Below are 60,948 nucleotides of genomic sequence, written 5' to 3'. Positions count from 1 at the left end.
AAGGATGCAGCCCCTTAATTGAGACACAGCTATTGTGTTTCTGCATTTAAAACAAGGTCGATGAAAGTTACAGCTTCAGGCTATAAATCCAGCTATAGTTCCAGGGGTAACGGACCCACGACAAAGGCATTAAGAAAAACTATTTTAAAAGTAGCATTATTGGAAGTGATGGTTTGCTGTTACATGTCATTTATGATCATCAGAGGAATAATTAGACCGTTTCAGAATGATGTGTTTGTATCGGGCTGCTGTCCGATAAGCCTTGGACAAAGTTGATTGGATCAGGGTGTTGTTGTGCAAACACCATCACTAGATAAATCCCTAAGAATTATGTCTATAGAATTAGAATTATGCTAGCTCACTGTGGGTCTGACGTAATTACACTATCAATGAGAATCTCCCGTCCCCCCGCCACATGTCGAAGTGTCCCTGATCAAGACACTGAACCCTAAATTGCTCCCGATGGTTAGCCTGCTGCTATCGGTGTATGAATGTGTGTGTGAATGGTAACGTGGGAATGGGAACAGGTCTCCCTTGAAAAAGAGTCTCCCGACTCAATGGGATGTACCTGTATAAATAAAAAGGTTACCCCATTGGCTCTGCTGATTAACCTGTTTATCGACTCATGATCAAAAACCTCAATATTTACTTTGAATTTTGTTCAGTATGAGCTTCTCCAACTATCATAATAAACCCAGTTCTTTTTGTCCTTGGTGTGGCAACAGCTGCTCAGTGTGTCCACAGAGAAGGATTCAATCATTCATATGCAATAAAACCTATTAAAAATGTACTTTAATGATTAAAAATAGCTTTTTTCATCAGCAGCAATACTATATAATCTCTCATATCAATACAAACTGTTTTTCTACAACATATACATGTTTTATAAGGTTTCTAACTGGTGGGACACGTTGTGTCACCACCGTCAGACAATCCATTAAAATGTAATAAAAACAGGTAAATAAGGGAAAGCTGTCACTATGAAGTCACATTCTACCTCTGCAAAGTACATTAGAGTCAGACAGGCTCTGATAAGTGTTGTAGTTTTAGAATATTTTACATTCCAAATCTTGAAAGTCCTGCGTCACAACCATGATATGTCAACACGACTTACAATTTCTGGATAAGTTATTTGAAATGGTTTGATAATTTTATTTTCCTGAAGCAGTTCGTACTGGCACCTAACATCAACAGAAAAACCAAATGTAAAGGCAAGCTAAAAAGCCCATTTTGATAAGGAATGGCAAGCTAAAAAGCCCATTTTGATAAGGAATGGCAAGCTAAAAAGCCCATCTTGCTAAAAAGGACAAAAGCTGGGAGGTTGTGTCAAAGCATAGCTCAGTAGCTTAGTATATGTTGGATACATACATGTAATTTAATCTACCCAAACATAGGGTTTGTATTTTTTCAACATTGCACCCTGTGTTGTCCCACTTCTCAAGAATCACGGATGTATGTATTGTCAGTAGGATGTGTGTGTTTGTGCTTTGTCAGTGTGTGCGTGGCATCAGTTCCTGCTCCTGTTAAACTATATAAGATCTGATCTTTGTCTCCACACACATTCTGAAGCTTTTTGGCTTCATAGGACGGAGAGAAGATCCTTCAGCTGCAGGTTTGCTACTCTTTGATCATCCTCTTTTTAAGACACTGCAGGGGAATAGGGGAATATATTTATAGATATGATATCATCATGCAACCTCGCATTATATTTTGTAATACAATTTGTTCAGACCTTTTTTAATCAATTTTGGCAATATCTAACTAATTATGCGTACAATTGAATCTCTTTATAAACCAAAAATGTAGATGTTGGATGAAGCCAGAGTTAAAATCTTTGTTTAATTCTTTCAACATATTAGTGTCCAAAGGTTTGTATTAAAAAAAATTAAGTTTAGTTCATGTCCAATAACGATGGTTGTATAGGAAGAATATAAACAGATACAAACAAACAAGGTTTATAATTGTGATATTCTTAAAATTGACCAGTACTTGGAAAAAAACAGAGTTTTGCTCTATGGACTGAATTATTGCCTAATAAAATTTTTTATGAAAATAAATAATTAAAAAGAACTTAACACTTCTGTCTCTCCTAGTGAAAGGTTTTCAGCATCTCCAACATGAAGATACTGGCTGTGGCTCTCTTTGTGGTCGCCATGGCGGCTCTGACCAGAGCTGATGGTGGAGGTGAGTATTTATTTGCTATACGTCTAAACTAATGCTCCCCATAACACATTTGAGTGTTAACCACTTCATTTCCTGCATTCTGTTGAGGTTTTATGCACCAATTTGTGTCTTTTCTGTATTAATTTATGGTGGAAATGTCTTTATGTAAAAGTAAGACAACATTATTACCCCTCTTAATTATTCACATTTTTGTGCTGTTTATTCATGTTGTGTCTGATGTGCAAAGGCCTTTAGAGCAGAAGTTAACATCCAGCTGACACCAACTCATTGCTTCTGTGCTTTTCTTTCGTTCAGACTCCATGGAGGACCCAGCTCCAGAGGACATGGTTCCTGAAATCCCCTTGAATGAGACGACTGAACGAGATGGATTCCCTCAGTCTGATGGTGAGAAGGAAGACATGACTCATAGCCTCTTCTGTGCTTGTATTTGTGTTGTGTCTGATGTGCAAAGTCTTTTAGAGCAGAAGTTAACATCCAGCTGACACCAACTCAATTCTTCTGTTCTTTTCTTTTGTTCAGTGTCCATACTGAACCCAGCTCTAGAGGGCAGGGTCCCTGAAATCCCCTTGAATGAGACGACCGAACCACATGGATTCCTTCAGCCTCCTGTGAGACAGAAGAGACAGACCCAAGACGACACCAACCTGAAATGGGTGACATGGGGGGGCAGTCTCCCTGGTGGAGCTGTGGCGATTTACAACAGTGATGTTAAACGCTACGACTACGTATGCAAATATGGCTGTCACGCTGGTTTTTACACCCCCGGTAAGGGTTCCTACTGCCACATCCCCTATGGAGAGAAAGAGTACAGAGTTAGCCAGTTTGAGATCCTAGTTAATGAAGGCAACTTAGAGAACCTAGTGTGGAAAGATGGATCACATGGTTCAGTGCCCCAAAACTCAGTCAGAACCTGTTCCGGGTCTGATATATATGTTGGGAAGAACAAGTATGGTCTTGGAAAGGTACATGTTAGGCATGAGGCCTTCTTCCTTCCCAAGGACGGTAAAGAGAAATGGTACAAGAAATACCAGGTCCTCACCTTCGACACAGTTGTAAAAGAGCAGATCACCAATGTCAGGTACAACACTTAACAGGCAAAAACCTTAGATCATCCTCCAGAGACCTTGAGCAAGTCCTCCACCAGCAACCATGCGTGCAGAACAGTTACCAAAACAGTTATACTCACAACAACACAGCAATCGGCGAAAAGGTGGGACTTCAGCAGTTCCATCACGCTTGGCATCTCAACAACCATCACCGCCGGAATCCCAGCTGTCGCCTCTGCAAGTGTTCAGACCAGTGTTGAGACATCATTCCAATTCTCCAAGGGAGCCACTAAGACTGACTCAAAGTCTTACTCTTCCTCTGAGGAGGTCACTGTCCCACCAAACCACTCGTGTGCTGTCCGTATGGTGGGACATAAGTATAGCGCAGATGTCCCTTTCACTGCACTGCTCACCCGCACGTATGGCAAGGGGGTTAAAACATCTGCGTCCATCACTGGTACGTACAAAGGTGTCAACATTGTACATGTCAAAGCTGTTGTTGACCGCTGTACACCTATACCCAATGCTCGTCCTTGCCCCTAAAGGAAAAAATTGACGAGGCATCTAAAGTTATCTGACCAAATGCAGGTCAAATCTGGATTAAATTATATGGGGTGAAGTGTCTTATTAAGGCGAGACACTGCAGGAAAAAGATTTCTCTCTATTCTGCTTCAATAATATCTGTCTTTCATACTAGTATAAATCAAAGGTCCAAATATACATCTAGGTGTTCATTTGACTAAATCTTGTCAGTTTGCATCTGTATATTTCTCCTATACGACCACCGAAAATTAAAACATTATCTCATCACAACTTAACTTTCCATAATCATACTTACATAATCATACAGAATGATTTGTTCATTTGTTGTTACTTGTCTGATTTATGATACATTTTGTTCTTAAAAACATCCCGCAAATGCATTTTTTAAAAAGAACTGTACAAAGTATTTTTTGATTCATCAAATGAAAAAAATGCTGTATCCTAAGTCTGTTCTGTAAACACTTTGGACAATTATATTTTGTGAAAATTAAATAAAGATTTTAACTCTGGCATCATTCAACCTCTCGATGTTTGGTTTTTGTTTATTTAATGAAATTATATCATACTGTGGACTTACTATTCCAAAGCTCATGAGACAGTTTTCCATTACATTTTATTTAACAAATCAATGTTTTAGCTCAGAAGTGTTTAACACCTTTTAACACCCCAGAATGTACCAGAAGGTTCTGTTATGTGTCTATTATTTTTGGCAATTCACATAACACTAATAATAGACACATTTTAGGTTTTATTTCTCAGCCACTTTTGACAGAAAGACATCACCAACAAAGCGTTTTCTCTTCTCACATTGCTACGGATAAGTTTAAGTACCTTTCTTTAAAGGTGCACTATGCAGTTTCAGAGGAGGGGGATTTGTTTACATTCACAGAGCCTGCAGTTAGTTTACTAAACATAGTTTCTCTACAGGCAATTCTTAGTATTGAATAATTCTATCATAAATAAAAACTAAATTATTCTGAGGAACCTGGAAGCAAACGTAAGACTAGAATATGTTTATAAACCAAACTGTGGGCCCTGCTGCTGTAAATAACAACAGTGAAACAGTAACTTTTCAGGAAGCTTTCTAACTTCAAACAGTGTTCCAGGGATTTTCCTGAGGAAAGTTTATTTATTCAGTTATGAGAATATATCATAGAAAATGTTCACTTCTCTGACACACCCAAAGTTACACACTGCACCTTTAATAAACCTTTTATAACCTGGTGACAGTCTCAGAAGTGGCCACTAGATGGCGACATACGAGCTTGTAAAATGTGTGTGATGTCAGATATCTCCCCTAACACTGAGTCTAAAGTTTACATATACAGGTGAAACTCAAACAATTAGGATATCGTGCAAAAGTTCATTTACTTCAGTAATTCAACTTAAAAGGTGAAAATAATATATTATATAGCCTCATTACATGCAACGTGAGATAATTCAAGCCTTTATTTGTTATAATTACGATTATTATGGTTTACAGCTTATGAAAACCCCAAATTCAAAATCTCAGAAAATTTGATTATTACATGAAATTATAATCAAAGTCGGCCCTCTATAAAGTATAATCATGCGTATGTACTCAGTACTTGGTGTGGGCCCTTTTTGCATGAATTCTTGCCTCAATTCCAATTCATTTTCCATGATATTCTAATAATATGAGTATCACCTGTACTATACAAACACAATAAAGTACAACTAATGAAAACCAAACTGACAGCGCGACTAGAGAAAATATACAGTGAGCCGCCTCCCTCCGTCAGTTTCAGTCTACAGCCGAACAAATTACAATTACCACCATGGACATCGTTTAAATAAAGCCTCTTGTTTTTATGATCATTAGGGCTTTGATACAAATTCTGAAGTCCGAATATTACGTTGGCAGCTGCTGTGCAGTTTTTTTTCAGCAACTCAACCTGCACTGTAAAAAAAAGGCAATAAGTTGATCTTTTTGTAGATTCATACCTCCTCAACGTGCAAATAAATGAGTTGTTCACAATCACATCCCTAGTAAAATATTATTTTTACTCTTAGATTGGAAGGTTTCACTGTTTATTTATTTAGGGTGGCTTTTTAGTTGTAGGCTATGTTTGAGGAGCACATTTCGGAGTTTAATCGTATGCAATGTTGAAAGAATTTACAGAATTTTCCTTTTGGGGCATCCCTACAGTGAATAATCGTCTTTAATAATCGTGATTACAATATCAATCAAAATAATCGTGATTATCATTTTTGCCATAATCGAGCAGCCCTAGAAAATGTTCACTTGTCTGACACACCCAAAGGTAAATTTTATAAAACTTTATAAAACGGTGACAGTCACAGAAGTGGCAACTAGATGGCGACAGAAGAGCCTGAAAATGTATCTTATGAATGTGAACCACAATGCTGCTATTTGAAAATGCTGTATATACTGTACCATACATACACAATAAAGTACAACTAGTGAAAAAGTATAGGCCTACATTAAAGTAGTAGAATTAGGATTTTAAAAAATGGGAAAAAATTCAGTTAAAGGAAAATATCATAACTTTCTTCACTGGTTTTACTCTGCTCCCCATGGTAAACAAACATGTAATTTAAGTTTGAAATTAATTTACAAAAAATACTTTATTTTTTGAAAAAAATTAAAATAATCAATAGTCCATTTAGCTCTCATTTATATAGATTCATGAAGACAGACAGTTAACAAATATTGAAAGTTAAATGTATAATTTCTTTTTTATAAATTTTAATTCTGTAAAATTACGAATATATAAACTAAACTCCTACTAGCCTACTAGTGCTACTAGTAATAGTCTCATGGTGAAACTAATAATAAATTGTTTTCCCTTTCACATTTTTGTTATTAATAAAAATACTGACAAAGCAACACATCTTAATCCGAACCTATAGTTGTCCCAAGTTAACTGGAAGGAGAAGGTTTGATTTTAATAATTTAAACTTTAAAGGTGCAGTGTGTAATATGACATCATCAAGAAAGTTCTACAAAGTTCTAGAATGCAACGCTCCCTGGGTAACCCCACCCCTTTTGAATAATAACAAAAGCTACAGTGGCCTTCAAGGACAAGAACAATTCTAAATTTTAAACAGTGCACCTGATGACATTCCAACTATGACACTTTCAAGATGGCGGCACTAGGCCTTGGTCCAAAATATGCAGAAATATGGACATATATGAGACCCTTTCTGAGGGAAAAAATAATAATTAAAAAAAAAAATGTCAGCTATTATGCACTAAATTAAATGTACTTATGGATATTATAATTACTTTCTACAAAATCTGCTAGGAAATAAAACCCAAAATTCTACACACTGCAAGTTTAATTTAATACAATAAATAAATTAAATTAAATAAAAATATAAATTATTATTATTTTAAAAAAGTATTATTTTCTTAGCCTATTAATTTATTTAAACACATTATTTCTGGCCAGATGTCCCTAACATGGAATAGGCCTAGTATATTAGTTAAAAATAGAAAATTATTCGAATTATTTGAACAATTATATAAAAACATTATTATTAGGCATCCATTCATTGCATTGGGCTATATATGGTGTCAAATGTGATGTGTTCAGGTCGGCTCAGTAATATGATTGATGTGTTCAAATGTAACACAAAAAAATATATATTTAGATTTTTTCCCGAGAAACTTGTTTTCTCAAGCTGAAGCATTGAAAAAGACTGATGGTCTGTGAGTCTGTGTTGAATCACTAGATCATTCTCCTGAATATCAAAGCATTTTAAAACACCACCATCTTGCAGCACTGTACGTGTTGTCAGTATCGATCCCACTATATGTGACCTGAACTTCAGTTAATTATATTCTATATTAACTCAGTTACAATTGTTTAAGTGGAAATATATCATGCACTGTTTCTGTTTCGGTTTTTGGACACTCGGGTGAAGAGAGGGGCAGAGCTGTCAACTGATCACCATCTGGTTGTGAGTTGGGTCAAAAGGTGGGGGAAGACTCTGGACAGACCTGGTAAGCCCAAACGGGTAGTGCGGGTGAACTGGGAACGTCTGGCGGAGGCCCCTGTTCAAGAGATCTTTAATTCGCACCTCCAGCAGAGCTTTTCTAGCATCCCTGTGGAGGTTGGGGGCATTGAACCCGAGTGGTCGATGTTCAAAACTTCCATTGCTGAAGCCGCGGCAGGCAGCTGTGGTCTCAAGGTCTTAGGTGCCTCAAGGGGCGGTAACCCTCGAACGCCGTGGTGGACCTCGGTGGTCAGGGAAGCCGTCCGACTGAAGAAGGAGTGCTTCCGGGATATGTTATCACGGGGGACTCCTGAGGCAGTTGCAAGGTACCGACAGGCCCGAAGGGCTGCAGCCTCTGCCGTGACAGAGGCAAAGCAGTGGGTGTGGGAGAAGTTCGGAGAAACCATGGAGAAGGACTTTCGGTCGGCACCAAAGTGTTTCTGGAAGACCGTCCGGCACCTCAGGAGGGGGAAGCGGGGAACCATCCAAGCTGTGTACAGTAAGGATGGGACGCTGTTGACCTCAACTGAGGAGGTGGTCGGTCGGTGGAAGGAGCACTTTGAGGAACTCCTGAATCCGATTAACCCGCCCTCTATGTTGGAGGCAGAGCTGGAGGCTGATGGGGGATCATCGTCAATTTCCCTGGTGGAAGTCACGGAGGTAGTCAAACAACTCCACAGTGGCAAAGCCCCGGGGGTTGATGAGATCCGTCCAGAAATGCTGAAAGCAATGGGTGTGGAGGGGCTGTCTTGGATGACACGCCTCTTCAACATTGCGTGGAAGTCGGGTACAGTGCCGAAGGAGTGGCAGACCGGGGTGGTGGTTCCTATTTTCAAAAAGGGGGACCAGAGAGTGTGTGCCAATTACCGAGGTATCACACTTCTCAGCCTCCCCGGCAAAGTCTACTCCAAGGTGCTGGAAAGGAGGGTTCGGCCGATAGTCGAACCTCAGATTGAAGAGGAACAATGCGGATTCCGTCCTGGCCGTGGAACAACGGACCAGCTCTTCACTCTCGCAAGGATCCTAGAGGGAGCTTGGGAGTTTGCTCATCCAGTCTACATGTGTTTTGTAGATCTGGAGAAGGCTTATGACCGGGTTCCCCGGGAGATACTGTGGGGGGTGCTGCGGGAGTATGGGGTGAGGGTGTCTCTTCTCAGGGCCATCCAATCTCTGTACGCTCAAAGCGAGAGCTGTGTCCGGGTTCTCGGTTGTAAGTCGGACTCGTTTCCGGTGGGGGTTGGCCTCCGCCAGGGCTGCGCTTTATCACCAATCCTGTTTGTGATATTCATGGACAGGATATCAAGGCGTAGTCGTGGTGGGGAGGGGTTGCAGTTTGGTGGTCTGAAGATCTCATCTCTGCTGTTTGCGGATGATGTGGTTCTGATGGCATCATCGGCCTGTGACCTTCAGCTCTCATTGGATCGGTTTGCAGCCGAGTGTGAAGCGGTTGGGATGAGGATCAGCACCTCTAAATCTGAGGCCATGGTGCTCAGCAGGAAACCGATGGATTGTCTGCTACAGGTAGGGAATGAGTCCTTACCCCAAGTGAAGGAGTTCAAGTACCTCGGGGTCTTGTTTTCGAGTGAGGGAACAATGGAGCGTGAGATTGGCCGGAGAATCGGAGCAGCAGGGGCGGTTTTGCATACGCTTTACCGCACTGTTGTGACGAAAAGAGAGCTGAGTCGTAAGGCAAAGCTTTCGATCTACCGGTCGATCTTTGTTCCTACCCTCACCTATGGTCATGAAGGCTGGGTAATGACCGAAAGAACGAGATCGCGGGTACAAGCGGCCGAAATGGGTTTTCTCAGGAGAGTGGCTGGCGTCTCCCTTAGAGATAGGGTGAGAAGCTCAGTCATTCGTGAGGAACTCGGGGCAGAGCCGCTACTCCTTTGCGTTGAAAGGAGCCAGTTGAGGTGGTTCGGGCATCTGGTAAGGATGCCCCCAGGGCGCCTCCCTAGGGAGGTGTTCCAGGAGCGTCCAGCTGGGAGGAGGCCTCGGGGAAGACCCAGGACTAGGTGGAGAGATTATATCTCCACACTGGCCTGGGAACGCCTCGGGATCCCCCAGTCAGAGCTGGTTGATGTGGCCCGGGAAAGAGAAGTTTGGGGTTCCCTGCTCAAGCTGCTGCCCCCGCGACCCGATTTCGGATAAGCGGTTGAAGATGTATGTATGTATGTATGTTTCACCTGTAGCTAAACTAACAAAAATGCTGTGACACTTAAATAATTCAACATTCATGTTTTTTTTTGGTTCATGGCAGAAAGGATAATGAGTCAAAATGTAATTTAAAAACACAGATAGGCTGATACAAAAAACATACAGAAAAATTATAATAATAATAATTGATAAGATTTATATAGCGCTTTTTTGGAGGTCACTCAAAGATGCTTAAAAGTGAATATTAGGAAAATGTAAAACCTTATTTAAGAGAATAAATCAGATAAAGAAGTTGTATGAAGGACCCCAACCATCCGGACGAGCCCCCATAATTATCTTACTGCCACCACGATAAACACGAAAAATGAAGCCAGTTCAGCCTTCCTTAACAAAATGCCCGAAACCTGAACCAAAACAAAAGATGGATCAGATGAGATGGCAAAAACTAAACTAAAGTGTGCTCTCTCCAATCACACAACAATAAGCCGTCTGTATTTTGTAAATGTATTGTGGCAAAATAAATAAAAGACCCTGCTGAGCCACACACAAGAACTTGTGTTCTCACAGGCTAAACACATTTAATGTTTCCTTCTTCCTTGAAGTTTCAACACAAACACACACACACACACACACACACACACACACACACACACACACACACACACACACACACACACACACACACACACACACACACACACACACTTTCTTTCTCTTTCTCTTTCTCTTTCTCTTTCTCTTTCTCTCTCTCTCTCTCTCTCTCTCTCTCACACACACACACACTATGACGTCCACTTTTAACCTTTTTAGGCACAAACATTCTTTCTCACACACTCTCCCTGTCTCGTGGTTGTCCAATGATTTAAATTATGATGTCCACATTTTGTAAAAATGTTAAATAAACTAAAACATACTTTCCCACTTATGCACGCACACACACACACACACACACACACAAACACTCTCTCTACAGGGCTCCTTACACATCTGCCGCCATGTGGTGCGGTCAGCAGCAGTACCTTCCAAGTCCTCAGGGTTGATGTCACATTACATCTATGTGGTCATGTACATTACCACATGTCTGACAGACAGCATGGTACACAGACACCTTGGTGTGGAGGTTTAAGTCCTTGTTTAGAAAGACCCGGTGTCACAGTCTACCAAAGGCAGCAGACGCTTGTCTAATGCGGTTCAATGCTGCAGTCATCTGAGAGCATACTCCCCAGGTATATAAATGACGGAACTACTCATCAGAAACAGTAAAGACAGGTAAAGTGGAAGAGGGGCTGGTACTCCATTGACAAATGACCTCTGTTTTGGTGGTGTTGTTGTGGACCCATCCTGCTGTACTGCATACTGCAGTTCAAGGACCCTTTCATCAAGCAGTTTGGTGGTAGCTTGGAATCTGCTGATATTAAAGAGGTTTCCATCCAGTCTGAAGTCTACATGCACACCACTGCTATTCTCAATCTCCTTATGGGGGAGCTGAGTAACACAGAGAAGGAATATGTTAAAGAGCACAGGTGCCAGCACAGTGTCGTACGAACAGGGAAAGGAGCGTGTGTGTGTGTGTGTGTGTGTGTGTGTGTGTGTGTGTGTGTGTGTGTGTGTGTGTGTGAGATGCACGTGTTCACTCACTGAGTCTCTGAGGAACTGAAGTATTTAACAAACGCGGATACCTTCAACCGACATGTTCAAGTTTGAGATATGTTAAATAAATAAAAAATAAGAACTATTTAACTAAATGACAATGCAGTCTTTTATATGGTACTTTAAAACATTAAAAATAACATTAAAGTAAACTTTAAGAAATCATAAAATAATGATAAAGCACTAGTAGAAGCTGTAGGGATAAAACATTCTCAGCTAGAGATGAAGGCCAAAGAGAAGAGGTGTGTCATTAACAACTTTTGAGAGAATAATAATATCCTACTCTGAACTACAACATGTAATATTTCACTCAACTTATGTATTTCCATAACGCAATTTACTAAACCTGAACCAAAACAATAAAGACAGTCCAGAATGAGCAAAAATGAAAATAAGGGGGCGCTCTGGCCAACCACACAAAGGGCCTTTTTCAAATGTTCATGTAATCATGTTGCCCTGTTTGTATGGTGCCAAAAAAAAAACCTGCTGAGCAACACACACTCTGGAACGTTTCTTAAAAACTTGTGTTATCAACTAATCACAGAAATGTTTCCTTCTTCCTTGAAATTTTAACACACACACACACACACACACAAACACACACACACACACACACACACACACACACACACACACACATACACACACACACACACACACACACACACAAGATTCACGATTGTGGCTAGTCTGTTTTTTTGACACTCAAACTAAAATTATTAAACCCTTAAATTTATAATTGAACCAAAACGTTTGCATCAACTTGAAATGACTGAGTGTCCAGGCACCACACTAATTAGGGGGCCAAGCCCGAGTAGGGCTGGGACCGCGTTTTGCAGAGCAACGCGGTTCCCAAGCCCTGCGGGGCAGGGAACCCTATTGTTCTTGTAGGGATTATTCCTATTATTTTTCTCCGCGTAAAAGTGGTGCTGCAGCCCAAACCGTAAAGGGTTGGGACATGCCACTTCCAGGGCATATTCAGGTCCGTACCCCGTACGCAGACAAAAAAATTCAGACATCCCGGCCAGTAGGTGGCGCTACAACAAAGGAAAAGGCGTTTTGGGCTATAACTTCCGCACCGAAAGTCCGACAGTCAAAAACTTTATATCCACAGATGCCCACAAGTCAGCTGCATCTTTTGAGATAGGCCACGCCCATTTGCGATAGGATACATTTTTTGCTACGTCGCAAAAACTGTGTCAGTCACCAAAACATACTCCTCCTACAGTTTTTGCCCGATTTGGACGAAACCAAAAGCATTATGCTTTACCAACTCCCACGAGCAAAAGTGGGTCAAATAGTTTTTCTACGACCATTGGAAGACCAAACGGTAGCGCTTTAAAGATTCGCGAAAATTCCTTAAAAAAAAAAAAAAAGGGGATTTTCTTGAAACTGAAGGGAGACTATCATGGGGCATACCTGAGCCTATGGCGAAAATATGGGCAAGAAATTCCTATGTGGGCCGGACTTATTAAAAAAGAGAATTTTTCAATTTTTTTGCCTGTTTTCGCCATTTTCTAAGTCTTTAGGCGGGAAAATGGGAAAATTCAAAAAAGTCTCTTTACAATGGAGAGGTTGACAATTTGATTTTGCTATAACTCCCCAACCGAACATCGCACATTCAAAAACTTGACATCCACTTGTTTGGTACATTGAGCTGCATCTTTCTATCTAACGTAGTTTTGCGAATGCCATCCATAGGGGGCGCCAAAACCAGAAAAAGCAAAGAAAACGCGTTTGGGGCTATAACTCCCACACCGAACATCGCACATTCAAAAACTTTACATCTCCGGATTCCGTGAAGCGAGGGGCCGGCGCCGCGGACGACAACGCCCAATCCCGAGTCGCGTGGGAGGCTTGGCCCCCGTTCACAACTGCTTGCAGTTCTAGTTTAATAATTTAATTGCCAGCGACTTATTGTCTAAGAAACTTGAACAGGAAGTGAACTGTTGGAAAAGTCGGAGAATAAGGGGGCGCTCTGGCCAACCTCACAAAAGGCCTTTTTCAAATGTTCATGTAATCATGTTGCCCTGTTTGTATGGTGCCAAAAGAAAAACCTGCTGAGCAACAGACTCTGGAATGTTTCTTAAGAACTTGTGTTATCAACTTATCAGAGAAAGGCTTAAAGTATCTAATGTTTCCTTCTTCCTTTAAGTTTTAACACTCACACGGACACACGCGCGCACACACACACACACACACACACACACACACACACACACACACACACACACACACACACACACACACACACACACACACACACACACACACACACACACACACACACACACACACACACACACACACACACACACAGGGGGGTTAGGTATCGGCTTGTGTTGTGTTCTTGTGTGCTCTTCCCCTCCTCCAGAGGCCTATTGCACGTTAAATGTCATTTAAATGTTGCTGTATTTGATATTTAAATGATACACACGTCACACACACACACACACACACACACACACACACACACACACACACACACACACACCACACACAAACACACACACACACACACACACACACAGGTTTGCCACTGAGCAGGTGTGCTGGGTCACTCAGAAAGATGTGCTCAATCTGGGAGCAGTGTAATGCTACAGTTTTTTTTCGATTGCTCCAGCACGATTTTGAGAACAGGGCCCGTTTTCTCAAAACACTACACACAATTAGCACAATCAAACACACAATTAGCAGAACACCTCAGACCCTTAAACACATTTCCTGATAGACTACCTCACTTTTTCAAAACCCCTAAACACAAATCTCAAAACTCAAACACAAAATGCAAAATCCTTCACTTGCAAAAGCAGTTACCCTCAAAACAGTGTTAACTCTTCACTAAATGGTGTTTTCTTTTCAAATGACAAACACATACATCATATGACTAGATATTTCTAGCACTCATTGAACACTGGTGTGCAGAATGGAAAACACTATAGTATAAATGCAAACCACTATATGAATGCTTTATCAGTAGAATTATGCCTTTGCATGTTCATACACTTTCACCTACAGTAACAACAAATACTTTACAATGTTTGCCAAATGCTAACACACATGTTGCAGAATAGTTTATTTTGCCATTTCAAACAAACACAATGAATATGTAGGACTGCAGTTCAAGCAATTCAGTGTGTCAGTATAAACTACTGTACTGTACAGTAAAAAACAATTACAGTAAAATTGGGGAACAATGGTAAAAAAAACAGCGCTGTATAGGAATTGGGTGGTTGGATTATGAATCATTGTATAGATACCGCCTCCTGTTTGCGTCTGGCCACATCGCCTCATCAACATCACACTCAATAGCCTCGTTCGACTTGCGCAGGTCTGAGCATGACCTGTGCAGCTATGACGCGCGTCTTGCTGAGCGCACAACAAAAATGCTGGAAAATGCTGTGCGCTCAGCAAGACGATAATAATTGCGCAGGTCTTAGCAAGACGGTGACATGTCGAACGAGGCTATTGTCTTCCTTTGAGAAGCAACAGGGAAATGATCACCTGATATCCAGTCTAAATATCCTAATTATGGAGCGACTCAGGTTGGGCTGCACTCTCTGTCCAGGCTCCCTCATTGATAGGTCATGATCTATAACATGGTCCACTATAGTGTCCCTGTTGTATGTGTCTCCTCCTGTCGCTCTCTCTCCTCCTCTTCCCATGACTCTTTCTGTCTCAGAAAGGAGCTTAGCTCACCTGGGGTCTATCTGAAGTGCTAAGGTTTAGACTGATTGGTATTCAATTAGTTTAATTTTTTTTCAAGAAGTGTGTTGGAGAATTTCAAACACAGTGCAAAGCATAATTGTGTTTGTAGGGTTGGTGCTTTGGTTTAGGGCATAGTTACAAAAGTTAGAGGTTGTGATGTTGTGGTCATAGCAGTCTCTTTTAGTGTTTACAGTATTCGGCAAAAACTGTATTTGTACCAAAATGTGCAGTGTACTGTAAATCACAGCAAACAGGAGCTCATCTCTGACCCTTCTATCTAACTGCACAAAAGCCTTTTGAGTTTAGAAATTTGATTGGCAGTGTGTTCTGTGTGAATACCATGAGAGAGAATTCAGGAAGAGTGTGCAAGATATAGAGAATTGTGTTTAGTGTTGTGAAAAATGTGTGTTTTGGAATGAGAATATGAGTTTAAGGCAGGAAATGTGTTTGGAGTTCAGCAGAATTGGTTAAGCAGTTGGTAAATTAGTTTGTGTCTGATGTTCCAAAAAATGTGTTTAAACAATTGTGAAAAACTGTAATATGTGCATTTCCCTGTGGGGACAACTTTACCTATTGCTCACTCTTTTCCTGCAAATTGAATTTCATACTTTAACTAATTTAATAATTTCATTGCCAGCGACTTCTCGTGTACTTGTTGTTCAAATGATAAACTAAGAAACTTCAAACTTGAAAAGGAAGTGAACTGTTGGAAAAGTGAAATGTGGGAATCCCCCATCAGGGCATTTCTCAACACCTTCACCAAAAGACTTTCACTTTCAGACAAAAATATGTCAGTCAAAGATCATTATAGTTAAGGTGTGTGTGTTTGTGTGTGTGTGTGTGTGTGTGTGTGTGTGTGTGTGTGTGTGTGTGTGTGTGTGTGTGTGTGTGTGTGTGTGTGTCTGTGTGTGTGTCTCTGTGTGTGTGTGTGAGTGTGTGTGTGTGTGTGTCTGCGGGGGGCTCTTGTGAGAATATATAAGAGCTGATCTTTGCCTCCTCAGTCACTCGCATCAGAAGATTCTTCTGCTGCAAGTTTGCTACGAATTCTCTGAGCATCCTCTTTGTAAAGTCCTGGCAGTCCTTATCTTCCTGCAGAGGTATGTCTTTTAAATTTAAATTTATTTTTGTGTATGCATGTATATTTGAATATATATACATATATACTATATATGTCTTTTAATTTGTATTTAAATGTTTACGCGTGTATGCATATGTACAGTATATTTGTCTATATATACTGTATACATAAGTATTTTAGTTTTTGTTTTATTATCATTTATCCATTAATTGCTTCTTTATTATTTTCATGTTACTGTAGTATTATTTTATTTTAAATTTTTTTCTGTTGTTGATTTACCTGAACCCAAGGAAATCTAAATCTCTCCTAAATTGCGGGGTGGGACGGCAAACACCAACACTGTTGATGTTTGGAAAATATTTTGCTGTATGGACCGAATTAGTAACACTTCTTTCTCTCCTAATGAAAGGTTTTCAGCATCTCCACCATAAAGATACTGGCTGTGGCTCTCTTTGTGTGCACCATAACAGCTCTGACCACAGCTCACAGTGAGTGTTTACTTACTTACTTAACATTTTCTAGAGTACACTTAATTTCCTGCTTTACTTCTTGTGAATTTTTATGCACCAATTTGTGCCTTTTCTGTACATTTTAGTTTAATTCATGGTGGAAATGTCTTTATGAAAGAAAAGACAACATTTAGGTACCTGCTGACACGAATATAATGCAGTATGCCTCTCCGGGATTCTCTATTGAAATGTCTCCTAAAATAAACTAAAATATATTTTTTTTTATACTCAGATTACATTAAATACATAGATAATAAGGTTTTGAGAAAAATAAGTAAAATTGTTGCAATGATGGTTGTTTTTTCACTACTTTATGCCTCCGGTCAAAACGACCCCAGTCGGTAGTCCATGTATGTAAAATAGGTTGGTAGGATGAGGGTTAAAGGCCCTGGCAACCCAAATTCACTAAATCCTTGTATTTATGTTATTTGGGGGTTAAACTGAATGCTAATATGTACATGAAAGCAGTTAGGAAAATCTGTCAACCCCTCGCAAAAATACTGGCATGTCAGTTGGATGAGCGTTAGAAAATTTCTAATTAGAACACGGCCTTAGAACTTAGTTTGTATAAATCATAATAACACATTGATCTTGTTCTAAAATACAATTATCTGGCAAGAGAAAGAGTCTCTTTGGGCCTCAGCCACTTTTGTAGCCCTACGTGTTTGTACGCATTTTGCATTTAGTATAGGAGCCTAGATGCATATATGCTATATTCAAGTTAATATGTGTGATAGGCTACTGTTTGGATTTTTACAAGTGAAATAAAATAATAGTCTGGGCTTAACCTGCTCAGTGCCATGACTGAGAGAACGTTCCCTTTCAGAATGTTATTGGCCACGCCCACACCGCCCTGTAAAATGTTTTAGACAGCAAAAAAGCAGTTTTTTTAGACTACATTTAAAAATATTTATGAAAATGTATTTTAATCAGATTATTTTAAACAACTTATTGAGTCATATTTATTTTAGAGGGTTGCCAGGGCCTTTAACAAGCATACTGTCTATCAACTGACATCACTACACTGTCTGCATTGCATTGTGCAAGGCTAAGGAGAAGCTCAGGTCGGCTCCTCCTCTGGCTCTCGGCAAGGTTAAGATGGTGCTGTCCACTATAGAGATGTCTGAAATTGTCTGAAAATATATAATACCCATTTGGAGGGATATATAAAAGTTTTGTTGGCGTATCACAATTCCCCTCCTAATTATTCACAGTTTTGTTTATTCACGTTGTGTCTGATGTGCAAAGGCCTTTAGAGCAGAAGTTAACATCCAGCAGACCCATGACACCAACTCATTGCTTCTGTGCTTTTCTTTTGTACAGTCTCCATAGAGAACCCAGCTCCAGAGGAACCAGCTCCAGAGGACAGGGTTCCTGAAATCACCTTGAATAAGACGACCCAAACACATGGATTCCACCAACCTGAAATGGGTGCAATGGGGGGGCAATCTCCCTGATGATGCCGTGTCGATTTACAACAGTTATGTTGGTCGCACCGACTACGTCGCCAAATATGGCAGTAAGGCCGGTTTTTACACCCCCGATAAGGGTCCCTACTGCTACTACCCCGTAGCAGACAAAGAGCTCAGAGCTAGCGAGTTTGACATCCTAGTGAATGAAAGCAACTTAGAGCACCTAGTGTGGAAAAAGGGATCCCATGGTTCAGTGCCCCAAAACTCAGTCCTAACTGTTTACGGGTCAGATATATATGTTGGGAAGAACCAGTATGGTCTAGGAAAGGTAGATGTTAAGAATAAGGCCTTCTTCCTTCCCTATGACGGTAAAGAGACTTGGTACAAGAAATACGAGGTCCTGACCTACGACACAGATATATTAAGCCAGGAAATCACCAATGTTGTGTACAACACTAAGCAGGCGAAAATCGTAAACTATCCTCCAGAGACCTTGAGCAAGTCCTCCACCACCAACCATTCGTGCAGCCCAGTTACCGAAACAGTTCAGCTCCAAAAAACAGTTCAGGTGGAGAAAAGGTGGGACACCAGCAATTCCACCACACTCGGTGTCACAACAACCATGACCGCCGGAATCCCAGATGTCGCCTCTGCGGGTGTTGAGATCAGTGTTGAGAAAACATTCACATTATCCCAGGGAACCACTACGACTGAATCAAAGTCTTACTCTTTCTCTGTGGCGGTCCCTGTCCCACCAAACCACTCGTGTGTTGTCAGTATGGTGGGAAATAGGGCTAGGGCAGAAATTCCTTTCACAGCACGTGTCACCCGCAGGTATTGCAACGGGGTAACAAGATCTGGGTCCATCTCTGGTACGTACAAAGGTGTCGACACATACGAAGTCCGTACTGTTGTTGATCGCTGTACACTTACCCGATGCTAGTCCTTGCCCTGAATGAAAAATTTACGAGGCATCCCTAAAGTTACCTGACCAAATGCATATCAAATCTGGGTGAAATTCTAATAAATTTGAAGTGTCTTATTAAGGCGAGACACTGCGCACTGCAGGAAAGAGATTTCTCTCTATTCTGCTTCAATAATATCTGTCTTTCATACTAGTATAAATCAAAGGTCCAAATATACATCTAGGTGTTCATTTGACTAAATCTTGTCAGTTTGCATCTGTATATTTCTCCTATACGACCACCGAAAATTAAAACATTATCTCATCACAACTTAACTTTCCATAATCATACTTACATAATCATACAGAATGATTTGTTCATATGTTGTTACTTGTCCGATTTATGATACATTTTGTTCTTAAAAACATGCCGCAAATGTATTTTTTTAAAAGAACTGTACAAAGTATTTTTTGATTCATACAATAAAAAAAATGCTGTATCCTAAGTCTGTTCTGTAAACACTTTGGACACTTATATTTTGTGAAAATTAAATAAAGATTTTAACTCTGGCATCATCCAACCTCTAGATGTTTGGTTTTTGTTTATTTAATGAAATTATATCATACTGTGGACTTACTATTCCAAAGCTCATGATACAGTTTTCCATTCAATTTTATTTAACAAATGAATGTTTTAGCTCAGAAGTGTTTAACACACCTTTTAACACCCCAGAATGTACAAGAAGGTTTAATATTTGTCTATTATTATTTGCAATACACATGAACAATAATAATATTCCAACAAAGCCTATAATATATTCATATGCAGTTGATCTTCTGTACATAGTGCATTTGTTTTAAAGGAATAAGTATTTAAGAAAAGTAGTAACAAAAGCTTTTGGGAAATGACTAACAATTTTACTTATGTGGGCTGGTAGGATGTAGAGGAGAGGGGTCCTAATAATAGACACATGTAATGCTTTATTTCTTTGCCACTTTTGACAGGAAGACATCACCAACAAAGCGCTTTATTTTCTCACATTGCTACAGTTAAGTTTTGGTCAGTGAAACTTTGTGGGTTGGATAGTGCACCTTTAAGTTGCTGCAGTATGACCATCAGCTTTTAACTCTTCAGAAAACAAGTCCCTTTCTTTAAAGGGTCATTATGCAGTTTCAGAGGAGGGGGATTTGTTTACATTCACAGAGCCTGCAGTTAGTTTACTAAACATTGTTTCTCTACATGCAATTCTTAGTATTGAATAATTCTATCATAAATAAAAACAAAATTATTCTGAGGAACCTGGAACCAAATGTAACACTAGAATATGTTTGTAAACCAAACTGTGGGCCCTGCTGCTGTAAACAACAACAGTGAAACAGTAACTTTTCAGGAAGCTTTCTAACTTCAAACAGTGTTCCAGGGATCACATTTTCCTGAAGAAAGTTTATTTATTCAGTTATGAGAATATATCTTAGAACATGTTTCACTTCTCTGACACACCCAAAGTTGCATAGTGCACCTTTAATAAACCTTTTATAACCTGGTGACAGTCTCAGAAGTGGCCACTGGATGGCGACAGATGAGCTTGAAAACTGATCTTATGAATGTAAACCACAACGCTGCCGTTTGAAAAGGCTGTGAGAGTTATGTAACTGTGTGATGTCAGATATCTCCCCTAACACTGAGTCTAAAGTTTACATATACAGGTGAAACTCCAAAAATTAGAATATCATGCAAAAGTTAATTTACTTCAGCAATTCAACTTAAAAGGTGAAAATAATATATTATATAGCCTCATTACATGCAACGTGAGATACTTAAAGCCTTTATTTGTTATAATTACGATGATTATGGCTTACAGCTTATGAAAACCCCAAATTCAAAATCTCAGAAAATATTATTGATATATGAATCAATAAAAAATTGATTTTAAATACAGAAATGTTGGCCCTCTATACAGTATAATCATCCATATGTACTCAGTACTTGGTGTGGGCCCTTTTTGCATGAATTCTTGCCTCAATTCCAATTCATTTTCCATGATATTCTAATAATATGAGTATCACCTGTACTGTACAAACACAATAAAGTACAACTAATGAAAACCAAACTGTGGGCCGTGCTGCTGTAAACAACCACAGTGAAACAGCAACTTTTCAGGAAGCTTTCTAACTTCAAACATTGTCTCAGGGATCATACTTTACTGTGAGGAAAGTTTGTTTATTCAGTTATAAGAATATATCTTAGAAAATGTTCGCTTCTCTGACACACCCAAAGTTACATTTTATAACACTTTATAAAACGGTGACAGTCTCAGAAGTGGCAACTAGATGGCGACAGAAGAGCTTGAAAATGTATCTTATGAATGATGCTGCCATTTGAAAATGCTGTATACTATACATACACAATAAAGTACAACTAGTGAAAAAGTATAGGCCTTTATTAGAGTAGAATTATATTTTATTTTATTTAGATTTTATTTTTAATTTTTTTTAAATCAGTTAAAGGAAAATATAAGATTTTTCACTGGTTTTACTCTGCTCCCCATGGTAAACAAACATGTAATTTAAGTTTTAAATTAATTTACAAAAATTATTATATTTTTTGAAAAAAAAAATCAATAGTCCATTTAGCTCATACTTATATAGATTCATGAAGACAGACAGTTAACAAATATTGAAAGTTAAATGTATAATTTCTTTTTTATAAATTTGAATTCTGTAAAATTACGAATATATAAACTATACTTCTACTAGCCTAGTGCTTCTAGTAATAGTCTCATGGTGAAACTAATAATAAATTGTTTTTCCTTTCACATTTTTGTTATTAATAAAAATACTGACAAAGCAACTCATCTTAATCCGAACCTATAGTTGTCCAAAGTTAACTGGAAGGAGAAAGTTTGATTTTAATAATTTAAACTTTTATTTAATACAATAAATAAATTAAATTAAATAAAAATATAAATTATTTTAAAAAAGTATTATTTTCTTAGCCTATTAATTTATTTAAACAAATTATTTCTGGCCAGATGTCCCTAACATGGAATAGGCCTAGTATATTAGTTAAAAATAGAAAATGATTCTAATTATTTGAAAAATTATATAAAAACATTATTATTAGGCATCCATTCATTGCATTGGGCTATATATGGTGTCAAATGTGATGTGTTCAGGTCGGCTCAGTAATATGATTGATGTGTTCAAATGTAACACAAAAAAATATATATTTAGATTTTTTCTCGAGAAACTTGTTTTCTCAAGCTGAAGCATTGAAAAAGACTGATGGTCTGTGAGTCTGTGTTGAATCACTAGATCCTTTTCCTGAATATCAAAGCATTTTAAAACACCATCTTGCAGCACTGTACTTGTTGTCAGTATCTATCCCACTATATGTGACCTGAACTTCAGTTAATTATATTCTATATTAATTCACTTACAATTGTTCAAGTGGAAATATATCATGCACTGTTTCACCTGTATCTAAAGTAACAAAAATGGTATGACACTTAAATAAATCAACATTCAACGAAAAAACAACATACACAAAAATAAAAACAGCTCTAAAAGTGAATATTCGGAAAATGTCAAACCTTATTTAAGAGAATAAATCAGATAAAGAAGTTGTATGAAGGACCCCAACCTCCCGGACGAGCCCCCATAATTATCTTACTGCCACCAAGTTAAACACTAAGAATGAAGACAATATCATTACAAGGTTCAAATGCAAAAAATATGATTTATTTCCTTAACAGCTCAGCATTCCTTAACAAAATGCCCGAAACCTGAACCAAAACAAAAGATGGATCAGATGAGATGGCAAAAACTAAACTAAAGTGTGCTCTCTCCAATCACACAACAATAAGCCGTCTGTATTTTGTAAATGTATTGTGCCAAAATAAATAAAAGATCCTGCTGAGCCACACACAAGAACTCGTGTTCTCACAGAAAGGCTAAACACATTTAATGTTTCCTTCTTCCTTGAAGTTTCAACACACTCACACACACACACACACACACACACACACACACACACACACACACACACACACACTGACACTATCTCTCTCTGTCTCGTGGTTGTCCAATGATTTAAATTATGATGTCCACATTTTGTAAAAATGTTAAATAAACAAAAACATACTTTCCCACTTATGCACACACACACACACACACACACACTCTCTCTCTACAGGTGTGTGCACTCTACACTCCCCTCCTTACACATCTACCGCCATGTGGTGCGGTCAGCAGCAGTACCTTCCAAGTCGTCAGGGCTGATGTCACATTTCATCTATGTGGTCATGTACATTACCACGTGTCTGACAGACAGCATGGTACACAGACACCTTGGTGTGGAGGTTTAAGTCCTTGTTTAGAAAGACCCGGTGTCACAGTCTACCAAAGGCAGCAGACGCTTGTCTAATGCGGTTCAATGCTGCAGTCATCGGAGAGCATACTCCCCAGGTATATAAATTACGGAACTACTCATCAGAAACAGTAAAGACAGGTAAAGTGGAAGGGGGGCTGGCACTCCATTGACTCCATTACCTCTGTTTTGGTGGTGTTTATGGTTAAACCCATCCTGCTGTACTGCATACTGCAGTTCAAGGACCCTTTCATCAAGCAGTTTGGTGGTAGCTTGGAATCTCCTGATATTAAAGAGGTTTCCATCCAGTCTGAAGTCTACATGCACACCACTGCTATTCTCAATCTCCTTATGGAGGAGCTGAGTAACACAGAGAAGGAATATGTTAAAGAGCACAGGTGCCAGCACAGTGTCGTACGAACAGGGAAAGGAGCGTGTGTGTGTGTGTGTGTGTGTGTGTGTGTGTGTGTGTGTGTGTGTGTGTGTGTGATGTACGTGTTCACATGTCAGTCACTGAGTCTCTGAGGAACTTAAGTATTTAACGAACGCGGATGCCTTCAACAGACATGTTCAAGTTTGAGATATGTTTTGGCGTTTGCACAGAAAAAATAAATAATAAAAACACGCAAGAACTTGTGTTCTCGTGGAAAGGCTTCACCCATTTAATGTTTCCTTCTTCCTTGAAGTTGCAACACAAAACCACACATACAATGGATCATTCATTCTGATTTATTTTTTTCTGTTTCTGATAGGTAGTTTGGAGAGGATAGGGTGTTTTTTTTTGTCATGATTTTTCACATTAAAAGCATTTAACTGGCAAATCATGAGCTGACTTTTATTTTGAAATGCTCAGGAAAAGGAACTGGTGCAGTGGGTACTGCTGTCAGCCTCTTTCATATCGGCCTAAAGTCTATTTTAGCCAACAGCGTGGGTATCTAAGGCCTATGTGTGTAACTGAATCCGTCTAATTTTCGGACTTGACAATACATTTATTATCTAAAAATTGTTTATGCCACTTTAAGATTATTTTTGTTTCGTGTTGTGTGTATTTGTATGATGTGTCATACTTTTTTTTTCAAAGCAACGGCAAAATAAATGAATGAATGAGATGGTATTATAGTGGGGGGTTGTGTATGGGTAATTTGTTGTTTTCATTTCAAATTGATGTGAAGGGTCTGTAGAACAATTTTTGTTCTGGTGTCAAGAAACCAGACACAATCCTTTTTCAACTGTAAAAAATTAATGATTTTGATTCTGGCTGTTTTGGAAGAGGGACTAAAAAATCCAAAGATTTTGGTCTGGTTTCTTAACACTCGAACCAACATTGCTCTGTAGACCCTCACGGACCCTGTCCAGGCACCACACTAATTTAATAACTTCATTGCGAGCGACTTCTCGTGTACTTATTGTACAAATTATAAATGAAGCAACTTCAAACTTGAAAAGGAAGTGAACCGTGTAGAATAAGTGTGAGTGGGAAATCCCCATTGGGGCGTTTATAAACACAGACACAAGAAAAATAGTCCTCTTCCTTTCACCTTAAAAACAAAAATATGTCAGTCAAAGATAATTATAGCTTAGGTGAGTTTGTGTGTGTGTGTGATGTACGTGTTCACATGTCTGCGGGGGGCTCTTGTGAGAATATATTAGAGCTGATCTTTGCCTCCTCAGTCACTCGCATCAGAAGTTCCTTCTACTGCAAGTTTGCTACGAATTCTCTGAGCATCCTTTTTGTAAAGTCCTGGCGGTCGTTATCTTCCTGCAGAGGTATGTCTTTTATTTTTAATTTATTTTTGTGTATGCATATGTATATTTGCTTATATATAGTGGTTTTGTTTTTTATTTTATTATCCTTTTTTTACTTCTTTATTATTTTCATGTTACTTTAGTATTATTATTTCAGGGTTTTTCCTGGCTCAGAATGAGCCTTTGGGGAGTCAGTACGAGGACCAACTTTTTTTTGGGGTCGCAACTGTGCAACATTAAAGGCGAAACATTTGTGGATTTTAAAAGGGGTGTGGGGTTTGGAGAGGGGAGTTTTTGTCCAGATAAAGAGCATTTCAGCCTGTCAATCACTACGTTACCATGGAGCTCACTGACACTGATGAAATTACAATAAATAACCTGTAGATATGAAGTCAAAATGATAATACTGATTACCTGTTTAATGTTATTATTAATGATAATAATAATAATAATAATAATAATAATAATAATAATAATAATAATAATAATAATAATAATAATAATAATAATAATAATAATAATATGTCATTGTTTATAATTGATCCAAACCATGGAAATTGCAAGACGGTTGGGCTGTTCGATTATGACAAAAATCATAATCAAGATTATTTTCATTGATATTGTGTAATCACGATTATTAAAAGACAATTATCCATCGATTTAAGAGCATCATGCATTTGATTAACTTTTAACAAGGTTTTTTCTATTAACACCATGAAGTTGGACTTATTGACTTGGAAATATTTTAATTTGACTGAAAACAAGGAAAATGCAAATAAATAAGTGAAAAATATTTCTAATAATTTAATAAAATAAACATGTCAAAAGAAAAATAAACCGTTGTGAATGGTGTTGATAGGGCACGTCCTTTGCTAGCAGGGAAGTGAGGGTATATTTTATTTATGTTTAATTGAGCTGGCTGGAGAGGCAAGTTGCATTGTAGGCTACAGTGTTCTTAATTGATGACTGTTGTGGTGTCAGGAGTCAAGGGGCTTTAAACTTCTTGTGTTTTTATTCCATTATTGTTTGGTCATAGACCACTATGATTCGACCTAAAGTGAGTAAACTAATTGGTTGTGATGTTTTGAGGTGCAGCTGGGTCGCATATGCCTTTTTTTCTCTCTCTCACGGTCGCGCATGTCACGTCCATGCTTGACTTATCTTGCACGTTATTTTAGTCGGTTGTGAGTCTGAAGTGTTTTCAGACAACACAATCAGTTTTACCTTTCTTCTCGACCAAAGGCTGACTTTCTGCCGTCTTCTAGAAGTTTTTTAAAGCTCCCGGCAATACGCACCTCTCCCTCCTACTCTGGACCAGCCGAAAGCTAAACTATTAGGTGAGGGTGGGGCCGAGCGGAGCGCACGGCTGAAAGGGTTCACTGCATTTACAAGCCTGCATGCCACAGCGTGCCGCACAATGATAGTTTAATTACGATTTTTTTTTTTTCATGATTGAGGGAAGCCATAACCAGAGCCGGCCCGAGGCATAAGCGAACTAAGCGGCCGCTTAGGGCCCCCAACTGCCTGGGGGGCCCCCTCAAAAAAAAAAAAAAAAAAAAATTTTTTTTTTTTTTTTTTTTTTTTTAGTTTGTGTGTTTGATATTAACATCATATTATGCAAATGTGAGTTATCATACAAAAAATTAATAAAATGTTTTGGTCTAGATAATTAATAGCCTAAAAATGTAATCAGTTCATCTGGGAGGAAATCCGAAATTATCTGATCATGTCACGTTCACATCCATGCACAGTGTGTATTGAGTTTATTTAAAAAAAATTGGAAATGGAGCTGCCCTCAGTTGCCCATGTACTGTATAGTCTATAGCCTATTTCAGCCTTGTCTGTGGAAAAAAAGATACAGTAGCTGGACAACAGAGTTCTTCTGCTTAGTTCCTCACACTGCATTTAAATGCATTCATTATATTACAGAGAAATATGTCCAGTAAAAGAAAAAGAGCTCCAAGCCCAACCCAGAGGACCCTCCATAATATTTTATTTTATATTAATATTTTTATGGAAAATCCATGTGTCCTTCTTCAATAGCTTCTAATTCATCTGACCCAGTGTCTACAAATTATTTGTTCAAACAAAATTTCTCAGATTTAGCCTCTTAATTTTCCTCTCAAAGTGCACCAGATTCATGCATTTCACTTTAAAAAGGTTAAAAAAATCTCCCGGGGGGGCATACCCCCGGACCCCCCTAGGAGGGTCTGAATCTCGGCTGTCTAATATTTTCGCACAGCCGCACAGTGGAGGCACTAGCGGAAAACACTGGGTGTGTGAATGATATTTAACAAAGATCTATAGTTACAGCAGCGCTAACTTTGGAGAGGGGCCCCCTAATCATATTTCGCTTAGGGCCCCCTGAAGGCTTGGGCCGGCTCTGGCCATAACAGTAATCAAAATTTGAATTCAAGTTATCGCCCAGCCCCTCAAGAAGGATGACTTGAATTGGCTCGAATTTGGAGAGGTTTTAAATAGCTTAATATAGTCTCAATTTTGATAATTTTGGCGCTGGTGATTTTCCCTTTGGTGCTGGATAAATCCTCTTTGGGGGGCGCCTACAAATTCTCCATGCAGGAAAAACCCTGTATCTATTGATTACCCTTGATTTACTTCAACACAAGGAGATCTAGATGTATGTTTTCATGTCTTGCTTTGCACTGGGTTGGGGTCTCGGGGTGGGACAGCAAACACCATCATTGTCTGTGTCTGGATAAATGTTTTGCTGTATGGACTGAATTATTGCATAATAAAAAATGAATAAAAATAAATAATTGAAAAACTTAACATGTCTGTCTCTCCTAATGAAAGGTTCTCAGCATCTCCACCATGAAGATACTGGCTGTGGCTCTCTTGGTGGTCGCCATGACGGCTCTGACCACAGCTGATGATGATGGTGAGTATTTACTTACTGTATGTCTGAACTAATGTTCCCCCATTACATTTTCGAGTGTTATGTTCAATGTTTATTGAGCATTGCAACAAGTATTAACTAAATGTTATGCTTATTTAATGCTTAACTAAGCTTTGGTTAACCAAGCATAGTTAATGACTAACCCTGTATTAACTAACTATTAATAACTAAGCACTAACATTGAGTCAATGCACAAGTAGTATTAACTAACCGTTAATAGCATTAACTAAGCATTAATTAACAGTTAATTAATCTGCCCTTATTGTCAAGTGTTACCGGTTGTCTGAAATTGTCTGGAAATATATATATAGTACCAATTTGGAGGGATATATAAAAGTTTTGTTGGCGTATCACAATTCCCCTCTGATTATTCACAGTTTTGTTTATTCATGTTGTGTCTGATGTGCAAAGGCCTTTAGAGCAGAAGTTAACATCCAGCTGACACCAACTCATTGCTTCTGTGTCTTTCTCTTGTTCAGACTCCATAGAGAACCCAGCTCCAGAGGACATGGTTCCTGAAATCCCCTTGAATGAGACGACCCAAACAGATGGATTCCCTCAGTCTACTGGTGCGGTGAGAAGGAAGAGATGGGCCCGAGCTCCGACATGGAAGAAATGGCGGGGTATAATCCCTTACAGAGCCGTCAGGATTTACAACCGTAATCGACGCCGTGTCGAGTGGGTCTGCAAAGTTGGCTGTCAATCTGGTTTTTACACCCCCACTAAGGGTTCCTACTGCCACTACCCCTGGGGAGAGAGAGAGTACAGGGCTAGACAGTTTGAGATCCTAGTGAGAAACAACAACCAGCGCCTAAAGTGGAGATGGGGAGCCTGGGGTTCACTGCCCAAAAACTCAGTCAAAACTTGTTCCGGGTATGATATATATGTTGGGAAGAACAAGTATGGTCTTGGAAAGGTACATAAAAGGCATAAGGCCTTCTTCATTGCCAAGGACGGTAAAGAGAAATGGTACAAGTGGTACGATGTCCTGACCTTTTAGTCAGATGTATTGAGTGAGCAAATCACCAATATCAAGTACGACACTAATCAGCATAACCCCTTAAAAGTTCCTCCAGAGATCTTGAGCAAGTCCTCCATCACCAACAATGAGTACGGCCCAGTTCTGAAAACAGTTACTGCAGGAAAGAAAATTTTCACTATTTAGCTTCCATATCGTGTCGTCTTTTTACACTAAATCAAAGGTCGAAATTTTACATCTAGGTGTTTATTTGACTAAACCTTGTCAGTTTGCATCTGTATATTTCTCCTATACAACCATCTTTAATGAAAACATTATCTCATCACAACTTAACTTTCCATAATCATACTTACATAATCATACAGAATGATTTGTTCATATGTTGTTACTCGTCTGATTTATGATACATTTTGTACTTAAAAACATGCCGCAAATGCATTTTTTTAAAAGAACTGTACAAAGTATTTTTTGATTCATCAAATATAAAAATGCTGTATCCTAAGTCTGTTCTGTAAACACTTTGGACACTTATATTTTGTGAAAATTAAATAAAGATTTTAACTCTGGCATCATTCAACCTCTCGATGTTTGGTTTTTGTTTATTTAATGAAATAATATCATACTGTTGATTTATCATCCAAAAGCTCATGATACAGTTTTCCATTACATTTTATTTAACAAATGAATGTTTTAGCTCAAAAGTGTTTAACACACCTTTTAACACCCCATAATGTACAAGAAGGTTTAATATTTGTCTATTATTAGTTGCAATACACATGAACAATAATAATATTCCAACAAAGCCTATAATCTATTCATATGCAGTTGATCTTCTGTACATAGTGCATTTGTTTTAAAGGAATACGTATTTGAGCAAAGTAGTAACAAAAGCTTTTGGAAAATGACTAACAATTTTACTTATGTGGGCTGGTAGGATGTAGAGGAGAGGGGTCCTAATATTAGACACATGTAATGTTTTATTTCTTAGCCACTTTTGACAGGAAGACATCACCAACAAAGCGCTTTCTTTTCTCACATTGCTACCGTTAAGTTTTGGTCAGGGAAACCTTGTGGGTTGGATAGTGCACCTTTAAGTTGCTGCAGTATAAAACTCAACTCTTTAGAAAACAAGTACCTTTCTTTAAAGGTGCACTATGAAGTTTCAGAGGAGAGGGATTTGTTTACATTCACAGAGCCTGCAGTTAGTTTACTAAACTAAATGTTATTCTTAGTATTGAATAATTCTATCATCATAAATAAAAACTAAATTATTCTGAGGAACATGGAACCAAAATGTAACACTAGAATATGTTTGTAAACCAAACTTTGGGCCCTGCTGCTGTAAACAACAACAGTGAAACAGTAACTTTTCAGGAAGCTTTCTAACTTCAAACAGCGTTCCAGGGATCACATTTTCCTGTGAGGAAAGTTTGTTTATTCAGTTATGAGAATATACCTTAGAAAAAAAAATTCACTTCTCTACATAGTGCACCTTTAATTAACCTTTTATTACCCAGTGACAGTCTCAGTAGCGGCCACAAGATGGCGACAGATGAGCTTGAAAAATTATCTTATGAATGTAAACCACAACGCTGCCTTTGAAAAGGCTGTAATTATGTTTCATTTATAGACACAGCGGCTTCTGTGTGTTTCTGATTTTCTGATTTCTTTAAGTTTACTTTTAATGTTACTTTTGACAATTGATAAATAATTGATGAAGTATTTGTGTCTATAGTTAGTGTTACCCTTTGTACTGTACAGCACTTGACTTGACTTGGTACAATCTTTACTTGGATATAAAATGCGTTGGCTATTAAACATTCAGATTCCCTACAAAGGTGCCGTATCACGCCCACACACCACCACAGGAGCCTCAGGGGATTAGGATGGCTGTGACTCATTCATGTTCAGCTTCTGTGTGTTTCTGAGAGTTATTTAACTGTGTTACATGTGGTGTCACAACATTTACATACTCAATATACACAAACGCATTTTATATCCAAGTAAAGATTGTACCAAGTCAAGTCAAGTGCTGTACAGTACAAAGGGTAACACTAACTATAGACACAAATACTTCATCAATTATCATGTCAAAAGTAACATTAAAAGTAAACTTTAAGAAATCATAAAAAAAATAATAAAGCACTAGTGGAAGCTGCTGTGATAAAACATTCTCATCTAGAGATGAAGGCCAAAGAGAAGAGGTGTGTCTTTAACAACGATTTGAGCAAATAATAATATCCTACTGTTGCAATCTGCAACACCAGTGTTTGCAAATATCCAGGTAACATAATACAGTATTCAGTATTTCAGTGAGAGCAAGAACACAGCCACATAAAAAAGATTTGTTAAAGTGTTTGTTTGCATAGATATCTGATAGGTCTTTGTATCGCCTATGTCATACAAAGAAGCTGGATTGTCTCTAATGCATTGGGCCTGAAAAAAATCCCATTTGGGTTCCAGAGAGCAAACTTAATGTGTTATGACATGAGTACTTTTAACCCAATCTTATTCTGCAGTGAGAATGAACTGTTCATTGTTGTAGAGGATTGGAACCAAGCACAGCCACACGAGGCAGCAGAGGGGTGCACTAAGAAATAAGATTACAGGGCATTGAAAGTCAATACATAGTGTTTCTGCATTTAAAACAAGGTGGATGAAAGTTATAGAAAGTTAACAGGCTATAAAACCAGCTATAGTTCCAGGGGTGAGGGACCGTTGACAAAGGCATTAAGAAAAACTATATTAAAAATAGCATTCTTTGCACTGATGGTCTCGTTTGCTGTTACATGTCATTTATGATCATCAGAGGAATAATTAGACCGTTTCAGAATGATGTGTTTGTATTGGCTGCTGTCCGATAAGCCTTGGACAAAGTTTATATACTATTGTTTGTTGTCTTATCAGAAACTCCCTTTGAGCATGCAGACATTTGTGAAATTGGATCAGGGTGTCGTTGTTCAAACACCATCACTAGAAAAATACCTAAGGATGATGTTGCTAGCTCACTGTGGGTCTGACGTAGGTAGTTCATGCATGCTAATTACCTTTCCAACACTCCATTTAAAAGTACACTGAAGTTTCAGGGGAGGGGAATTCTTTTACATTTCCAGATGCTTCGGTTAGCTTACAACACATATTTACTATACATGTCATTCTCAGTATTGAATAATTCTATCCCCATAAACCAAACGTAAGACTAGAATATGTTTGTAAACCAAACTGTGGGCCCTGCTGCTGTAAACAACAACAGTGAAACAGTAACTTTTCAGGAAGCTTTCTTACTTCAAACAATGTTCCAGGGATCACATTTCCCCTGTGAGGAAAGTTTGTTTATTCAGTTATGATGATACAGTCCCGGAAAAAATTAAGAGACCAGTTTAGATTCTTCTTAAATCTTTATCTCTACATCACTTATGAAAATGCTCTAAATTACAATATTCTTATTGTGAATTTTGTAGAAATGTTGTCATTTGTTTATATTATAACATTTAAATTTTCATTTTACTCAAACATTATGCCTATAAAGAGTAAACAAAGAGACGCTGAACATTTGGAGTGGTCTCATATTTTTTTCCGGAGCTGTATACCTTAGAAAATGTTTCACTTCTCTGACACAACCAAAGTTACATAGTGCACTTTTAAGCAGTAAATTATGCATATACTTCTTCCGTCAGCGCATCTGTTCTCTGCCTCGTTTGCTGTTAGATGTAATTTATGATCATCAGAGGAAAAATGAGACCGTTTCAGAAATATTTAAAAGTTCCTCCAAGTATCAGAAACTCCCTTTGTGCAAGGGACATTAGTGAATCAGGACATAAATTAAACAACCGGTCCTTTCTACATAACTTATTGATAATAATACACACTGTTACAAGCTGTTAAACACAGTTACAAAGTGCTGATAGAGTATTTCTGGACCCTAGGGCTGTGCAATTTATTTATTTTTAATTGCAATTAGAATTTCAACTTCTCATGATCATGATCACATTTCTGATTTTAAAATACCAAATGTTTTAATTTAATCCTATCCGGATCATTCTGAACCAGATAGAATTTGAAAAACTGGAGCCCTGAGCCCAGGTTAACAGCATACTGGGATATGTTATCGATATGTCAACTCAACTGCCTGAGTCACTCCAATCTGTTGACTTAACCACACCCTGCTGCCACACTTGGATCCACAATACTTAATTAAGTTTACTTAGTCTGTGTTGACTTTAATTTTTCGATACCTGGTGTAGTCCTACCATTAAGGTCATTTTGATTATTTGGCGACTTCGTTGATCCCACCTGTAGTAAAACTGTCATGACTGCTATGAATGCAAACCTGGAATATATGCAGAATTTAGGATGTAATCAGAAATCCAAATGTATTTGACATAATGTATTGGGACATCCTAAATATTTTCCTGGTGTGCTAAATAGCAAACGTATGGGGATTGGAAAGCAGTCCAAGCAGCTGTTGCGAGTTGGAGAAGCTCACACTGAAAAAAATTCAAAGTTAATATTGAGGTTTTTGGGATGGGACCATGAGTCTATAAACAGTTTAATCAGCAGAGCCAATGGGGTAACCTTTTTATTTATACAGGTAAATCCCTTTGAGTCGGGAGACTCTTTTTCAAGGGAGACATGTTCCCATTCCCACGTTACCATTCACACACACATTCATACACCGATAGCAGGCTAACTATCGGGAGCAATTTAGGGTTCAGTGTCTTTGCTCAGGGACACTTCGACATGTGGCGGGGGTACGGGAGATTGAACCACCAACTCTGTAGTTGAGGGTGTACCAACCTACCCACTTCGCCCAGCCGCCCCGGGGAAGGGCGAGGGTATCTTTTGTTTCTTTGACATCAACAACGTAATACATTTTAGTGTCTTATTGTCTCTTGTTTTCCCTAAACTTCTCGTCATTACATGACATTTGCATTGTTGTTGTTTTGTTTAGTTTTTTACTTAAAAGGCCGCCAATGGTCTTGCCTGGCCCATCAATCTCAGATCTATGGTTGATTAGCCATTAGCATCATGACAGTCAACTCTGCCTTTTTTAATGCAACTTGTTTGTTTGTTTTATCTGAGATTTTTACATTTTGTCCTTTCATTAAGAAGTCATTACAGTTTTTCTCTATTGCTTAAACACATTTCACGTTACTGCCCTCACTTTTCACAAAACTCTAAACACAAAACACTTTTCTAAAGCTACGTACACACAACCTCACAGTCTCTTTTCAAAACCAACCCATCACACCAAAACAGTTGCTCATATGCTCAAAAGAAAACTCTGACACCAAAATACCACTCAAGGCCTGCAAAAATATAAACACTACTGAGCATCATTAACCACATTACCTAAAAAAATGAAAACACAATTTTCAGAGTGTGAGACTGTTCTTTTTACAGTTTCACAACTGCCAGGATCTATTTGAGCAACCCTTATTTATTCTCAAGTATGTATTTAAATAGGCATTTACTATAGATGTGTGCGTTTCATGGGAATAGTTAAATAATGCAGAAAATGCAGTTATATCACAACTCAATGCAAAAATGAGTACTGTAAACTCCATGGAGGATCCATTACACACAATAGATACTACAGTACAGTAACAATTGAAAACACAATGTTCAGGGTGTGATTTCTTTCATTACAGTATGTTGTACATGTAAATTGACACAGTATGTTGTACAGTATGTTGACACTGAAATCATTGGGCGGCATCACGTTGTCGGGCTGGGTCGGGCCACAGGACCTCATCAACATCACAGGCAATATTGTCCATAGCCAAACAACGTGGGAAGAATGCCCTGGCATGCCGCACTTCGGTCATTGTCATGCCGTGGACAATGACGTGGTCAATGACTGTTGCTCTCATTTAATCTGTAATGAAAATGTGTTGTCTTGCTCGCCCTCCTTCTCCTCTCCCTCCTTGGCCTGCTCCTCTTTGGACTGCTTCTCGCCCTCAGGTAAAGGTAGCTAGCATGCAAAAGAGAAAAAGGGCAACAAAATCAAAATGACCCAGTGCATCCCAAACTAGACCAGTTGTCAAGGCTACTGCACCCCACGCCAGCTGGGGAAGAAGAAACAGAAGATGTGTGTATCCTAGTTGAGTAGGCTATTATTGTTAAACCTTTTTGTTTTGTTCTTTATGTTGTTACATACAGTAGGCTGGTCTTAATATGGATTTCCTGTTTGTTTATTCCTTGCTCATTTTGTGTTAAGTTGCATAAAGTTATGTAGGCCTACTTTTCAACTTGACAATGAAATTGTCATGATCCCGCTTGGGCCCCTTGGCCTTGTGTGTGTTTTCTCTTTCACCCTTGTCTTTGTGCTGAGCTAATTGCAGGGGTGGAGCCAGGTGTGCTGGAGTCAATTACCTACATTCACAGCTGCCTTCTATCTTCATCAACTGCTCTACATATACCCGGGCCTACCTTCCAGACACTGCCAGAGCGTAGCTTCTGTTTTCATACAGTCAGTTCACTCTCTTGCTCACCTGTTTACACCCCTGTTTCTCTGCCACAGTTCTCCCGGCCTGACTCCAGCCACCTGCTCCAGCCCTAGCTCTCCAGCACTACTCCTCGGACCCCTCCTGCCTGCCTGCTCTAGCCTGCTTCCACTCAGCCCCCTGGACTTGCCCCGTTGCTCTCTCCCTGGACCCCCATGCCAGCCAGTTCCCCTTCCCGGATCACAGTCCTAACACCCTGCTGGTTTCTCCTAAAATAAATAATCTTTTACTTATACTGTCTCCGCGCCTGTGTCCTCCAGACCCAACCGTTACAGAAATTAAACTTTCAGATTTAGTTCTGCTTTCTTGCCTTCTTTTTAAAAATGTTCCCATTAAGATAACATTGTGACAAACAACCCCATAGTGTGTGACAACCGACCCCTTGATGGGGTTGGTTGTCACAATGTGTTAGAGTGTCTTTGATGGTACATTTCTTCTTTATTACAATAAGTTAGAAAAAGTGAAGGGTACACATTGCAAGCCAACACCTTAAGCTACAATTTACAGTTTTTCACAATTGCTTAAACACATTTCCTGATAGACTACCTCACTTTTTCAAAACCCTAAACACAAATTTCAAAACTCAAACACAAAATGCTAAATCCTCCACTTCTCTTGCAAAAGCACACTTTATCCTCAAAACAGTGTTAACTCTTCACTAAATGGTGTTTTCTTTTCAAATGACAAACACACACATCATATGACTAGACATTTCTAGCACTCAATGAACACTGGTGTGCAGAATGGAAAACACTATAGTATAAATGCAAAACACTGTATGAATGCTTTATCAGTAGAATTATGCCTTTGCATGTTCATACACTTTCACCTACAGTAACAACAAATACTTTACGGTTTTTGCCAAATGCTAACACACATGTTGCAGAATAGTTTATTTTGCCATTTCAAACAAACACAATACATAGGTAAGACTGCAGTTCAAGCAATTCAGTGTGTCAGTATAAACTAAGAAACAATTACAGTAGAATTTAAAATAATAGCGTTGTAAGGAATTGGGTGGTTGGATTATGAATCCTTTCATGGATACCGCCTCCTGTTTGCATCTGGCCACATCGCCTCATCAACATCACACTCAATGTCTTCCTTTGAGAAGCAACAGGGAAATGATCACCTGATATCCAGACTTGGGTTGCGTTCCGAATCGCATACTCTTTCTTTTTTCTATTCTACATACTACATCCGACGATAAAAAGAATCTAGTTAGGATGCAGTAGACATACTATTGGGACATACTTTTCTCTCTTATTTCATCATAACATTGCGCCTTGATCTTGCCTCTTGCTTTTATATCCGTCGCATCCCCGTTTGTTTTCATAACATGGACCTATAGGCTTCGACGATGTTACGTCACTTCACGTGCGCACTGGATTGTGGGTCAGAATCGCCCAAATAGGATGCACTTTTCAACACTAACAATCTTGGCCGCATGAAGTAGACCATCCGGGTATTCTAACCATCCTAAATCTGGCCACAAGAATCGGGACATCCTAAATCTTTTTTCTACATACTATATAGTAGAAAGTATGCGATTCGGAACGCAACCTAAATCTCCTAATTATGGAGCGACTCAGGTTGGGCTGCACTCTCTGTCCAGGCTCCCTCATTGATAGGCCATGATCTATAACATGGTCCACTATAGTGTGTGTCCCTGGTGTATGTGTCTCCGTCTGTTGCCTTCTTTGTCCTTGTCCTCCTGTCGCTCTCTCTCCTCCTCTTCCCCTGACTCTTACTGTCTCAGAAAGGAGCTGAGCTCACCTGGGGTCTATTTGTAGTGCTAAGGTTTAGACTGATTGGTTTTCAATTAGTTACATTTTTTTTCAAGAAGTATGTTGGAGAATTTCAAACACAGTGCAAAGCATATATTGTGTTTGTAGGGTTGGAGCTTTGGTTTAGGGCATAGTTACAAAAGTTAGAGGTTTTGATGCTTTGGTCATAGCAGTCACTATTAGTGTTTACAGTATTCGGCAAAAACTGTATTTGTACCAAACTGTGCAGTGTACTGTAAATCACAGCAAACAGGAGCTCATCTCTGACCCTAGCTAACTGCACAAAAGCCTTTTGAGTTTAGAAATTTGATTGGCAGTGTGTTCTGTATGATCACCAAGAGAGAGAATTCAGGAAGAGTGTGCAATATATAGAAAAGTGTCTGTAATGTTGTGAAAAATGTGTGTTCTGGAATGAGAATATGAGTTTAAGGCAGGAAATGTGTTTGGAGTTCAGCAGAATTGGTTAAGCAGTTGGTAAATTAGTTACAGATTGTGCACATTCTGTCTGATGTTCCAAAAAATTTGTTTAAACAATTGTGAAAAACTGTAATGTAGGAATGACTGTTGAAAGATGTTTAGGTGATGAGCAAATCTCACTAGAGTTAAACGTGTGCCTACTAGCCCCGGTCTCCCCTATGTCAGTGATTCTTGAGAAGCTGGACAAAAGACCGTCTTCCAATATAAGCTGCTGTTATGTTTAAAAGTAAAAATATTTAAAATAGTAGATGTTATTAGGGATTAAGAATATAATGTCTGTAGCACAATTATCCCCTTAGATTTAATTGTATCAATATTATGTCAAATATATGACATCATCTTCTCACAACGTCCAAAACAGTGTGTCCTCAGAGAAGGGTTCAATCATTCATATGCAATAAAACCTATTAAAAATGTACTTAAATGATTAAAAAGAGCTTTTTTCATAAAAAGCAACACTAAATAATCTGTCATATCAATACAAACAGTTTTTCCACAACATATACATGTTTTATAAGGTTTCTAAGTGGTGGGGACACTTTTTGTCACCACCGTCAGACAATCCATTAAAATGTAATAAAAACAGGCAAAATAAGGGGCAGCTGTCACTATGAAGTACCTTGGCTGTGTTCGGACTGCCATACTAGCGTCCTACATCCTACGTACTCACCATCTATATACTACATACTGTCTACTCAAAGATCGATTGTGTATGTGAGGTGCGTCGAAACGTTTTCAGTTGAAGTATACTCAAGCCATGAAGAATTTCTTCTTCTTCTTAAGGCCAGGACACACCAGCCCGATAATCGCCGTCGTCAAAAAAAATGGAGTCGGCCGTTTCAGGAAGCTCCAGCTTCCCGTCGCTGCTAAAGAACACACCGAGACGACTGCTTATTTTCCGTACGCGCGCGGGACGTAATGTCTCCACAACAGCAGGCGGCGCTAATCTGTATTGTGGCCCGAAAAAATACGAAAGCCGGAAATGATTGGACATCTCTCTAGAGCATAAACATAGATAGAAATACGTATTTATATTTATGGACCATAAGAGCACAATTTTTAGTAGAGAGTGTCGAGCATGGTGTCGAGCAGTCAACAAGGGTTGATGCATGTGAGTACTCTCAAAACGAAACGAACAAACACATTAAAACGATGGCTAGCTGTTGTTAGCTGTTTGTGCTACCCGCCTCACTTCCGGGCTTCACTGATTCGCTAGCCCTCCTCCAATCAAATTGCTCCAAATGAAAGACGGTCGGCCGCCGATTGAACATGTTCAATCGGCGGCCGACAGGCTCAAAACAAGCTCGACGACCTCTACGTCGGCCGACGTCACGGCACACACCAAACAGATTCGTCTTTTTTTTTGACGACGGCGATTATCGGGCTAGTGTGTCCTGGCCTTTATAAGATTCAGGCAGTTTAGACGCTGTTTAGCGTATAACCGCCCTCTACAGGTTAGATATTGAACTCGATTTTTACAGTCCTGTGTTCATCATCTGTGTTTTAGACCTCTTGTTTTATAATTATGTTTTTTTGAGGCGGAGGATCCCTCCGACGCTCTCTGTCCGGCTCGTCAGACAGCACTCAGCTGTCTGTGAGTTGAGCTGGACGAGCCGCGGTGTGTGGAACAGCAATCTGTTCTGATCCCTCTCCACTATCAGACTCACATCACTCATTTCACTTAATAACTCTAATGTTGTTAGGTATTTATCTTCATCTCTTATCTATTGTAAGAGTTTATGAATGAATGACTGCACGTACAGCTGTCAGATTGCGGACCCCAAACAATGTTGTTGCCTAGCAACTTGCTCGAAAATATTTCATTTTCCTGGGCGGGTAGAATTGACCCGGTGCATTGTGGGGCGGTTGAGTAGGAAAAGTATACAATCGATTCATACCCAAAATCTTCCCGGAAGTTAGTACTCATCCGGGAATTTCTCGTATACCCAAACTCGCATACCCAACCGTCACATACTCAAATTGAAGTCAAAATGAGTATGAGTAGGACGTTAGTATGGCAGTCCGAACACAGCCCTTATGTCACATTCTACCTCTGCAGAGTACATTAGTCAGACAGGCTCTGATAAGTGTAGTAGTTTTAGAATATTTTACATTCCAAATCTTGAAAGTCCTGCGTCACAACCATGATATGTCAACAACAACTTATAATTTCTGGAGAAGTTATTTGAAATGGTTCGATCATTTTATTTTCCTGAAGCAGTTCGTACTAGCACCTAACATCAACAGAAAAACCAAATGTAAAGGCAAGCTGTGGTAGCAGTTTTTGCATATGATATATCTCTGGACTCAAATGTTGGAATACTTATTAATGCAATAGGAAACATCTGTTATTATCTTGTATAGACTTATGAGGATAATAAAATATATTGCATGTTGGTATGTCCCCCACCATCCCCCTCAATCTCCCGTGAGGAGAGTAGCCAGCCTGACTATACATTTGAAAGAAGACAATGTTCCTACAGACAGCCTCCTGCTGTTCTGGGTCAGCCTGCCCCACTCACGATTATAATATGAATGTATATCTCAAAACCTGTCTGCCTCCCAACCTGTCTTCCCCTCCTTCCCCCCACCCAGCCTTACCTGTCTACCTGCCTCCTACAATGTCCTTAACCTTCCTCTCGTGTTAGGGTCGCCACCGACCCGTTTTGGATTTCAAATGCATAAAAGAACCACTTACATTTTGTTTATTGCATCAAGATTTCTTGACTTTGTCAGGAACCTCCATTTCAACAAAATAAAAAAAATAAAAAATGTTTCACTTAATTATAAAATGCTCTGGTGGAAATTATAACACTGGTGGTGTTAGGGTCGTTTTCGACCCGGTTATAGAATAAGATGTAAAAAACAATAACTAGAGCCAAAACTGAAATCATAAGTGCACTGTCAGCCAACACAATGACAGTCAGCTCCTCTCCCAATCATGTGAACTCTGGGGAGGTTCTCATTTTGACTTTTTTCACCCTTATACCTGCATAAAAGCGAAACAAACAGACGGGCATATCCATACATGTGAGGCCAATTCAGTATAGAGTTGGTGACTTGCAGAGTGCACATCTCCTATTTGCAGTATTCAAAAATGAGGAGATATACAGTGAGCCAAGTTATGGATCATTTTTTTGGTCAAAATGGCCTCCTGATTCTAAAACTAAGTGGTGTAAGGTCTGCCGAAGCACTAAGGACAGAAAGATAAACGTATTGTGCTTTACCTGCAAGAAATATCTCTGCAAAGAACACTAAAAGTGTTGCTCTTTATCACACATCTGTACACACATACATACACATGCACACAGAGACTTTTACTCAGTTTTTTTTACTAGTTTTGGAACTAGTAATTGATTTCGATTGGTTTGATTTGTTGATTGGTTGTTGTGTATTTGACCTTACAAATCTATATTTTGTGTTGTGACTTTTTCTAGTTTTCATTGTGTGTTTGTATAATGCTGAAATAAAAGTTTTTTTGCTGTTTTCTGAAATAAATATATATGGGTCGTAATTGACCAGTAACACCATAGATGTTAAAAAGGTCAATAATATTAATATGAAAAAATAAATAAAACTAATTTAGTTAAGAAATGTGTTCTCATACCCCTCAGTGATAATCAGGTAACACAACAACCAAATATTTATTTATATGATTCTCTTGAGGTTCATTTTACAATTTTTTTTATTGAAATTAAGGCGCATACTGACAAAAAAAAGGCCCAACCGCCTACACCAAAAATATTAAAAACAATATTTTCATGGATAAGGAAGCCTAACAAGGTAACCAAGAGATGAGAAACAAACTGGATGATAGATAATTGTTTTTAGTGGTTTTTACAGCTGATTTCAGACACGGGTCGAAACCGACCCGCTAACACCATGGATGGTAACAGCAAGTTAAGACAGGAGGAAGGTTAAATAGCTCATGATTTTAAGAGAACATGGTCACTCTTGCAAAATACAAACATGTGATTGTATTAGTGACCTCTCCGCGGAGATTCTTGCTGTATGATTGAAATAAAACCTGATGCTACTATTAACGTATCACTGTTTGCTTAATTTTACTATTACACAAGCTAAAAAGCCCATTTTGATAAGGAATGGCAAGGTAAAAAGCCCATTTGGATAAAAAGGACAAAAGCTAGGAGCTTGTGTCAAAGCATAGCTCAGTAGCTTAGTATATGTTGGATACATACATGTAATTTAATCTGCCAAACATAGGGTTTGTATTTTTTCAACATTGCACCCTGTTTTGTCCCACTTCTCAAGGATCACGGATGTATGTATTGTCAGTAGGATGTGTGTGTGTGCTTTGTCAATTAAGCGTGGCATCAGTTCCTGCTCCTGTTAAACTATATAAGAGCTGATCTTTGTCTCCACACACATTCTGAAGCTTTTTGGCTTCATAGGACAGAGAGAAGATCCTTCGGCTGCAGGTTTGCTACTCTTTGATCATCCTCTTTTTAAGACACTGCAGGGGAATAGGGGAATATATGTATAGATATGATATCATCATGCAACCTCGCATTATATTTTGTATTACAATTTGTTCAGACCTTTTTTAATCAATATGCAAATTTTGCAATATCTAACTAATTATGCGTACATTTGAATCTCTTTATAAACCAAAAATGTAGATGTTGGATGAAGCCAGAGTTAAAATCTTTGTTTAATTCTTTCAACATATTAGTGTCCAAAGTTTTGTATTGTATAAAAAAACGTTTAGTTAATGGCCAATAACGATGGTTGTATAGGAAGAATATAAACAGATACAAACAAACAAGGTTTAAAATTGCCATATTCTTAAAATTGACCAGTACTTGAAAAAAACTACGTTTTGCTGTATGGACTGAATTATTGCCTAATGAAAAAATGTATGAAAATAAATAATTAAAAAGAACTTAACACTTCTGTCTCTCCTAGTGAAAGGTTTTCAGCATCTCCACCATGAAGATACTGGCTGTGGCTCTCTTTGTGGTCGCCATGGCGGCTCTGACCACAGCTGATGATGGGGGTGAGTATTTATTTACTCTTTGTATAAACTAATGCTCCCCATAACACATTTGAGTGTTAACCACTTAATTTCCTGCATTCTGTTGAGGTTTTATGCACCAATTTGTGTCTTTTCTGTATTAATTAATGGTGTAAAAGAAAAGACAACATTCAGGTACCAGCTGACGCGAATATAATGCAGTACACATCTCAGACATTCTGTATTAGAGCTTTAATCAAATATGTATTCTCCTGTGTTGTTCAAGACGTTCTGCACATTCAAAACTTTGGAAATGAAAAGGGTTGGCTATCAGCAGCTGGCTAACATTAGCTTGTTAGTTAATCAGTAACTTTAGGCAAAATTGAGAAACCCGCTTTTTTAGCATACCTTCTAAGACACTTGACAGAATCTATTTCAGAAACCCTGAAGATGAGAAAGTGACTTGTATTAGACTCAGAAACTGACATCACTACACTGTCTGCATTGCATTGTGCAAGGCTAATGAGAAGCTCCGGTCGGCTCCTCCTGTGGCTGTTAAGATGGTAGTCAACTATGGGGGTGTCGGTAACACTTTACAATAAGGGTACATTACTTAACTGTTGGTTAAATGCTTAGTATATGCTTAATAAACATTAACTCATCATTAACTAACTGTTTCTAAATGCTATGGCAATGCTCAATAAACATTGAACATTGCAACAAGTATTAACTAACTGTTATGCTTAGTTAAGCATTAACTTGACTAACCATCAATAACTAAGCACTAACACTAAGTTTATGCTCAAATAGTATTAAGTTAACATTAATAGCATTAACTAAGCATCAATTTGGAGGGATATATAAATGTTTCCTTGGCGTATTAAAATTCCCCTCTTATTTATTCACAGTTTTGTGCCGTAAATTCACGTTGCGTCTGATGTGCAAAGGCCTTTGGAGCAGCAGTTAACATCCAGCTGACACCAACTCATTGCTTCTGTGCTTTTCTTTTGTTCAGACTCCATGGAGGACCCAGCTCCAGAGGACAGGGTTCCTGAAATGAATGAGACGACCCAAACAGATGGATTCCCTCAGTCTGATGGTGAGAAGGAAGAGATGGCTCATAGCCTCTTCTGTGCTTGTATTTGTGTTGTGTCTTATGTGCAAAGGCCTTTAGAGCAGAAGTTAACATCCAGCAGACCCATGACACCAACTCATTGTTTCTGTGCTTTTCTTTTGTTCAGTCTCCGTAGAGAACCCAGCTCCAGAGGACAGGGTTCCTGAAACCACCTTGAATAAGACGACCCAAACACGTGGATTCCTTCGGTTTGCTGGTAAAGTGAGACAGAAGAGACAGACCCAAATCTCCACCAACCTGAAATGGGTCACATGGCGGGGCAGAGTCCCTGATGGAGCTGTGTATATTTACAACCGTCATGTTGAACGCACCGACTACGTCTGCAAATCTGGCTGTGACTCTGGTTTTTACAGCCGCAGTAAGGGTTCCTACTGCTACTACCCCTGGGGAGAGAGAGAGCACAAGGCTAGCCAGTTTGAGATCCTAGTGAATGAAGGCAACTTAGAGAACCTAGTGTGGAAAGATGAATCCTGGGGTGACGTGCCCAAAAACTCAGTCAAAACCTGTTCCTGGTCAGATACATATGTTGGGAAGAACAAGTATGGTCTTGGAAAGGTTAGTGTTAAGAATAACGCCTTCTTCCTTCCTTGGAAAGGTGATGAGGAATGGTACAAGTGGTACGATGTCTTGACCTACGACACAGCTATATCAAGCCAGCGAATCACCAATGTCAGGTACAACACTAAGCAGGCGAAAATCGTAAACTATCCTCCAGAGACCATGAGCAGGTCCTCCACCAGCAACAATCAGTGCAGAACAGTTACGAAAACAGTTCAGCTCCAAAAAACAGTTCAGGTGGAGAACAGGTGGGACACCAGCAGTTCCACCACACTTGGTGTCACAACAACCATGACCGCCGGAGTCCCAGATGTCGCCTCTACAAGTGTTCAGATAAGTGCTGAGACAACATTCACCTTATCCAGGGGAACCACTAAGACTAAATCAAAGTCTCACTCTTTCTCTGTGGAGGTCACTGTCCCACCAAACCACTTGTGTGTTGTCCGTATGCTGGGAAATAAGTCTAGTGCAGATATCCCTTTCACAGCACATGTAACCCGCAAGTATCGCAGCGGTAAGACAACATCTGGGTCCATCTCTGGTATCTTCAAAGGTGTCGACACTTACGAAGTCCATACTGTTGCTGATCGCTGTACACCTATACCCAATGCTCGTCCTTGCCCTGAATGAAAAATTTACAAGGCATCTAAAGTTATCTGACCAAATGCATGTCAAATCTGGGTGAAATTATGTGGGGTGAAGTGTCTTATTAAGGCGAGACACTGCAGGAAAGAGATTTCTCTCTATTCTACTTCAATAATATCTGTCTTTCATACTAGTATAAATCAAAGGTCCAAATATACATCTAGGTGTTCATTTGACTAAACCTTGTCAGTTTGCATCTGTATATTTCTCCTATACGACCACCGAAAATTAAAACATTATCTCATCACAACTTAACTTTCCATAATCATACTTACATAATCATACAGAATGATTTGTTCATATGTTGTTTCTTGTCTGATTTATGATACATTTTGTTCTTAAAAACATGCCGCAAATGCATTTTTTTAAAGAACTGTACAAAGTATTTTTTGATTCATCAAATGAAAAAAATGCTGTATCCTAAGTCTGTTCTGTAAACACTTTGGACACTTTTATTTTGTGAAAATTACATAAAGATTTTAACTCTGGCATTATTCAACCTCTCGATGTTTGGTTTTTGTTTATTTAATGAAATTATATCATACTGTGGACTTACTATTCCAAAGCTCATGAGACAGTTTTCCATTACATTTTATTTAACAAATCAATGTTTTAGCTCAGAAGTGTTTAACACCTTTTAACACCCCAGAATGTACCAGAAGGTTCTGTTATGTGTCTATTATTATTTGCAATACACATGAACAATAATAATATTCCAACAAAGCCTATAATCTATTCATATGCAGTTGATCTTCTGTACATAGTGCATTTGTTTTAAAGGAATAAGTATTTGAGCAAAGTAACAAAAGCTTTTGGGAAATGACTAACAATTTTACTTATGTGGGCTGGTAGGATGTAGAGGAGAGGGGTCCTAATAATAGACACATGTAATGTTTTATGTCTTTGCCACTTTTGACAGGAAGACATCACCAACAAAGCGCTTTATTTTCTCACATTGCTACCGTTACGTTTTGGTCAGGTACACCTTGTGGGTTAGATAGTGCACCTTTAAGTTGCTGTAGTATAGAAATCAGTTTCGACTCTTCAGAAAACAAGTCCCTTTCTTTAAAGGTGCACTATGAAGTTTCAGAGGAGGGGGATTTGTTTACATTCACAGAGCCTGCAGTTAGTTTACTAAACATTGTTTCTCTACATGTAATTCTTAGTATTGAATAATTCTATCATCATAAATAAAAACTAAGTTATTCAGAGGAACCTGGAACCAAACGTGAGACTAGAATATGTTTGCAAACCAAACTGTGGGCCCTGCTGCTGTAAACAACAACAGTGAAACAATAACTTTTCAGGAAGCTTTCTAACTTCAAACAGTGTTCCAGGGATCACATTTTCTGTGAGGAAAGTTTGTTTATTCAGTCATGAGAATATACCTTAGAAAATGTTCACTTCTTTGACACATCCAAAGTTACATAGTGCACCTTTAATAAACCTTTTATAACCTGGTAACAGTCTCAGAAGCGGCCACTAGATGGCGACAGATGAGCTTGAAAAATGATATTATGAATGTAAACCACCAACGCTGCTGTTTGAAAAGGCTGTAATTATATTTCATTTATAGACACAGCGGCTTCAGTGTGTTTCTGAGACTTATGTAACTGAGTGTGTGTGTGTGTGTGTGTGTTGTCAGATATCTCCATTAATACTGAGTCTAAAGTTTACATAGGGGAAGGTGGGGTGATTTGTGCATTTTGGAAGTTGCAAAACCCCTTGTTTCTAGAAAACCGTGGAAGAAATTGGAAATGTGACCACATATTTAAGAAGAGCCATCCATTTGACTCATCCTGTAAAGAAGGGAGACACAAGGAATAAGATATAAGCACATTTAAGCTAAAAAAACTGTGTTTTGCCTTTCAAAGTAAAATTTCCATGATCAAGGTTTTTTGATTATTGTGTCTGAACAATTATAGACACGTTTGAAAACATTTGACACATGTTTTAGTGCTTTGGTATGCTACACTTTGAGTCTATATAGTTAGCACAATGTCAACCCTAAATTGCTGCATCATGCCTATTATCCAAAATTCTGGGGATGGGGTGATTTGTGCGCAAGGGCCTGGGTGAGTTATAAGTAAGTAAGTAAGTAAAATGTATTTAAAAAAGCACATTTATGACAGTTTGCACTGTCCAAAGTGCTGTACATAGTGCATTCAGTAGGTAAACAATGAAGGTAAAATAACAATAACCAAAATAAAAGACGTAAAGCCCATACATCCACATAAACACAGATAGTAGTGCAGAGGTAAGTAAGTAGTGCAGAGGTTAATGGGGAGGAAACACCAGGGTGTACATATGGGTTTTGAGCCTTGATTTAAAGGCAGAAATGTAGGGGGAATCACATTTGTCAGGTGGCAGTTGGTTCCACAAGCACGGAGCAACTAGTGCAAAGCACATTTCTGAGAGTTGTGCCAGTGGCATGGCTGTATACGCTGGTCACCAAAAGAAAGTGATTGTCTACAGTAGCTCAGAAGAGAGTGACATCTCAATTCCACTTAACGACACCACTTATGAGAGTTCAGATGGCCAGAAAGATGATGATGGTGACTTTGTCGTGGGGTGATTTGTGCGACAAGACAACTTTTTTTCCGAAAGCTATATTTCTTAAACAGTTTATTCCAGATCCAAAGTTTTTATTGCCAGGGATGCACAACATCCTGAAATATATGTACATATTTGAGTTGGAGACATAACTGTCAAGGCCTCACTTTAAAATCACTTTGAGTAAAAAGTTGCACAAATCACCCCACCTTCCCCTATATTATACAGACACAATAAAGTACTATTAATGACATTTTCTTCACATAATAAGTAGAATTAGGACAAAGAAATTGATCAAATCTTTTCAGTAAATGGACAATTTCATAAAAAATTTCACTGGTTTTACCCTGCTCCCCATGGTAAACCTACATGTAATTAAGGTTTAAAATAAATTACTAAAATTATTATAGTATTATTAATTATTTTTACAAAACTTAAGCATTAAGCTCTCATTTAGCTAGTCATGAAAACAAAGGCTTAAATATTGAAAGTTAAAGGTAGATTTTTTTATATACATTTGAATTCATAACAATGTTCCAAAATTAGCCGTTTCTGTAAAATGACTGACATATATGCCCATGCTATACTTAACTATTACAAGGCCTACTGCTACTATAGTAGCCTTATGGTAAAACTAATAATTCAGTTCTGAAAAAATACATTGCAATGGTGTAAATTTACACCTTTACATGTTTTTAAAAATAAATATTCACCCTTTCAAAAAAAATTCTTAATGCATGAACACCTGTTTGCAGAACCCTATTTACAAGGCTTCAAAACCGGGAAACAAAATAATTCACTGTGAAAACAGTGTCAGATTTTAAACTCTGCAAATGTGCTGGTGAAAAATTTTAAATTTTGAAAATATGTTTGTGAAAATGATGAAGAAGATAAACTAGAACACCATATCCTGTTTTCAGATCTTTGAAATGTTTTTCAGGCTAAAATCTCTTTGTTCAGTGTTGCAAAACCTTTTTTACAAGGTGTCGAGTTTCCAAACACAGACTTAAAGGCCTTTGAAACTTTTTTCTCAGGTTTGAATTATGTTTCTTATTTATTTCCATATCAAACTGGCGTTAAAAGGGTTAAAATCCTGAAAATTATTGAATATTTTGTAGTTTTGATTGCTACTGAAGTTTATTGATAGATTTAACCCCAAGAATTGGACAACAAATCTTGTTTGTTACTCCCATAGTCCTATGTCCTATGGGAGTCCTTCTCCTATAAAGCAAAGCAAATTCATTGCAGTTATTTGAAGTGGACATGTGTGTCTGTTAATGACTTGTAAGGGTCCTACATTTGTACACAGTGTCTTATAAACCGTTTAGTAAAATTGGAAATAGGAATTAAAAAATGTATTGAGAAGAAAATTTGTGAAAATGACCCATTTAAACACCTTTTTTTCTATATGGGTTATTTTAAGTTTTTGTGTGTGTTGTACTAGAATGTATTTACTTTCTTAATTGTATGAAATGATAATTTGTTAAGACTATTTGATTTAATATTCATGAAAAAAAAAATTACGAATCACTGTGTAATGTGCACAGGGTCGTTCATGAAAAGTGTGTCAGAGTGTATCGTTTTGGTTTTGTCACACAAAATGGTAAATCGTATTAAGTCTGAGCAGTGTGTGCATATTTCTGACAGATGTGAAGTCAGCTGTGCAGCAGCTTTGGTGGACTTGCATGAATGTTCTTATTTGACAACTGTCAGCTGACATGAATGAGTCAAAGCTAGCTCAATATTGATCTCTAAGTTATCATGCCATCCTATTACCCTGAGGCTCATGTGGTGGTGTGTGGGTGTGATACTGCACCTTTGTAGGGAATCTAAATGATTTATAGCCGACGCATTTTATATCGAAGTTCAAATTCACTTTGTTTTATTATTTATTTATTTTAATAAATATGCAAATTTGGTAATATCCAACTAATTATGCGTACATTTGCATGTTTTTAAAAAGCAAACATCTAGGTGTTGGATGAAGCCAGAGTTAAAATCTTTGTTTAATTTTTTTTGATGGCCATTAAAGATGGTTATACAGGAAAAATATTTATGGGTACTTACAGACAAGGCAGACTTACAGACAGACTGAAAAAAAAAAGATTTTGGCCTGCAGTGTGAGCCGTCTTCTTTCTGTTGAGATGAAATGCCCGTCTCTTCTAATGAAAGGTTTTCAGAATCTCCACATTGAAGATATTAGCCCCTTTTACACAGAGATTGCGGCATATTGACGGAACAACATCACTCCAAAATGCCGGCGTTGCTTGCTTCTGTGTTGTTTACACAGAACCAAGCAACGCCGGCCTGCTGGCGCATCAGTATCTCCTTTTACACAGCGTTCCGGAATGAAAGAGGTGCTTGTAAACTGCGTCAGGTGTGACGTAAACATTTAGCGCCGCGCCGGTCAGCTGCTTTAACAACAACACTGAATTGAGAGCAGATGAGTGCTGGAGCTTGCAGTAAGAGGGCCGTATTTTACTGTCCCCATAGTCTCGCAAAGCCAGACCAAACTACAGTGCCAGTTGATCTCGCTACGCGCTGAGTCCAACATCACTGGGACTGTTAACCAAAACTGACGAAATCAATCCGCTTCACCTCTGTGTCTGTGTGTGTGTGTTTGTGTGACAGGTTGGCTGTGAGCGAGTCTCTTTTAGGGTGACCAGATCCCAATTCACCAGATGTGGGACAAAGACTACGTTTGTGCGGGACAAAGTGCCGTTTTTTTAGCAAAATAAACCCGTGTCACCACCGGTAATGCCAGAGACACGGCTTTCTATATTAAAAAACACTATCTTTAGATCAGCGCGCAGCTAGTTAGCTAAGAGCATTAAGGCTGCGGCTTCACATTAAAAGCATTTCACTGGCTTCACATTAGCATTTCACTTGACAAACGTGAGTTGGCTTTTATTTTGAAGTAACAGGAAAGTAGACGCTGAAGCTAAACCTTCACAGAGCCCATTGAGTCCAGCAGCCCCGGCAGAGCGATACACACACACACACACAGACAAACGGACGGAGAGACGCACACCCACACACACACACAGAAACTGAGACTGCTGTCTCCTCACAGCTATAGAAATACAGTGTGGATATACGCTCAGACTTAGAATAATAGTGATCGCAGCCTAGCTTAGCCTAGCCTAGCTTTCCCATTGTACAACTTCTCCTGGGCAGAAATAGACTCATACACTGTGCAAAATGAAGCGCGGGGGTTTGGATTGAGCAACGGACCTTATGATCAGATAGATTATACGCCGTTCCTTTTATTTGGTGATTTTTACGAGACATCAGGCCGCCGTGATTAATGTTAAACACACGTCCTTCAACTGCTAACATGGTCGCATGTTTAGAACGTAGGCTATGGAACGTCAAACGCCCCCCTGTTCCGCATCAACAAGCTGGAGCATTTAAACAGAGAGGCGGAACTGATAGTGTCGGGAATCTTACTACCCCCCGAGGTAGTAAAATTCCCGGAACTATTTCTCGCACCTTTCTTCCCTCGTTCCGCAACCGTCGCATTTACACAGCTGGGGGGAGGGCCGAAAGGCCGGCATATTCCCGGCTTTCACTGGCTGTGTAAAAGGGGCTATTGACTGTGTCTGTCTTTGTCTCTGACTGTAACTCAGATAGTGAATGGCTGTAGCCTAGTTGAGTAGGCTATTATTGTTAGACCTATTTGTTTTGTTCTTTATGTTGTTACATAGGCTGGTCTTACTATGGGTTTCCTGTTCATCTTCCAGGCTCATTTTGTGTTAAGATGCATTAAGTTATGGAGGCCTATCAATTTGACAATGCAAATCATCTTTAAAATTTAGTTCTGCCTTTTTAAGATTCTTCCAATTACGATAACATTGTGACAAACAACCCCATAGTGTTTGGCAACCGTCCCCGTGATGGGGTTGGTTGTCACAATGTGTCAGGTTGTCTTTGATGGTTAATTACTTATTCATTAAAATAAGTTAAAATAAGAGAGGGATATACATTTCAAGCACCACCTTAATCTTTAATTTAATGTAGGAATTACGACTGAAAGATGTTTTGGTGATGAGCAATTCACACCAGAGTAAAAAGTGTGCCTACCAACCCCGTTCTCCCAAACTCTGTGATAACTTGACCCCAGAAAGGGGATTAAGCACTTTTCCCCAAAAGTCAAAAGTAAAGGATGTGTAACTTTCCATGACACACTGGTTGTTCCAATTGTCCTTCCAGTTGAAACAGCCCTCCCAACTACAGAGTCAAATTTCTTTGGAAAACCTGGTCCTGGCACACATTTCCAATGTTGTTATTGAACCCAACAAATATTTTGGTTTGTGGGAGGGACCGATTTTTTGAATTCGTTGGAAGACCAGGTTAATCAGTGGAGCCAGTGGGGTAGGGCTTGGGAGTCGTTTGCTTCTGTGAGAAAACATAGTGTCTTGTTGCTTCTTGTGAGGCTTGTCAGGATTAGCTTATCTGATGGCTGATCTCTATGCCATCCTTTTCCCGTGAAGCTCCTGTGGTGGTGTGTGGGTGTAATACAGCACCTTTGAATCTGAATGATTAATAGCCGACACATTTTATATCCAAGTACAAATTGCACCAAGTCCAGTCAAGTGCTGTACAGTACAAAGGGTAACACTATAGACACAAATACTTAATCAATTATCATGTCAAAAGTAACATTAAAAGTAAACTTTAAGAAAGCATAAAATAATAGAACTAGTAGAGAGGCTGCAGGGATAAAACATTCTCAGCTAGAAATGAACGCCAAAGAACAGAGGTGTGTATTTAACAACGATTTGAGCAAATAATAATATCCTACTCTGAACTACTGTTGCAACCTGTTATTGCCAGTGTTAAATAATACAGTATTTCAGTGAGACCAATAACTATTTGCAAATACTACTCGACGTACTGTATGTTATATCCCCTGCATAAGTTACTCAATGAATGTAGGTCTCCGTCGCAAGTAACAAAATAAAGTTGCTAGGGTAATTTCAAAGCTTTGTTCACTTCAGTAAAGGTGCACTATGTAACTTTGGGTGTGTCAGAGAAAGCATTTCCTAAGGTATATTCTTATAACCGAATAGACAACCTTTCCTCACAGGAAAATGTGATCCCTGGAACACTGTTTGAAGTTAGAAAGCTTCCTGAAAAGTTACTATTTCACTGTTGTTGTTTACAGCAGCAGGGCCCACAATTTGGTTTACAAACATATCAGCCAAATATAATAATAGTTTAGGGGATGTGTGTGTGCGTGCGTGCTTGCATGCGTGCATGCGTGCGTGCGTGCATGTGTTTGTGTGTGTGTGTGTGTGTTGCCCTTTTTGTATTGTGTAATAAGTACCTGCTGAGCAACACACACTCAGGGATCTTTGTCAAGAGCTTGTGTTCTCCTGGAAAGGGGGCGGGGGGCTCTTGTGAGGATATATTAGAGCTGATCTTTGTCTCCTCAGTCACTCGCTTCAGAAGATCCTTCTGCTGCAAGTTTGCTACGAATTCTCTGAGCATCCTCTTTGTAAAGTCCTGGCAGTCCTTATCTTCCTGCAGAGGTATGTCTTTATTTTTGTATTTATTTTTAAATGTTTACATGTGTTTACATATGTATAATTCCATATATATACTGCACTACTATACTGTATTTATATTTCCATATATATATATATATATATATATATATATATATATATATATATATATATATATATATATTTCCATATATATATATATATATGGAAATATAAAATGTTTTGGACTGTATGGACTAAATTATTTCATCATAAATTAATCAAATTAAATATTGAAAAGAATAGTAACATTTATTTCTCTCCTAATGAAAGGTTTTCAGCATCTTCTCCAACATAAAGATACCGACTGTACCTGTCTTTGTGTGCGCCATAACAGCTCTGATCACAGCTGACAGTGAGTATTACTTACGATACTTAACATTTTCGAGTCTTAACCACTTAATTTCCGGCATTCTGGTGAATTTGTATGCACCAATTAATTCCTTTTCAGTAATAATTCATGGTCAAAATGTTTTATGTAAAAGAAAAGACAAAATCCAGGTACCTGCTGACACAAATACACTGAAACAAATATTGTTTTGGATTTACTTAATTTTTATGTCAAATGGTTGCCTAAAATAAAATGATTTAAATTCAGACAGATTTTTTAAGTTTAGTTTAATTATACAATATAAGCTGATTTTTTTCAACTATTTTGATTAGAATTAAATAGTAGTTTTTTAAATTGGAATTACTTACTTCTTATCTTCAATAAACTAAACTGAATTATGCACCGTATTTAATTGTAATGAGACACAAACAATCTTGCTCACACACCTATAAATCCCTAAAGAAAAGTCTGGTCATGTTCTTTAATTTTATGAATTAAGCTTTATGCCAGAATTAAGCAATTATTGAGAGAAAAAAAAAATTATCAAATGAAGCTAGCCTTATCTTTTGAAGAACAAAGCTGATTGTTTTAAATGCTTCAGTCTATTAAGGAAAAAAACAACAATAAGGATTAAACTTTTTTACTTATCTATTCACTGGGTCTAGTAGGGGTTGTATTTCTCTGATAAGCATTATAAACACTTAATAGCTTTAAGAAACAACATCAGAACTAAATACTATTAATGTAGAAGTTACATGCAGACATACTTTTATTCTATGAAATGAAGCCATTGCGATTGCATTGGCATGGCTAATCTAAATGTAATCCTACAAAAAACAAACAATAGTTAGCTAACTAATACAAGTGAAAACAGAACAATGTTTGTGTATAAATATAACAACCATGATTATGAATTGCTTACTTAGCGAAATTGTTGAGCCTGTTGGATATGAGCATTGAAGTTGGTACGAAAAAAAATGCGGAATTTAATTCTGCTTCAGTCTGCACATGCAAAGTACCTTCTAATTAAATTGATATCTTTTCTATTAACTTTTATCTGAGTAAAATAAGATTAATTTATAAAGGGTATACACATTCTATTAACACAACAACACATCTATTAATTAAAAAAGATATGAAGGATTCTATTCCACAATCAATAAGCAACATTAAAACATGCAACATATCTAGGGCCTGAATCAGTTTTTTGAGATAATGCAGTACGCCTCTCAGGCACTGTATTGAAATGTCTCCTAAAATAAAATAAATCCTTTTTTTATTTTATACTCAGATTACATTAATAACATATCTAATAACCTTTTGAGAAGAAAAAAGTAAGCATTTTGCAAAGATTGTTATCCTTTCACTACTTTATGCCCCCTGTCAAAATGACCCCAGTCAGTAGTCTATGTTTGTAAAATAGGTTGGTAGGATGAGAGTTAACAATCTTACTGTCTAGCAACTTACATCACTATACTGTCTGCATTGCACAAGGCTCATGAGACGCTCCGCCTCTGGCTCTCGGCAAAGTTAAGAAGGTGCATTCTTCTATAGGGGGTCTGAAATTGTCTGGAAATACAGTATATGATACAAATCTGCTTTGTTTCTGTGTTTTTCTTTTGTTCAGTCTCCACAGAGACGCCAGCTCCAGAGGACAGGGTTCCTGAAATCACCTTGAATAAGACAACCCGAACACATGGAATACACCAACCTGAAATGGGTGCCATGGGGGGGCAATCTCCCTGATGATACTGTGTCGCTTTACAATGAGTATGCTAAACGCACCGACTATGTCGCCAGAGCTGACGGTGCGGGCGGTTTTTACAACCCCAGTATGGGTGCCATCTGCGTCTACCCTACGGGAGGAAAACAGTATGCATCTACCCAGTTTGACATCCTAGTGAATGAAGGCAACTTAGAGCACCTAGAGTGGAAAAAGGGATCCCATGGTAAAGTGCCCAAAAACTCAGTCCATACTAGTGACAATGGTTATGTGGGGAAAAACAAGTATGGTCTTGGAAAGGTTAGTGTTAAGAATGAGGCCTTCTTCGTTACCAAGGATAATAAAGAGGAATGGTACAAGGACTACGAGGTCCTGACCTACGACACAGAGATATTAAGACAGGAAATATCCAATGTCGTTTACGACACTAAACAGGCGAAAACCTTAAAAGTTCCTCCAGAGGTCATTGGCACGTCCTCCGTCGATAACAAAGGGTGCAGCCCAGTTGAGGAAACAGTTGAGCTCGATATAACACATCAGGAGGAGAAAAGGTGGGACTCCAGCAGTGCCGTCAAGTTAGGTGTCAAAACAACCATGACCGCCGGAGTCCCATTAGTCGCCTCTGTTGGTGTTGAGGTCAGTGTTGAGACAACATTTGAATTATCACAGGGAGCCACTACGATTGAATCAAAGTCTTACTCTTCATCTGTGAAGGTCACTGTCCCACCAGGCCACTCGTGTGATGTCAATATGGTGGGAAATAAGTATAGTGCAGATATCCCTTACACAGCAATACTCACCCGCACATATAGCAGCGGTAAGACAACATCTGGGCCCATCTCTGGTATCTACAGAGGTGTCAACATTGTAGATGTCCATACTGTTATTGATCGCTGTACACCTATACCCGATGTTCTTCCTTGCCCAAAATGAAAAATGAGGCATCTAAAGTTACCTGACCAAATGCAGGTCAAATCTGGGTGAAATTATATGGGGTGAAGTGTCTTATTAAGGCGAGACACTGCAGGAAAGAGATTTCTCTCTATTATGCTTCAATAATATCTGTCTTTCATACTAGTATAAATCAAAGGTCCAAATATACATCTAGGTGTTCATTTGACTAAATCTTGTCAGTTTGCATCTGTATATTTCTCCTATACGACCACCGAAAATTAAAACATTATCTCATCACAACTTAACTTTCCATCATCATACTTACATAATCATACAGAATGATTTGTTCATATGTTGTTACTTGTCTGATTTATGATACATGTTGTTGTTAAAAACATGCCGCAAATGCATTGTTTTTAAAGAACTGTACAAAGTATTTTTTGATTCATAAAATGAAAAAAATGCTGTATCCTAAGTCTGTTCTGTAAACACTTTGGAAATGTTTCTTTTGTGAAAATTAAATAAAGATTTTAACTCTGGCATCATTCAACCTCTCGATGTTTGGTTTTTGTTTATTTAATGAAATTATATCATACTGTTGATTTACAAAAGCTCATGATACAGTGTTCCATTACATTTTATTAAACAAATGAATGTGTTTGCTGAGAAGTGTTAAACACACCTTTTAACACCCCAGAATGTGCCAGAATGTTTAATATTTGTCTATTATTATTTGCAATACACATGAACAATAATAATATTCCAACAAAGCCTATAATCTATTCATATGCAGTTGATCTTCTGTACATAGTGCATTTGTTTTAAAGGAATAAGTATTTGAGCAAAGTAACAAAAGCTTTTGGAAAATGACTAACAATTTTACTTATGTGGGCTGGTAGGATGTAGAGGATAGGGGTCCTAATAATAGACACATGTAATGTTTTATGTCTTTGCCACTTTTGACAGGAAGACATCACCAACAAAGCGCTTTATTTTCTCACATTGCTACCGTTACGTTTTGGTCAGGTACACCTTGTGGGTTAGATAGTGCACCTTTAAGTTGCTGCAGTATGACCATCAGCTTTTAACTCTTCAGAAAACAAGTACCTTTCTTTAAAGGTGCATTATGCAGTTTCAGAGGAGGGGGATTTGTTTACATTCACAGAGCCTGCAGTTAGTTTACTAAACATTGTTTCTTTACATGTAATTCTTAGTATTGAATAATTCTATCATCATAAATAAAAACTAAGTTATTCAGAGGAACCTGGAACCAAACGTGAGACTAGAATATGTTTGCAAACCAAACTGTGGGCCCTGCTGCTGTAAACAACAACAGTGAAACAATAACTTTTCAGGAAGCTTTCTAACTTCAAACAGTGTTCCAGGGATCACATTTTCTGTGAGGAAAGTTTGTTTATTCAGTCATGAGAATATACCTTAGAAAATGTTCACTTCTTTGACACATCCAAAGTTACATAGTGCACCTTTAATAAACCTTTTATTACCCAGTGACAGTCTCAGTAGTGGCCACTAGATGGCGACAGATGAGCTTGAAAAATGATCTTATGAATGTAAACCACCAACGCTGCTGTTTGAAAAGGCTGTAATTATGTTTCATTTATAGACACAGCGGCTTCAGTGTGTTTCTGAGACTTATGTAACTGAGTGTGTGTGTGTGTGTGTGTGTGTGTGTGTGTGTGTGTGTGTGTGTGTGTGTGTGTGTGTGTGTGTGTGTGTGTGTGTGTGTGTGTTGTCAGATATCTCCATTAATACTGAGTCTAAAGTTTACATATATTATACAGACACAATAAAGTACTATTAATGACATTTTCTTCACATAATAAGTAGAATTAGGATAAAGAAATTGATCAAATCTTTTCAGTAAATGGACAATTTCATAAAAAATTTCACTGGTTTTACCCTGCTCCCCATGGTAAACCTACATGTAATTAAGGTTTAAAAAAAATTACTAAAATTATTATAGTATTATTAATTATTTGTACAAAACTTAAGCATTAAGCTCTCATTTATGTAGTCATGAAAACAAAGGCTTAAATATTGAAAGTTAAAGGTAGATTTTTTTATATACATTTGAATTCATAACAATGTTCCAAAATTAGCCGTTTCTGTAAAATGACTGACATACTGTATATGCCCATGCTATACTTAACTATTACAAGGCCTACTGCTACTATAGTAGCCTTATGGTAAAACTAATAATTCAGTTCTGAAAAAATACATTGCAATGGTGTAAATGTACACCTTTACACATTTAAAAAAATAAATATTCACCCTTTCAAAAAAAATTCTTAATGCATGAACACCTGTTTGCAGAACCCTATTTACAAGGCTTCAAAACCGGGAAACAAAATAATTCACTGTGAAAACAGTGTCAGATTTTAAACTCTGCAAATGTGCTGGTGAAAAATTTTAAATTTTGAAAATATGTTTGTGAAAATGATGAAGAAGATAAACTAGAACACCATATCCTGTTTTCAGATCTTTGAAATGTTTTTCAGACTAAAATCTCTTTGTTCAGTGTTGCAAAACCTTTTTTACAAGGTGTCGAGTTTCCAAACACAGACTTAAAGGCCTTTGAAACTTTTTTTTTCAGGTTTGAATTATGTTTCTTATTTATTTCCATATCAAACTGGCGTTAAAAGGGTTAAAATCCTGAAAATTATTGAATATTTTGTAGTTTTGATTGCTACTGAAGTTTATTGATAGATTTAACCCCAAGAATTGGACAACAAATCTTGTTTGTTACTCCCATAGTCCTATGTCCTATGGGAGTCCTTCTCCTATAAAGCAAAGCAAATTCATTGCAGTTATTTGAAGTGGACATGTGTGTCTGTTAATGACTTGTAAGGGTCCTACATTTGTACACAGTGTCTTATAAACCGTTTAGTAAAATTGGAAATAGGAATTAAAAAATGTATTGAGAAGAAAATTTGTGAAAATGACCCATTTAAACACCTTTTTTTCTATATGGGTTATTTTAAGTTTTTGTGTGTGTTGTACTAGAATGTATTTACTTTCTTAATTGTATGAAATGATAATTTGTTAAGACTATTTGATTTAATATTCATGAAAAAAAAAATTACGAATCACTGTGTAATGTGCACAGGGTCGTTCATGAAAAGTGTGTCAGAGTGTATCGTTTTGGTTTTGTCACACAAAATGGTAAATCGTATTAAGTCTGAGCAGTGTGTGCATATTTCTGACAGATGTGAAGTCAGCTGTGCAGCAGCTTTGGTGGACTTGCATGAATGTTCTTATTTGACAACTGTCAGCTGACATGAATGAGTCAAAGCTAGCTCAATATTGATCTCTAAGTTATCATGCCATCCTATTACCCTGAGGCTCCTGTGGTGGTGTGTGGGTGTGATACTGCACCTTTGTAGGGAATCTGAATGATTTATAGCCGACGCATTTTATATCGAAGTTCAAATTCACTTTGTTTTATTATTTATTTATTTTAATAAATATGCAAATTTGGTAATATCCAACTAATTATGCGTACATTTGCATGTTTTTAAAAAGCAAAAATCTAGGTGTTGGATGAAGCCAGAGTTAAAATCTTTGTTTAATTTTTTTTGATGGCCATTAAAGATGGTTATACAGGAAAAATATTTATGGGTACTTACAGACAAGGCAGACTTACAGACAGACTGAAAAAAAAAAGATTTTGGCCTGCAGTGTGAGCCGTCTTCTTTCTGTTGAGATGAAATGCCCGTCTCTTCTAATGAAAGGTTTTCAGAATCTCCACATTGAAGATATTGACTGTGTCTGTCTTTGTCTCTGGCTGTAACTCAGATAGTGAATAGCTGTAGCCTAGTTGAGTAGGCTATTATTGTTAGACCTATTTGTTTTGTTCTTTATGTTGTTACATAGGCTGGTCTTACTATGGGTTTCCTGTTCATCTTCCAGGCTCATTTTGTGTTAAGATGCATTAAGTTATGGAGGCCTATCAATTTGACAATGCAAATCATCTTTAAAATTTAGTTCTGCCTTTTTAAGATTCTTCCAATTACGATAACATTGTGACAAACAACCCCATAGTGTTTGGCAACCGTCCCCGTGATGGGGTTGGTTGTCACAATGTGTCAGGTTGTCTTTGATGGTTAATTACTTATTCATTAAAATAAGTTAAAATAAGAGAGGGATATACATTTCAAGCACCACCTTAATCTTTAATTTAATGTAGGAATTACGACTGAAAGATGTTTTGGTGATGAGCAATTCACACCAGAGTAAAAAGTGTGCCTACCAACCCCGTTCTCCCAAACTCTGTGATAACTTGACCCCAGAAAGGGGATTAAGCACCTTTCCCCAAAAGTCAAAAGTAAAGGATGTGTAACTTTCCATGACACACTGGTTGTTCCAATTGTCCTTCCAGTTGAAACAGCCCTCCCAACTACAAAGTCAAATTTCTTTGGAAAATCTGGTCCTGGCACACATTTCCAATGTTGTTATTGAACCCAACAAATATTTTGGTTTGTGGGAGGGACCGCATTTCTGAATTCGTTGGAAGACCAGGTTAATCAGTGGAGCCAGTGGGGTCGGGCTTGGGAGTCGTTTGCTTCTGTGAGAAAACATAGTGTCTTGTTGCTTCTTGTGAGGCTTGTC

The 60,948-nt window shown here is 38.3% G+C and overlaps 5 protein-coding genes across 5 annotated transcripts; all 5 read left to right on the top strand.

The window, feature by feature from the left end:
• Window positions 1-2,117: 2,117 nt before the first annotated feature.
• Window positions 2,118-3,773, top strand: LOC307257183 (natterin-3-like; the record flags this gene model as incomplete). The annotated part of the gene is made up of 4 exons (XM_080036334.1): window positions 2,118-2,184; window positions 2,479-2,568; window positions 2,704-3,262; window positions 3,395-3,773. 4 exons carry the CDS (start codon window positions 2,118-2,120, stop codon window positions 3,771-3,773), a joined length of 1,095 nt encoding a protein of 364 aa, XP_079892460.1.
• Window positions 3,774-18,266: 14,493 nt separating this feature from the next.
• Window positions 18,267-19,214, top strand: LOC307257174 (natterin-3-like; the record flags this gene model as incomplete). Its single annotated transcript, XM_080036322.1, has 1 exon — window positions 18,267-19,214. The coding sequence occupies one exon, from the start codon at window positions 18,267-18,269 to the stop codon at window positions 19,212-19,214; it is 948 nt and encodes a 315-aa protein (XP_079892448.1).
• Window positions 19,215-25,192: 5,978 nt separating this feature from the next.
• Window positions 25,193-29,741, top strand: LOC307258567 (natterin-3-like). Its single transcript, XM_080038156.1, has 3 exons — window positions 25,193-25,311; window positions 28,105-28,189; window positions 28,687-29,741. The coding sequence occupies exons 2-3, from the start codon at window positions 28,123-28,125 to the stop codon at window positions 29,205-29,207; spliced, it is 588 nt and encodes a 195-aa protein (XP_079894282.1). The 5' UTR covers window positions 25,193-25,311; window positions 28,105-28,122; the 3' UTR covers window positions 29,208-29,741.
• Window positions 29,742-42,906: 13,165 nt separating this feature from the next.
• Window positions 42,907-45,254, top strand: LOC307257163 (natterin-3-like; the record flags this gene model as incomplete). Its single annotated transcript, XM_080036312.1, has 3 exons — window positions 42,907-42,973; window positions 43,947-44,030; window positions 44,173-45,254. 3 exons carry the CDS (start codon window positions 42,907-42,909, stop codon window positions 45,252-45,254), a joined length of 1,233 nt encoding a protein of 410 aa, XP_079892438.1.
• An 8,444-nt stretch (window positions 45,255-53,698) lies between these two features.
• LOC307257155 (natterin-3-like) lies at window positions 53,699-56,358 on the top strand (the record flags this gene model as incomplete). Its single annotated transcript, XM_080036301.1, has 2 exons — window positions 53,699-53,726; window positions 55,330-56,358. Exon 2 carries the CDS (start codon window positions 55,399-55,401, stop codon window positions 56,356-56,358), a length of 960 nt encoding a protein of 319 aa, XP_079892427.1. The 5' UTR covers window positions 53,699-53,726; window positions 55,330-55,398.
• Window positions 56,359-60,948: the final 4,590 nt, after the last annotated feature.

This window comes from Ammodytes marinus (genome assembly GCF_949987685.1).
Source record: "Ammodytes marinus genome assembly, chromosome: 2".
Lineage (NCBI taxonomy): Eukaryota > Metazoa > Chordata > Actinopteri > Uranoscopiformes > Ammodytidae > Ammodytes > Ammodytes marinus.
Note: the sequence above shows the minus strand (reverse complement) of the source record. Positions and strands in the feature narration are given on the sequence as shown.

What these genes read in the sequence shown, in the direction of transcription:
- LOC307258567 (XM_080038156.1), top strand. Translation starts at nt 28,123, where the DNA reads ATGAAGATACTGGCTGTGGCTCTCTTGGTGGTCGCCATGACGGCTCTG. An exon ending in GACCACAGCTGATGATGATG is followed by an intron (nt 28,190 to 28,686) that starts GTGAGTATTTAC and finishes TCTCTTGTTCAG; the next exon opens with ACTCCATAGAGAACCCAGCT.